General features: G+C 38.8%; 1 protein-coding gene across 1 annotated transcript; it reads left to right on the top strand.

Annotated features, from left to right (window-relative positions):
- Positions 1-24,358: 24,358 nt before the first annotated feature.
- BANK1 (B-cell scaffold protein with ankyrin repeats 1) lies at positions 24,359-71,423 on the top strand (the record flags this gene model as incomplete). Its single annotated transcript, XM_008949765.1, has 7 exons — positions 24,359-24,383; positions 26,672-27,070; positions 46,152-46,297; positions 47,461-47,599; positions 49,639-49,781; positions 55,714-55,834; positions 71,227-71,423. Coding segments are annotated over exons 1-7 (1,170 nt in total), but the record flags the coding sequence as incomplete, so codon positions are not given.
- Positions 71,424-71,591: the final 168 nt, after the last annotated feature.

Below are 71,591 nucleotides of genomic sequence, written 5' to 3'. Positions count from 1 at the left end.
GCGGCCGGCACTCCGGCCTGAGGAGCGGGCTTGAGGCTGTGGGGCGAGGGAGGGCTCTGCTGCCGCAGCCGGAGAAGCGGGTTCCCCCAGGGCTGTGGTCCCTGTGGAGAAACGGGGTTCGCTGCGCCCCGGGAGGTGCCTTTGCTTCCCTGGGCTGTTGTGTCCTGTTGGAAAGCGGAGACACCCACGTAAATATTCTCTGCTTTTCCTTGATGAAGCTGAGTGCACATGGGGTGCGTACCCTGTTAGCATGGCTAGTCCAAAAAAAATATTTTTTTTTCTTTTGATATTTCAATTTATGTTACCTGTTTGCGTGTTTTCATGACAAATTATGCCAGTTTTAATGAGGCAACTCTTCAAGACAGTTTTAGACAACTGCTTCTTTGAAGATAATCCTCGACGCCAAGTGGTTTTCAGTGCATCTCTGATTGCCTTCCAGTACGCAACCTAACTTCTCAACAGTGGGAAGTCTGACACCAAAACGTTAGGAAATGTTGCTCATACAACTGTTATTCTTACAACGATGTTGTCCTACATATATATCCACTCTGGGACAGTCTTAATTGGCTAATCACATGCTGTGTTATTAATTAAAAGCTGGTCATTCTTTCTTGGTTTCTCAACATTCAGTATGGGATCCAGCCTTATGTTATCCTGCACAGCAAAATCCTGCTAGGCTTTGCACAGTAATTTTCTTATTTATGTTTTCATTCATGTGTTGCATTGTCTGCCTGCCTCAAAACTGTTAATGTGTATTTTGTTGCTCCCTTGGTAGTACTGGAATGTATTGTCATCCTATTTACTGGCAGAAAAAAAAATGATGAAAAGTTAAAATGACTTACGAAGGTCACATAGAAACTGGAAGCATCCTGAATCTGAACCAGGAACACAATTCCTTGTCTCTGTATTCATTCTTCCTAGTCGTGTTTCCTTATTCACAGAAATACTCTGCATTTACTGCTCCTGTTTTCTTGACATGCACTTTCAAGGCTCAGCAGCACGTAAACCAGTGATTGCAAAGCTGGGTGCACAATAAAGGGGAAATGAAAGATATGCAGCAAGATGCTAGAGGTTTGGCTTGCTTGCAGCAGGGAGTTCAGCTTTATCTTTGTGACGCCTCTTTTAGTCAGGACAATATTTTATCCTCATTTTATGAATGAGGAATCAAGAAAAAGATCTGAAGGCCTGACTCTGTAAAGGTGACTCAGTGCCTTGGTTTACTGTTCTAGATCATAATTTTAAATGACTACTTTAGATGTCAAGACAGTTTTTTTCAGAGTACTTAGTATTTTGTGTAACTTATAACATCAAAGTAACTGTATTAGGTATTAATTATCAAATGGAGCATTCTAATTAAATCAGCATTCCAAGCCATTTTTACCTACTATTCTCATTATACAGAAGAAAACACTAGAGAAGAAAGGCAAAGTGACTGTCCCTCCTGTTTTGTAATAAGTTAGTTGAGTTGTAGATAAAATCAAAACTCATGACTACTTTGCTTCCTACCCAAAGCTATTTGTAAAATGGATACGGTTATTTTACTAGTATCTAGCCTTTGGTTGATAGGCTTTTCTATCTAAACTTGACTTGTGCTATTGCAAGCTTCTTTACAGAAAAAAAGTAGCGTGCATGAGCAAAACCACATGTTTAATAGCACTTCTAAATACTCATGACTATCCCAGTTATTAGGCGAACAGATATTTTTAAATGTGAATGGCCAGTTGTAATCTGATAATCACAGACTTTTGCTCAGTGATCATTTTATATAAACGACAGTATAAAATTGTACATGACCTAGGGACACCCAATTTAAAGTCTGGCTTCTGGTGAATAAAGGCAGTCAAATCCTGACTATGCATGTGAAATTGATACAGTAATTGCTGAGCAAATACATGAGAGCACCAAAAAGGAATGGCAGGTTTCCCAGCTGCTTGCAGCCAGTTCCACACATTGGCATTGGCAGGGAAACAAGCAGGTTCAGCCAACAGTAAATATGCCTTCTACTCTGTCATCATTTATCTCTGTCTTTTTTTCATGTATTGCTCTGTGCAAGCCTCATCCACCTGGGACCTCTGTGCATAGATCCCTCTCTTGCAGTTCTACCACAGCACCAAACCTTTCTTTCCCCAGTGAAAAGAGGTCTGTTTTCTCCGGGTGAAGCACTAGCTGTGAGGCACTGGAGTTGCACTGGGTGGATTGCCCAAGGCCTAGCCTATCTCAAATCTGAAAACTGGGGTGACTGGTGGGAGAGGCTGACTCGCTACTTGTCAGTGCTTTGTAGGAAACCCTGGCCTTGATGAACTTCTTTATGCCAATTCCATTAAACTCCCTATCAGAGTTAAAACATCCATCACGCAGGGTCCTTGGTGACTTCCAAATTCACTTGAGACAGAAGGCACTGACAGGATAACTTGTTAATGGTTATGCCATGTTTGATTTATCACTTCTCTCCACCCTCATGAACATAAATATCATCACTGACACCTTAATCGTGTGTGCTTTATTTACACAATATACATTTCTGTGCCTCCAGCTGTTTCTGGAACAGTGTTTACATGATGCGTGTTCTGTGAGGGAATCTAGCCAGTGAATAGACACAAATGATATTTGACTTTTGTTTTTCTCAAGAATTAGGGATTACTTGAATTTTTAGTAGCCTTAAAAGTTTTGAAACTCCTTCACTTTTAGGGACAAAATAGGTCTCTGACCATGATTTGATTGAAAATCTAAGGGGTCTAGTGGCAGAGTCTTGAAGCATATTCAACAATAACATCATAATATGAATAATTAATATTGCTAATAATAATGTATTAGTAATTTGTGTATCAAAGAAGCCAGTGCTGCAAAAGCTGCTGTCATCTTTTTACAGTCTTATTATTCTGAAAGGAAGTTCCTGGGTTTTATTACTGATGAAACATTTTGATACTTCTGCAGTGAGAAACCAAAATATAAATATTTTAAAGCTGAAATCTATCTCCTGAAAATCTTCACTGCGGATAAAGAAGCTATTCTGATGTGTACTTAAGATGCAATGTTTTCAGGCAAGTCAATTGGCTAGAAACTAGATTTTTTTTTAAAAAAAAAACTTGTACGATGAAAAAGAAAAATGAGAACCATTAAGCTTAGAAACTCAAGTACCTTATAATTAACACAAAGCTTTCATTTGTCTTCTGAAGTGTTGGGTTGCTGACTCAGATTCAAAAGTTAATTTTAACAAGATGTTTTCCTTATGCTAATCCTCTCCAGTCTCCCTTCTGTTGCAATCAATGGTTACTGAAGTTTGCATACTAGTAAATGACCACCCACATTTGAAAAAGTGTTTCACTAATGCCACGGTAAAGGTGAAAGCAAAAGCAGTGATCTCAGTTTCTGAAAAGAATGTTTGTGTCCAGGGACTCAAGAATCACAGCCTTGGTGTATTTTTGTCCAAGTAGCTCTTGAAGGTGGTCTTTGAGAAGTTGGTTACCTTATATACTCCTTTATTTGCCTGTAGATAAAAAAGAATGTTTTAACTCCTCTACATAACTCCTCTAATAAGCTGAAGTGCCACAGTGCAAACAGCAGCAATACCTTGTGATACAATTGTATCCTGGAACGTCCAGTCATTTCTGGCTATCATTAAAAAAATAAAGTTGCCCTGACCATTTGTATAAAACAAAATCACACTGTCGCAATGTGCGATTAACAGCTAGTTTTTATTTAAAACACCATTCTGAATGTACTCCTTTTGTTTACATTTAATATCCAGGCCTTTTGAAACTGTCGTTAAGATGGGAAAGGAGTCATGAATACCAAGATCTAAATCTTAAACTGATCTATTTCATGTGATCATATTGATGATTATTTAGTGTTTACTTTCTCCCTGCATGGTTGGAAAATAAGGCTTTGTGTTAAGCCACAGAGTATAATTTATGCTATTGCAGGTCTGACAGTTAAAAGAAACCAATCCTAAGTTGTCCCATCATTAATCTGTTTTTCAGTGTTTCTGTGAGTCTTTGTGTACTATTAAATAGGATAAGGATTACACGTTTGACATTGAGGTGGTTTGAGCAGAGGTAGAGCTGAGTTTGGAAAGCACCCTTTTGCTTTCAGATCACATGAGTAACAGCTGTAAATGACTTGAAACTTTATACAGGTGCTTATTAATAGCTACAGTTTGTGGCTATGATTCATTGCTTCTTGTAAACTTAGAGATTATGAGCAGTCATTTTTATTCTATGGCCAATTGCTAATTACTAATTCTTAATCATTGCCAAATATTGCATACTATTTAAAAAAATTACCGCAGTAATTACAATTAATTTTAGAAGTATCTTGAAATCACTTATGATACATGTGATCTTATATCTATAGGAAATACAGTTACTGCCTGAGTATAGTCTACTCAGAATATCAGCATTTAATGATACACATTACAACTTTCATTAGAGAGCAGTGTTTTACTGGTGTACCCCCTGAGCATTGATTCAGAGCACTCAAGCCCTCAAGTACACAATAATATATACTGAGATCAGAAAAAGAAAGCAAACTTCCTTCTTCCTTCCTTTTTGATCATGAAAATAGCATCAGTGTACTTAAAAGTATAATTAAATGACAGATGTAATTAAAAAAGATGACAGGATTTTTCAGGAGCGTGTAGTGCCAAGCACTATGCAGAGCTTTTTTGAAAATTTGGGGTGGACAGTTCACAGGTAGATTTTCTGAAATGTCCATGTTTTTTAAGAGCCTGTTTGTTTACCTTCCTTGAAATACTTTTGATTTCTCTTAAGAATGCTTAGGAATTGCTGTTATGCTTTACCACAGGTGAATGCATGAGTATTCAATCTTTTTGAAGTAAAGTCTTAAATGGGTAATGTGGGTACTGAAAGCATGCAGGTCTGCAGTTAACCTAAGTGTTAACTGATCAACTGCATGAGAAGTTCCAGGGCAGTACCTTTCAACTTGTGGGGAAATTAAACATTAGAAGCATTTTTACCCTTTTATTTCTTTCTGTGTTTATTATGACTTCTGCTGCCTGTTTATAAAATTGATTTTAACATGATTGTTAGAGTGATCTCTCATTTGTCTGTAAAATGCTGGGAGACTAATGTTAATCTTTGTGCCCATATAGAAGATATATTTGTGTCCATCTCATCCAAACAAAAATTTTTTGTGAATACACTTCATTATAGGTCCCATGCTGTTTTAAGCAAATAAAATATAATTCTGGCAAAGGCAGAAAGAGTCAAATATTCAGGGTGCTGTAATAGTGTGGGGAAAAAAGCAAAGGCTAAGTCTTCATACAGTAGTTCTTTGCTGTGCAAAAGTCAGAATACAATAGTACTAGGAATAAGGATTCCTGTGAGTGGGATGCTGCATGGAAGGATTTTGTTGTTTTCAGTATTTATGGTAGTTCAAAGAAACTTGTCCTGTTATCTTGGTGTTGAATGACTTCAAGACTATTATTTTTTTTAAAAAAGAAGATAGTAATGTGTCCTAAACTGAACAGCTTGTCCAAGAAAATAGAAAACTAGGAATGATACCCAAGATATGAGTTTCTTAATGCAATAAGCCCAAGACCCTTATCTCTCTAGGTAAAAAAAAAAAAAAAAAACAACCCAAAAAAACCCCAGTAGTAGTAATAGTAACATAGTGAATGTTTGGTTTTAACTTTAATGTTTGGTTTTAACTGGAAAGAAAATAATTTCAGACCCTATTCATCTTTTTGCAGTCTTTTGGAGCATCTGTGCACCACTTTGGACAGTGGTGGTTTGCAATGTGCAGTAGAGAGCTTAGCTTTTCTGTCCAGGGAAGCTCTTAGAGGATGCTGAGGTGAGAAAGATGTTTTTAGAAGTGTATGCTCCACCATCCCAGTGGTCAATGCAGTAGCTGGTTCTTTAGAGTAGTGAGCTTTCCTTGGAAATACTGTCTGTAGCATATCCAGCTGTCTTGATGTACCACCCCATAGTTTTATTTCTACAGCTGAAATTTATGTTTGTATCAAGGACAGATTCATACTGCAATATTTTGTTGTTATTATTGATAAATACAGCAGTAAAAATGGGAAATTAAAAACCAAAAAGCAAGCAAAAGGAAATGAGTTAAAAATTGTTAAAACCGCACTAGTGATCTGGTGGCGTTTCGAGTGTTTCCTTTACATGTGGTGTGACGTGAATGTGTTTGTGTGAAAGCCTGCATGTATATACCTAAGGAGGTTCTTTACAGAAAGGGGAGAGGTGATTTTTATAACTTCTGTTGAAGGACTAGATACAATTCGTGTAAGACTATGAAGCTGAAATACAATGCCTTAGACAAGCTCTGTATTTTTCCCTCAGTAGCTACTACTAAACTTGGTTTGAGTGAGTTGCTAAGTCTTCACAGAATTGTTTAGGTTGGAAAAGACCTTTAAGATCATCAAGTCCAACCATTAACGTAACCCTACCAAGTCCACTGCTAAACCATGTCCCTAAGCATCATATCTATGCAACTTTTAAACACATCTGGGGATGGCAAGTCAACCCTGGGCAGCCTGTTCCAGGGCATTACAAGCCTTTTCCTAATACCCAGCTTAAACCTCCCCTGGTCCAGCTTAAGGCCATTTCCTCTTGTCCCATCACTAGTTACCTGGGAGAGGAGCGTGGCACCCACCTCTCTACAACCACCTTTCAGGTGGCTATAGAGAGCAATAAGGTCTCCCCTGAGCCTCCTTTTTCTCCAGGCTAAACAATGCCAGTTTGCTCAGCCACTCCTCATAAGACTTGTGCTCTAGACCTTCCTTTTGCAGACCGCATATCCCCATACGTCATTAACAGACAGCAGACAAGCCAGATCCCTCCCCCCAGTTTTAAATCATACACAAGTTACCTGAGGTAGCCAATCACAGGAGAAATTAAAAGGTTTGTATATTCACTCACAGTGCAGGACACAGTGGAGACATGAGCAAATCAACCAAGGATCGGGCAACCAGTCTGATTCCATTTGTGTAGACAGGACTGTAGGATGATGCCATTATTATAAAAATATTCCTTTTTCTGCTCCCATCTGTACTGATGTCCCACTGCCACTGGGGCCTCTAGAACAGGCAGTTGGGGGAACCTTTCCTACAACTGGAAGTCTTATAGAATGTATTCACTAGATAGGTAAATCCCCCATTGTGGGCCAAGCCAGTTTTTATGCTGTTAACTTGGAGATTGGTCATTTGATGTTAATGCTGAAGGCAGGAGCACCTGGTGGTGATCTCCTTATTGGTTGCCACCCAAGGTTGGCCAGGCCCTGAGTAAAAACTGATCAAGAATGTCTTTCCTGCCTGGTTGTGGACATCGTGCATATGTCAACCCTGATTCAGGGCTGGGGGTTTAAACCCCAGCACTGCAACCCTTCACCAGGTTTGTTGCCCTTCTCTGGACCTGCTCCAGCACCTCAATATACTTGTTGTATTGAGGTGCACCAAACTGAACACACTACTCAAAGTGTGGCCTCTCCAGTGCCAACTACAGGGGGATCACTTCCCTACTCCTGCTGCCCACGCTATTTTTGATACAAGCTGAGGTGCCATTTACCTTCTTGGCCACCTGAGCACACTGCTGGCTCATATTTAGCCAGTTGCTGATCAGTGCCCTCAGGTCCCTTTCTGCTGGCTTTCCAGCCACCCTTACCCAAGCCTTGCATGGGGTTGCTGCAGCCCAAGTGCAGGACCTGGCACTTGGCCTTGTTGAAGCTCATACAGTTGACCTCAGCCCATTGATCCAGCCTGTCCAGGTCCCTCTGCAGAGCCTTCCTACCCTTGCAGGTTTTCAAACTGAAAAATGAACTGCAGATGTCTTCCCCTTTTTCCCCTGTCCTGGGTTCAGCCAGGATAGGGTTAATGTCCACAAGGGGCTGCAGCTGGGCGGGGCCACAGCCAGGATAAACAAGCAAACCAGCCGCTGGGGGGTTTGGCGCCATACTGACCTCATGCCCCCTAGGTAAGGGGAGGGGCAGAGCTGTGGTTGTTTTTTGGTGGGCTGGCTTTCGCCTAGAGCCGTGAGGGCTCTTGTTTTTTGGTGGGCTGGCTTTCGCCTGGAGCCGTGAGGGCTTCATCTCAGGTGAGGGGTTTAATATCCTTTGCTTTATATTTTATTTTACTGGTATTGTAATTCTTGTCTCTCCTTGAATTTTTGTATGAAACTGTGTTTATCTCAACGCCTGGGGCTTTTTGTTTTCTTCCTCACCCCCCTGATTCTTCTCCCCTAACTGTGGGGAGGCGGCAGCCAGTGGCTGTTGGTGTTCAGCTCCCAGCTGAGGACAAACCACGACACCACTAGGATGTCTTACTAGATGTTGTTATTTCTTAATCTTATAAGAAAAATTCTTTCCTCTACTTCTGAATTCCACAGGTCCTGCACACACTTCTTGTTCTTCTCTTTGCCTTGTGAAACATGTTCTACCAATTTCCTGATTCCGCATGTGAGTTTGGGGTGAAGAATTTGGAAGGAATGAGGAGACTGCATTCTTTTGAGGTTCTCCATCTTACTCCACTATTTAGCAAAACTTCTTAAAACCATAAGGAAAACACTCATCAGCCAAGTGACTTCTATGGCTGTATTTGCTCTTTCTGCTGAGGTGGACTGCAACTTCTGTCCCACTTACATTCTCGGGTTTCTTTTCTATGGAAACTGAACAGCAGAGGTGGGAAGGAAGAGAGGTTTTTGTGGATGCTGGAGTTTTGCCCTTAAACCCAGCTAAGGTGCAACTGAATAGTGCAGCTGGATCTAATTAGGGGCTAATACCTACTCCTAATTCCCCTACTGTAGATATACTGTATTAACCAGATAAAAAAATCTTCATACATGTCAGACTAAAAGTTAAACACCAACCACCCTCCCAAACCTGACTGAGATCCTGTCAAAGGCTCTCTAATGCATTCAGGTCCTTGTGTGAGAGTTATACAGTTCAGTTCATGCCTTAACATACTTTACTCACCAAGTTTCTCAGTGTTGGGGGCGTGCATATGTTCTGTCTCTCAAAGCAAGCTATTTTCCTGTCAAAATGTGATGAAGTAATGATATATTCACTTGCTATTTATCATTAACTTTCTTCAAAATAAAACCCCCTATGATTATTATATTTTTCAGTTGTTCTCAATGCCACAAGGGGAGCATTAACTCATGAAGAGTAAATAATTCAAGTTTGTTTACTGTAGTAAATAGAAAGTGGTGGGGTTTTGTGTTTCTTTTTTTTTTTTAATATTATATTAGCGGTATGATCAAAATAGTAAGCATTTTTTATTTTCAAATGGAAAACATGAAAAATTCCAGAAGCTGTTGAAAAAACTGGAAAATGTATGGAATGGCATTTACAAGTTGAGTTTATAAGAAATTGAATAGTATAGATATTACACACATTTTCATATAGTTCACCCTTCTATTATTCATAATTTTCATTTATTTATGAAACATTTACAGCTCAAATAGCTGAAAGGAAAAAATATTATGCCTAGAATGAATTGAACAAGGACAATTTAGAACCATTTGAGGACTGCAAATAAAAGCCTCATCTTAAGTATCGCTAGTGTCTTCTGTAAAAATGAAAGGCTAAATACAGTACAGGCTTTAAAGCGGTTTAATGCTAATGTGCTAGTGGGCACTAAATGAAAACAAGCAGTACTTTTATCAGCAGCCACAAGTGTGGTGTTCCTCTGATTTATTAAGATTTATGTGGTTGAAAAGACTTGGAGACTTACTCTCTGTTAAACTATAATATGCATGACTGACAGAAATCCATCTTCTTAATTAACAAAACCATGCAAACAATAAAACACAGATATCTGCTGACTTTGATCAGCTTCCTTTTAAAAATATTAAATACAGTGGGAAACTGGTAGATATGCAGTATTTGGTACCAAAACCTTCATCATGTAGTGATTTCTGGAAGCTTTTTTAGTGAGATTTTTTTTTAAGTGTTTGCGGTAGTATTCACGTAGTCCAGTTATGACTGATAAGCCTGTGACAATAGCCAGGAGAGTATACTTAAGCATATGTATGAAAAAGCCTCAGAAGGTGCCCAACAGAGTCAACAGTGTACGAGCAGACTGTGTCTACCTAGAGCAACTTTTCCTTAGAAGCTCAGTTTAGCTGAGCAGTTAAAGAGAAGCTATCTCAATTAGACCCAATGTACTTTGGAGCTGACTTTAAAAAAAAAAAAAAGACCCCTCTGAAAAATGACTATTTGATAATCATTATTTCTCAAATGCCTTTTGTTTGTTCAAGGGAACTGAAATAATCCATGTGATTTATGAGTCTTGATTCCCATTTACTTCAAAGCAAGTTGATTATGCCTTTAAGTAAACCAGATAGACCACACATCTTTATGACTGTCTGAATAATTTTAGCTATGTCTAGAAAGTAATTTCTAGCAGCTTAATCTTACTTTTAATATCTCGAGATAATTTACATTTCAAATTTATCTGAATCTTTTAAATATTATTTTTAAAAGGTGGGGCTACATTACCAGAAAATTTAATAAAGATTGAATCAATCATTTGAAGTCTCCCTTGGAAAAGATGTTCAATATTATCAAGAAAATCCAATAAAAGTGCAGAAAACTCAATACACCTTTTTGCCCTGACACCCCCAAGATGTCTGCTACTAGAACATTTCACTGAATCTCCAATTTATGTAGACTTCGTCCCTGTAAAAATGTAAGGCTAATTCCCCAGCTAGTGTGTGTCATAATAGCTCTGTTTAATCAGTGAAGCCTTGTTGCTGTGCACTGTGAGAGGAAAGGTTGCTGGGGTTTTTAATCAAAGCATTAACCATATTTGAAATATTATAAAAGTCAGTTATATTATTTCTTTCTTATGTCACAGATGAGCATTGTAAAATTTAAATTGCCAAAATGTACATACTCCCCCCCCCACCAGTCTGTTTTGCTTAGTACACTGAAAAGAACAAAGTTTTCACAGTCATCTAGCAAAAAGAAAAAAAAACCCAAAACTAAAAAAAGCTCCATGTTGCCTGAAACAGTCCAGTACTGAAAAAAATAATTGCATGAAACAATCCAGTACTGGATAAATGAATGTTAAGAATATGTCTTTAATAAAGCAGTAGGAGTCTTTAATGGAGTGTTTCTCAAACTTTTTTTTTATAGCTTTGTTCCTTATTGGAAGATCAGATTGATGAAAAGTTTCACAAGAGGTTCAAGCAACTGTCATTTTTTGAAAATTGCTATTGAACATGTTTCCTTTCTGGATATTTCCATTATTAGCATGTTATTAAGTCTTGCTCACTGAATTTTAATGTCATGACGTACGGGAACAGACTCTATAACCTGAAAGTTATAAAGTAGGTATGTTTATTGCGCAGATGCACGGGGGATCGCTCCACCACAAGCGTGCACCCCGAATTAGTGAATCATCTTATATTTATACAGTAAAACACTACATATTTAATTGACGCCTATACATATTCATTACCTAATCCCGCCTATTCCCGCTTCATATTATAATTAGTCTATCAGCTCCTTGCGCTTGCGCAGATCCTCCTGGTAATTGTGGGCCGGGGTCTTGGAAATGTGGGCAGGGGTCCCTTGGAGGAAGGCCGTATGTCTTCCTCGCGATGTACTTTTCACCCCTCGTCTGGAATGAGGTAATTTGGCAAATTTACTGGTTTTGAACCAGTTCTGGTCAGCTCTTGTCCTTGGTGTATCCGCTTTCTCTCATTAGCTGTGATTTTCCACCTTGATATATCTGCTTTCTCTCATTAGTTGTGATTTTTCTTCTGATAGTTTTGTGATAGATGTTCCTCAGTATTTGTTATTCTTTGTTCATTTTCAATAGTTTCTTTTTCCCTGTTTTGCTGAAAGGTGCAGAAAGTTTGGGAATCTTAATTTTTATGACTGTTCTCCCAGATAAGGGTTGTTAGCTGTCTTGGATGGCAGATCAAAGAAGCATCTGCTTTTCTTCAAACACTTTTGCAGTGATCAGCAAGGCAATTAATTTCTTAGCTTTCTGTTATGTTACATACATGATTAGTTTTACAGGTTTTCTATTTTACGTATATAAATGTTTAGCTTTATAAGTTTTCTACTTTACATTAGTTTCCTTATATCAGTCATAATAAGTGTTTAATTTAATAAGTGTTTCATGTTGTACTAATCCTAATTACCCAATCCAAGTACCTCTAAACGCATTAAATACTAGAAAACCATATGACGTTGCAGTCTGTACCAGCTATGAGTTCAGTGAAAGTGGCTATGTTCAGAAGTGTTACTTGAGGAACCTCCTTTGGTACACGTGTGCAAGAGTGAGTGGGAGCTCAGATACACGCTCAGGTTACTATGGTTTAGCACTGAGTCGCCATGGGCAAGCCAGGGAGCATGCTGTGTTTTCTGCTGCCACACTGGTAAATAGTGGTCCCTACAGAGACCAGCAGTAGGTGTTAAGGACCTGAGGGTTGTGCAGGGTACACCGAAGGCTTATTTTGAGCTCACTCTAGTCTAGTACTATGGCATTAGCAGGTGGCACGCATGAGGTGTGATTCTGAAGCATGTGTTCTGCTTTACTTTGACTTTAAAGGTGTGCAGCTTGTGTGCTCCCAGGCCAATTGGTAAGATGAAGCAAAGCCTGGGTAAGTGAGGACAATCAGATGATTTGTTTTAAAAGTATACTCATGATCTTAACTGAATGTTGCTGTTGACCCACTCTAAGTCATAGCTGTTGCTGCAAGTGGCAGACTTCCCCTCCCATTAACTTCAGAGGCTTGGATTTATCCCATGCCTCATTTTCCCTTTTGTCAACTTTGTTTAGGCAACTGTAAGGCAAAGCCGGCTGGGGACTCAATGGAGCAGAGGTGTGTAGGACTGCCTCTTCTGATAGCAGTGATGTTGTTTTTCATTTTTAAAACTTTTGTGCAGTTGTAGCAGTAATCTGTAGTAACTGGAAGATGGGACATTGGCAGTATAAACTTTAGAGGAGGAAATGTAAGACTGCACATTGTATTTCGTATCTGTACAAAATATGCAACCAGTTATTGCTGAGCAACTGGCATGTGGTACCATACTAAACTGTGGTATTTTGAGGATTCTTAGATTAGATGCTAAAAAAGGTGTGTGTGTACAAAGAAGATGGTGATAGACCCATAGCAGCATCAGCCTGTTTTCTTTCAAGATTTTTTCTGAATATTCAAGAGGAAGGTAAAAATTTGGTTATATAGATGTGGTCAAACAATGAGGGGCTTGATCATGTGAAAAGCAGGATGCATTCATTGGTCCTGTCCCCCTCAAGCTTCTGAGTTTTACTATATTTGAACTACACAGGTTCTCTGACTGTAGTGAGGTAAGGTTTAATTTGTTCTTGGAAATGGTTCAAGAAAGTTTTGTTTTCATTTTCTACTCTACCTTTCTAACTAGAAATGGAAGATGGCATGCTTGAAAAGCTAAAAGTACTGGTGAGATGCTTTTCTTTCAGTTTACATAATTATGTAGACACAGTTTTCCTATTTCTGTTTGACAGTGAGAATATACAGCAATGACAGTAAAGCATGGTAGCCATCTATCTGTTTCTTCAGGACCAAGTACAGGGTCCTGCACCTGGGCCAGGGCAACCAGCATTATCAGTATAGGCTGGGAGAGGAGATGCTGGAGAGCAGTCCTTTGGAGTACTAGTAAATGAGTGCTAGTAAACAAGAAGCTGGACATGAGCCACCAATGTGCAGTGGCAGCCCAGAGGGCGAATGGAATCCTTGACTGCATCAAAAGCAGCGTGGCCAGCAGATGGAGGGAGGTGATCCTGCTGCTCTGCTGTGCCCTGGTGAGACCTCCTGGATTGCTGTGTCCAGCTCTGGAGCCCCCAGCACAAGAAGGACATGGAGCAGTTGGAGTGTGTCTAGAGGAGAGTCACTAAAATGATCAGAGAGCTGGAGCACCTCTCCTATGAAGGAAGACAGGCTGAAAGAGTTGGGGTTGTTCAGCCTGGAGGAGAAGAGGCTCTAGGCATATCTTATAATGCCCTTCCAGTACCTGAAAGGAGCCTACAAGAAAGCCAGGGCTTATAGGGAGGGTCTATTCACAAGGGTTTGTAGTGACAGAACAAGGGGTAATGGCTTTAAGCTAGAAAAGGGTAGATTTAGATTAGACATTAGGAAAAAAATATTTAATATGAGAGTGATAAATCACTGGAACAGGCTGCCCAGAGAGGTGGTGAAGGCCCCATTCCTGGAGACATTCAAGGTCAGGCTGGATGAGGCTTTGAGCAGCTTGACCAAGATGGAGATGTCCCTGCTTATAGCAGGGGCGTTGGACTAGATGACCTTTAGAGGTCCTTTCCAACCAAATACATTCTATGATTCTGTGGTATGGTAAATGTTTTTACAAGAGCCTGAACATACAGAACTTCCAACTGGTTCATTTCCAGGAAGCAACTCATTTTGTCAAAGGCAGTAGTTATATTAAAACTTCCTGTGAGGGCTGTCCACTACAGAAGGACTCAAAATTGATACCCAGGTAACTCTCCAATTTGAGGACTGGTAATAATTTAAGAATTTGTATTTTGCAGGGGGGAAAGAAACTGGGTGTGTTATACTGAGGTGATCCACTTGCTCTAAAAGTGTGTTTTGAGTCTCCTGCAAGCTTTAACAGTATTTGGGCACTGCGGTTGATATTGCAATCCTGTGGGTGAATTATGGGAAGGCAGGCTTACACTCATGTGGCTAACTCAATTTCTTTCTGACTGAAAGTACAAGGTAGAAATAAAAGTAGTGTGTTACCTCACTAGTGTCTAGAATCTTTGTCTTAAGGCAGTAGAAAAGAAGCTGAGGTTGGTTTAATAAAGAGAAGTCCGCTTCCTACTGAGGTTGTTGCTGAATGTTTTCTTTAGCTTGTTTCTAACTCACTGTTAGCTCTGTCATTGCTCATTTTGTGAAGCTGCACATTTATGTTATGATTTTCTACTTCATTTACTTCCTTCTGCTTGCATCATTAGCATGAATGCTGTTAAAAGGTCAACACAAAAATACAAAGTGTTTTTCCAACACTGATTATAAATTTATCTTGGTTTTTTTTTATTGTTGTTCCTATTGTTTGGAGTTTTTTTGATGACAGTCACATATTTATCAGAAAGGGACAAAAGAAATGAGCTGAAACTGGAGGACACTTTGTTCTACAGCCTCACGAGTTAGACGTGTTATACCTCAAATAAAACTACTTTTCATGCTTTCTTTAATTTCTGGATAAATGCTACAGTTAATGAGATGCATAAAATATGGATTTAAAACCAGTCTGCAAAAGCAGAAGATCAAGCTATTTGATTTATGGGGTGTCAGAAGCGCTCCCTGGATACTCTGCTGTCTTGTAGCAAAAGAAACACAATAGTTTCAGAAACCTAAAGAAGTATTGGTGAGGTGCTGAAGCAGGCTGCCGAGAGAAGTTGTGGAATCCATGTCATTTGAAGTGTTCCAAGTCAGGTTGCATGGGGGCTTTGAGAACTTGATCTAGTGAATGATGTCCCTGCTCATGTCAGGGGTTTGGACTAGATGATCTTTAAAGATCCCTCCCAGTACTGACCATTCTGTGATTCTATGACTAATCTAAGAGTTCTACCAGGCAGATTTCTTGTGTCAATGATAATTTGTAACTCAGGAACTGTTGGGATGCCATCTATGGTTAATTCAGTGTATTTGACCACATTACTAATGCAGGGAACACAGAACTCTCTGAGCAGCAATTGCAATAAGTGGTGATATTTTTTTGAAAAGTGTTGTCATATAATGGTAATTGTCTGATGATAAGTGTCTACCAAGTCTCTAGTGTACAAATTACACTGCTTAATGTGTAAGACATCTTCCTTGTGTTTGATACAGCAGTGATACTGTGTAACCTTCACAGATTGCAGCAGCTGGAACCACAGCAACTTGCCCTAAATATTACTTCTTGCAAGATCAGTATTTTCTGTTTTGTTTTATATGCACCATTTTCTGAGGTATGTTCTCTTCTGACAGAGGTAAATGTACTGGATTTCATGACACTTTCCACCCTAGCACTGAATAATATCTGCAGAACGCATTTTCCATTCTCTGTTTCTTCTTTCAAAGAAGTTGAATTTAAACAAGCAGAGTTTAAATGTGGGAATAAAACCAAAAATCCCTGGGGTGAGTCAGGATGGACACATTTAGAGAGATCCTGGTAAGAGAAACACTGGCAAATTTAAAAAAAAAAAAAAAAAAAGACACATTGGTCTACCCTAACAGTGAAATTTTTAAGTTGAAATTTTAAAAAATGTTTTATGTGTATAAAATTATAGTTATAACTATAATTCCCCCACAGTGCAAGGGAAAGCTTCAGGTGGTGGTTGTTTCTAGTAGCAATAGCACCAGTTAATGTCTGAAGCATTTCTGAATTACCTGATTGTATTCTGCTAAAACCTACCGAAGGTGCAATTTGCTCTCAGGGAAGCGACTAATGACACAAAGTTTTACCTCATTTTGATGGTGATACAAGAAGAGGTGTGCCTTGAAGTGGAGAACTGAGTTCTGACATCTGTATCTCATGTTTGTCTTTAGTCTTGTTCTTTAGAAATGAGAGCACTTGTCCAGCAGCAGGTATCCAGCTGTGGATTGACAAGGCCTCTATGGGCAAAGATACTGTGATAATCATTACACTTGACTGTGTATGCACAGGACAGATCAGAGAGAGAGGCCTAAACCAGGGAATAAGGCCATACTGCTTTTCAAAAGAAAGCTTTTTGGGCATCATGTTAGCCTTGTCAGGTTTGATAGTCAAGCATCTTTCTAGTCTACCTGGGTCAGGTTCATGCTGTGGAAAGTACCCCAGGAACTTATTTGGCTGCATTCCCATTGTCACTATAGGGAAGGTAAGTGGAATTTCTTTACAGAGAAAGCCCCCAAGATCAAATCTAAATCTTCTTCTCTGCAGAACCTCATTTTGCCTGCTCCAGACCTCACTAAGCTTAGTGAGAAGAATGATGAAGACACGAGGCTTGATTTTCTAGAGATAGAGCAGGTGTTTGCTTCCACACACAACTCAGCAATTAGCTGCAGAAGGTACATAAACAATGCAGAGGTTCTTATTACCTGTGAGGTAAATAGGTGTTTGAGGCTAGCACAGGGATGGTAGGAATGTCCTGTGCTGTAGGAGAATTGCTTTAACTGAAACAGGTAGTAGCAGCAATTGAGATACTTTGTCACCTCACTCTCAGATTTCCAGGCAGGCTTTTATAATTTTCATTTCCATTAGTGGAACGTCTCTGAGAAGCAACATGACTTGAAAACATTTCCCATTATCTGCAAGTAGTTCTAAAGTGCTTTCTGCTGTCCTTCCCACAATGAATCCATTTGGGCTTGCTTCAGGGGATTTGCCTTGCGGCATTATCCAGCAACCAAGAGCTCGAGATGTATTTTGAGGTACATTTACTGGATGTGTCAGGTGCACTGATGGGGAAAAACAATGCCTTCTGGGTGGGTGAGGGGCACTTTGTTATGGTGAGCCCACTGGTTAGTGCTGAATTAAATTCTGTTTCCAAATGTTAAATTGCAGGGGTTGTTTGAAGTGCTAGTGAAACTTTTTCCGTAGTTCCTTATTATTAAGTGATCAGGGCAAGCAATATGAAGACATGAATGGCTGAATCTTTGGAAAGATTGTGAAGAGACCAAGAGACTAAAGGTCTTCTGTTTCTGAATTCTCATTTGAACTAGTATGGATGCTTGCCATTCTCACCTTACATACAGCCCAAATTGACCTTAATCTTCTTGAGATTACAAGAAAGGTTTTGTGTATCTCTGAGCAAAAATGTCCATCTGGGTCTCTTACACTTCCCTGTGTTTCTCATGCTCCATTTTTTGTCACTGTGTCATGACCCTTGGCCTGTACCCAAGGTTTTATTGTAGAGGGTGAAAATAGTGGTGGGGAAAAGGGAGAGCAGAGGAGACACCTTAGATGAAAAACAGACTTTTTCAAACCCTAGCAATTTTAAACCCATGGAGTTCAGACTCTCTAGGTGAAGGCGGCATGTTTCTGTGCAGTGGGAACTCATGAGATGGTTACGTATTCACCTTGAATGATATTTCGTTTGGACAATGAAACTAGAGTCTTAAGGTACATAAAGGTCTGATCAGACGAGTGTGGTCAACTCGGCTTCTAAAATCTTAAATTTCCCTACCCTGGCTTTCCTTGCCTGGAAAATACTACTTTTTGTACAAATTTTAGCATGGGAAGATACTCATGATAGTCCTGGAGACTGTAGTCTGCAATTCACAAAAGAATTAAAGATGTTATTCTGTATTGCTTATGTTACCCAAATGTTTTGCCAATATATTATGAGAAAGTGAGGAAGAACTTCCATTCTGTGCTTTTCCACTTTTTGTTTGAGATATTCAGCAAGTATACTTATTTTAATACATTTTTGTTGCTGGTTAGTAGCTTATTGCATACTGACCGAGTTCATACGGTTCTTTCTTAAGTGTCTTTCCTTCTAAGACTGCAATTTAAAACAAACAAACAAACAAACAAAAAAACCAAACCTCTCATTCCTGAAGTGAGGACATATGTGACAGGAAGAAATGAAAGGGGTTTATTTTTTACTTTACCAGTTGATCCTTTCTTCATAGATGACCCTGAGAAATACGGCAATCCATCTTTCATTTAAAACTTGACTAAATGTTGGTGTTCAGTTGTAACTTTTTTGTTACCAAAGCAGCCTAGGGCACTGGGGCTGTACAGCCAATTTTTAAGCACTAATTGAACTGAAATCAGCTTTAACTCAAACCAGGTATGCTAATGCTGATTTGCTGGAAATAATTGTAGTAAAATGCAGGTATCTGGAAGTAAAGCATGACATCTGCAAACATTAAGCCTTTAAAGGCAAGGAGTATGTTGGCATCTCTGCAAACGACTTTTCTGAATCTAGAAGTGTTATTATCAAAGATGAGTATTGCTAAGTATTCCTTGCTCACTTCTAAACACACAAAAAATATCTTATACAAGATTGCAAGATTCATAAACTGAGGTACCTGTCTAAGAGTAGCTACCAGCCCCCAGTCTTTGCTTTGCTTCCTTTACCTTTCTGATGTGTTTAGTGTGTAAATTCTTGATTTGTGCATAGAATCATGGAATCCTTTAGATTGGAAGAGACCTTTAAGATCATCAAGTCCAACCATTAAGCTAACACTACTAAGTCCACTGCTAAAACAGAATCAGAATCTGTCAGGGTTGGAAGGGACCACAAGGATCACCCCGTTCCAACCCCTCTGCCATGAGCAGGGACACCTCACACTAGACCAGGCTGCCCAGAGCCTCATCCAGCCTGGCCTTACAGACCCCCAGGGATGGGGCCTCAACCCCCTCCCTGGGCAACCCGTGCCAGGGTCTCACCACTCTCATGGGGAAGAACTTCTTCCTCATGTCCAGTCTGAATCTGCCCATTTCCAGCTTTGCCCCATTCCCCTTAGTCCTGTCACTACCCAATATCCTAAAAAGTCCCTCCCCAGCTTTCTTGTAGGCCCCCTTAAGATACTGGAAGGCCACAATAAGGTCACCTCGGAGCCTTCTCTTCTCCAGACTGAACAGCCCCAACTCTCTGTCTGTCCTCATAGGTCACACCAGTCTGCAGTCATGTTTTCGTCCCATTTGTTTGTCCTAAGATTCTGCAGGTCTTTTCGAAGAAGGCATCAGGTGGCATTTTTCACAAGATGTGCTTTTTTGGGCAACCATGCACTACTAACTAGAGAATAGTCTTGCTTGTCAGAAGAACCATATCAGGTTATGGATGACTGCACAAATTCTCTTGCTACTTCTTACTGCTGAACTAGTAATACATTTTTTTTCTACCTTTGAGTCATTTTCCAAGTAGAAGGGGTTGAAGCATGGCTTAATTTTATCAGGTTATGATAGTTTTTATTACATTAACTTTCAAGGGAACAAAATTAATCTCAACTTACATTATATTCCAAGTGCAGTAACTTCAAAGAAGTATTCAGTGAGAGATGAAAATAATGAAGGGGGGAAAAACAGTTGAAAATTTAAGCATTTGTTACTGTGTATTCAGTACTGGATAGGGTTGCAATAAAAGTAGATTGCAGCCTTTGTTGCTTCAAGTTAAAATTATACTGTTTTGAATGCAGAGTTTTGGGTGAGCTTTAATTTTCAAGTAAGCTGCATTCAAGCATCTACATCTTAGTAAAATTTCTGAAGATGAAAACCTTGTGTAACAGGAAAAAATTAATGGCGCAATGAGTAGATTTTAGATAGGGAACTTCATAACTAGCCCTAGGGTAAACTTTGTCTCTATGGTTAAATTCAGGCAAGCATTTCAAAATAGTGATGTTTCACCTTTTAATACAATTTTGGGGAAATAAGATGCAGGTCTTGCAGTCATGCTTTATATCAAAGTTAACTCTTGATCTAGAAGGCAGATCAATGGCAGGAAAAAAATACAAGCATGTAATTCAAAACAAACCCACATTTGGTTTCCCACAGGTAACCTGATAGCACTAGCTGCTTTCTTCAGGCCCATAAGCATTGCACCAAACTGCAACATGAAACACCTCACTTGTACCTCTCCTCAACCGTTGACTATTCCTTCTGTATATAGATAGAAAAGACAAATTAAATATGGCAGCCATTTTAAATTAAAGTTTTATGAGATGTATGTTGCAGAGCCTTTCTTCCATCAAGTGTGATGTTAAATATATTTCACTTTCTTTTCTTATACAAATAAAACTTTTTCTCACACATAAAAATCAATGTAGTTAAAAAGAAATGCAGTCAAGCCTTCGATAAGCATTTAAACCCCCTTTCTCATTCACACATCTAAGATCAAAGCTACAGACTTATGTGCAGATAAACCATATAGAAATAGAATTGCTTTATCTTCTTTTATCATTTCAATGCAGCTTCCTCACTTTTCTCTTTACAATTTCTTAAGTACTTAAGCCTTGTACTGTCCATTTGCATAGAGGTGAACTTTATACTTTAGGTATATTTTTATTATGATTATTGTGTAATGTCATCTCTCTAAGAATATTTCTATATTATTTCTACAAGATATGTTCCTCCATGCCCAGCACATGGGGAGCTCTTCAACTGTGCCTGAATGCTTGGGTCCAGCAGTTCTTTCCTATTCTGGGATATGGGGATGCCTTCTGGGTGCTTCCAGTCTGCACAGGGATGAGACTTGGTTGTGCACCATTCTTTACCAGTGCTCTCCTACATAGAGAGGAAACTTAGGCTCCTGGTCAAGTGGGTACTGTGGAAGGCACCACCAGCAGATCTCTCTTCTTCCCAGTAAGGACACTAAGATTCCGTGAGGGTATGAAAAAATGTTTTTACCATTCAACTTAAATGTGCTTTTTTTATCCCTCCCTGCAATTCCACTTACCTATTTCCTTGCTCAAGCCTGTCATAATAGAAGGAAATACAGCTGAGCATTAACTTAAAATAAGACCTTTTAACCTAAGAGGTGAATGTGAACCTTCCATGCATATCAAAGGTAGTCTCAGGTAGATTATTTTATTCTTGTCATATACTGTATCAAGGAACTTCTACCCTGTATACAGGTTTGGGTTCCTCAAGAAGTATTTTGAAAAGGCAGGAGAGTTCACAGAAGTGCAGAAAGAATGGTAGGAGTTCTACAAAGCCTTTCTTGTAGTGGGAAAAGTAATAATCCCAGTTTCCAAACTGTCATGAAGGCAAGGCTAAGAGTAACTTCATGGGAATCTGGAGACCTTAAAGAGGAGAGTTCTGTGAGCAGATATGTCTTTAAGTTTGCAGAAAAAGACAAAATCATATTCTGTGCCTCAAAGTTGAAACTAAGCAAATTCAAACAACATGTGAAGAACAAATTCTTAAATGCTCATGGATTAAGCATCCTCTTTAAATATGTATTTTTTAAAGGACCACTACAGTATTTTTAGTGAAAGAGGACTGGAATCAGAAGGTGCTTGATGATTCCATTTCCTGTGATACAAAATGGTGTGGTCAGACTGAAAAAGCTTTTTACCTTCCAGCTCTGTTAATGTGATTTTGTCTTCTGAAACTGCAGCAAGTTTCATAGCTTTTTGTTTCTACTTTTTTTTTTTTTTCCTGTGAGAGTTATGGAAAATCAAATGAGTCTGAAAACAAATAACATTGCAGCAAGTAGGTTTCTTATCCTAGTGTCATAAAACACATAACTTTGCTCTGAGTTAAATGAAATATACACTATAATTTAGTTTTACAACTGAATGTCAGCATTTCAGCAGAAACAGGCATTTTTCAGAATGCTTTTACTGTGGAAAACATAGCAGTCACCTTTCCAAATACATCTTGACAAATATTACATTGCTCTAATGTATTGGTCGGGGTCAGTCATCTTGAAATATCATCATCCACTACCATACTGAACATGGTCCTAAATAATTTCTGATGACAGAAAACTTTGTGAACAGATGAGTATTCACAAATGTTTAAAAAATGGCAACTGTCCTCCAAGCAGTCTGTAGAAATATAAAAGAGCTCCAGAGACTAAGCTATAGTGTGCCTATTGTAAAAAGTTTCAGTCAGCCTTCAGCTGGGTAAACTTTGAAATGTCTCCTGAGTAAAGACTGAATGAACAAAACTTAGAAATTAATTTCTTCTAAAAACAAGAGAAGGCAAATAATTAAAGCAGCAATCCTGGACTGATCTAGGTTCAGTTTCTTCTTTTGTGCAAGGACTCACGTGGAATCCTTGAAGGTATTTTTTTTTCTCCTTAGCTACATATGTACCATTCTTTCAACAGTGTATCCCACTATCCAGGTCCTGTGTGTGCCAAGAAACATTTATACTTATTTACTTATTACATTATACCGCTTCCATATCTCTTGATGTTCACAAAGAAGAATCATAGAATTACAGAATAGTTTGAGTTGGAAGGCGCCTTGAGATCATCTAGTTCCAACCCCCGTTGTGTGGGCAGGGACACGTCCCACTAGACTAGGTTGCAGAAGGCCCCATCAAACCTGCTCTTGGAACACTTCCAGTGATAGAGCATCCACAGCTTCCCTGGGCAACCTATTCCACTGTCTCATCACCCTCACAGTGAAGAACTTCTTCCTTACATCTAATGTAAATCTACCCTCTTCCACTTTGAAGCCATCACCCCTCATCCTATCACTACAAGCCCTTGTCTAAAGTTTCTCTGCAGCTTTCCTGTAGGCTCCCTTCAGATACTGGAAAGCTTCAATAAGGTCTCCTGACATCCTTTTCTTCAGGCTGAACCACCCAAACTCTTTAAGGCTGTCCTCACAGGAGATGTGTTCCAGCCCTCTGATCATCTTCGTAGCCAACAGATCCGTGTCCTCCTTGTTTTGGGCCTCTAGAGCTGGATGCAGTACTCCAGGTGGGGTTCCATGAGAGCAGAGTAGAGGGAGAGAATCATCTTCAACCTGCTGCCCACTCTTCTTTAGATGCAGCCCAGGATAGGTTTGGCTTTCTGGGCTGCACTCACATGTTATTGGCAAATGTTGAACTTTTCATCAACCAGCACCCCCAAGTCTTTCTCCTCAGGACTGCTCTCAAGCCATACTCTGTCCAACCTGTATTTGTCCTGACCCAGGTGCAGGACCTTGCACATGGCCTTGTTGAACTTCATGAGGTTGCCATGGGCCTACCTGTCCCTCTGGATGGTATCTCTTCCCTCCAGTGTGTCAACAGCATCATACAGTTCAGTGGCCTCTGCAGGCTTGCTGGGGGTGCACTCTGTTCTGCTGCCCATGTTGTCAACAATGATGTTAGACAGCACGGGTCCCAGTGCTGAACCCTGATGAGTGCCACTTGTCACTGGTCTCCACTTGGACGTAGAGCCATTAACTGCAGCTCTTTGAGCGTGGCCATCCAGCCAATTCCTTATCCACAGAGTGGTCCACTGGACAAATGCACGTCTCTCCAAATCTGGAGACCAGGATGTCCTGTGGGACAATGTTGAATACTTTGCACACGTCTAGGTAGATGACATCATTTGGTCTTACCTTGTTCACCAATCCTGTAACTCCATTGTAAAAGGCCACCAAATTTGTTCAGGTGTGATTTGACCTCGGTGAAGCCATGTTGCTTCCAACCGATCAACTCCTCTTTTTCCATAGTCATCCTTCCTTTTATCACTGGCATATACCTGTTAGAAGTTTTTCTTGTTACCCTTGATGTATCTGGCTAGATGTAATTCTGCCTGGGCTTTAGCTTTCCTAACCTGATCCCTGGCTGTTTGGATAACTTCTCTGTATTACTCCTATGTTACCTGTCCTTGCTTCCACTCTCTGTAGACTCTCTTTTTGCATCTAAGTGTGTCCAGGAGCTCCTTGTTCATCCACACGGGCCTCCTGGCGTTCTTGCCTTCCTTCCTCTTTTTTGGGATGCCTTCCTCCTGGGCTTGGAGGAGATGGTCCTTGAATATTGGCGTCCTGGTTTGGGGTAGAACAGGGCTGGTGCTGTCCAGTGATTTTAACTTGTCAGCTAAAGCTCTTCTAATTAACTGCTCTGTCTGGAGTTAACAGCAAACTGCCTGGCTTTAGCAATGATAAGACTTCATGTTTAGAGCTGCTGCCAGGGATTGGTATGCAGACCAAGGCCACTGATGTTTGTATCCCACACAGAGGGGAGCAGAGAGTACCCCACACCTGCGGGGAGGAGCGGGCAGGATAACTGACCCCAGGATTCACCAGTATTCCGTCCCATAGCCCTCATATCCAGTAAAAGCTGAAGGATCAGGAGGGGCAAGCCCTTCCATTGCCCTTCTCTCTCCCTTCCACCTTCTTCCTTGCTTTGGCTGCCCTGCAGTGGCCGGCATCCGAAGAGGACTTAATCTGTTCTGCCTTTGATCCCGAGTCCTGTGTTCCTGAACTGATTTCTAGAATCCATCCCCTGTACCCCGTTGCCTTCTGTGGCTGAGTCCAGCCTGGGACCTTTCCCTGAGGGCTGCTCCCCAGCCGGGGGTGATGGTGACGTATTGCCATCAGGGGGAGTTTGGTTTGGTACTAATTTTGTATATATTTGTACATATACCATTTTATTATCATTATTACTATTATTATTGATGGTAGTATTAAAGCTGTTTCCTTTTCTAATCAATAAGTCTCTCTCCCTTATTCCCTTTCTCTTTTCCTTTTGGGGGGAGAGTCCCTTTTGGGCATGGAGGGAGAGGATTAACAGAGAGCATCTGTTACAGTTTGGGGGGCGGCCCTGACCCCAAACTGTGACAATTGGCCAGCTTTCTTGAGTCCCTCTCCCCTCCAGAGCTTTATCCTGTGGCACTCTAGCAATTGGATCCCTGTAGAGGTCAAAGTCTACTCTCCTGAAGTCCAAGGTAGTGAACTTGCTGTGCACCCTCCTTGTTGCTCTAAGGATCTTGAATTCCAGCATTTCATAACTGCTGCACCCAAGGCTACCCTTGAGGTTCACATTAGCCACTAGCTCCTCCACGTTGGTGGGAACAAGCTCCAGCATAACACCTTTTCTCATTGGTTCCTCTACCGCTCGTAGAAGGAAATAGTTGTCAATGCATTCCAGAAACCCCCTGGATTGCTGGTGCCCTGCTGTGCTGTGCCTCCAGCAGATAACAGGGTGATGGAAGCTCAGATACTCACTTGCTAAGGAGCTCTGGTGTATTGCAGACAAGTGCTTGTCAAGTTGCTTGACCCATCAGGTACCTGTGAGACACAGTGAAGTTCAGTGAAGGTAAAGTGGAGCACCTGTATCTATTCCTGAGTCTCTTGTTGTTGCTCCACAGAGCTGTGACTCTGAACTACTCCATGAGTATTAAGCTACCCTGACATTTTAATATATATTTTATTGGTCAGCAAATCACAGTTTTTTATGATTTCGCAGAATCACAAAATGTTTGAGATTGGAAGGGACATCTGGATGCCATCTTGTACAACAGGACCCTGTCCAGGCATCTTTTGAGTAGGTCCAAGGAGGAGGATTCTACAACATCCTTTTTTTCCTGATGCTCAGAAGGAGGCTGTTGTATTTCAGCTTGTGCCTCTTGCCTATTTCATACTGTCCCCCTAGTAACATTGTGAAAAGTGTATCAGTCTTCTTACTAGCGTCACAGTTGACATCCTAAAGGGAGAGCAGAACTAAAATAAAGTAGTTCTAGATTTGTGTCTGTCAGGTTTGTAAGTAGAAGTGGCCTGGTAAAGTTAGATAATGGTTAGACTAGATCCTCTTAAAGGTCTTTTCCAACCATAGTGACTCTGTTAGAATAAGGACAGTAAAGACAGATCTACAAAAAACTATCCTAATACTATACTGCCAAAGTACCCTAAACATTTGAATCCTCTTTGTAATGAAGTCAGGTCATGCCAAGTGTTCAAATAAATATTCTTCTTCCATTAAAAGCTAATTGTTGCATTTTAATTTTTTTTTTAATTGCATTTAGTAACACAGGTTTGATCAGAATGAGTGAATGCACTTTCTATGCTGCAATTTCCATATTTGTTCTGAAATGCTAGTTGAAGCTGTTATAAACATGAAATATTCTGAGCTATTTTACCAGCATTTCTGTTGATTAACAGAAATTATTGCCTTGGTTTAGAAATAAGCAGATGGCTGCCATTTCAAGGTAATGACTTGTCCTGTTTCTTCAGCACCTCAAGTTTTTAAGGGAGGAAAGCTAACAATGTGTTTTCTGATATTTTTAATGGATTCAAAATGCATTTGAAATTATTTTAAAATGTTTTCTTCTCTCTAGAAAATACAAAGGATATCCTTGTGATATATGGACAAGAAGCAGAAGAGTGGGCTCTGTATTTAAAATCTCTTTTTGGACACATAGTGAATGAAGGAGGAATCTTACTCTACAATCTAGAGGCCTCATCTTTCAAGCACCAGGAGCTATTCTCTTTACCCTGCTATAAATGTAAACTGCTGATACTATCATGTGGACTTCTTAACTGCCTGAATCGAAAGAGAAGTTATTTTCTGGAGCAAGTTCTGAAACCTCCGGATAATGTGGTGATTCTGCGTTGTGGGGTGGAGAATTCAGAGATTCTGTATGAAATACTGGCCTTAGATGGAGGCAGCAAAGAGATTTCCACTGATCAGGAACCTGAGGAGTATCTCTCTGTTGTTACTGGAATAATTCAACCAGGTAATCTAAAAATCAAAACCTTGTATGGTTGTTTGTCATTGAAGTGTGATGAAACTGTTGTAGTCTGGCTTCATTTTTGCAGGGAAGCAGCTTTGGAAAGTCTAACAGCTGCCACTGGCACCTGTGAACCCACCATTACTGCTTCATGGTAGGACTGAGGAGCTCACACAGACTTATTTCTCTGCTTCCCAAATTTACAAATCTTGGAAACTGTACAAAACTATGGGCTTATATTTAATCACTTTCAAAATACCTTAATGTGACAGTGTATCTATCCCTTTAGATAAATCCAACAGAGTGAAAAATAATTACCAAGTAAGACCCAATTTCTACTAAGCAGAACATTGTGCTTCTGTCTTTGTTACCCGCAAGGTGCCAGTTTAATGGCAGAGAAGCTTGTGATTGAGAAAGACATCCTGCAGTTCAGGAGTTTTACTCAGAAATTAACCTGGGTTTGGATGCAGATGAGCAACCAAGAATATTCTTTTGAACACAGGGGTAGAGAGACCCTAGCCAAGTCAGAGTGACCTAGCTGGATGTCCCTGCTGCATTGTGTTTGCACAGATAAGCTTAAGCATACTATAAAGCTTTCAAAACTGCCAAGAATGTATCTACACAGAGTCTGGCTGTATCAGATCAGTGCTTTCAAAACTAAATTTTAGACTTCTTCCCAACCATTTACTGTTCTAACATTTCTTGCTCTTCAGTATTCATTAACCTTCTCCTCAGTATATCTTTTTTCTGTGCATCTCTCAAACTTCAAGTTTTGGGACTAATTACAGTTGCCTCGTTCAGTTTCAGGAAGTAACGTTTGCATTTTCTGACGGTCTGATATGTAGCTTCAGGTTGAAGTTCTTCAGCAGCTCATTCGTGGAAAGATAACAGCGGGTCTGTGCTCTGTGTGTGTATATGTAGGAAGGAACTGGGCCCAGAGACAGTCAGTTGACTCATGCAGAGGAAATTGCAAACTCTTCTACAAAGATAAACAGTTTTGTAGAAGACTTAAGTCTGTGCCTTCACAGAAATATTTATTGCATCTGCCCTTGGGATTTTACTTAAGTTGTAAAGTCAAATGACTAATAGGTGCTCAAATTATCTTTTTGGTGGCAGTGACTGGTATCAGCAAGTGCAGAAATTAATACAAAGGTGAATTAATTTTGAAGGTCTCAGTCTCAGAGTGTGTTTCTTTACCAGGGATGCATAAACTGTGACTGGGATCAGATAAGTTCAGTTGACTGAATTGGATCTGGGAGTGGGAGTACTATTGTTGCCTGGTGCTTCAGACTGTGAGCCCTCTTCCATACATATAGCTGAGAACTGCTCAAATATGGAGCTAATTTCCATTGTGTGGATCATGGAAAATAGAAATAAATCGCTATCTTTTTACCATAAGGTTTTATGGTATCTGTCATCTGTTTCATTTCTAGTCCAGTGGCATAGATTTTATTGGAATTGTACCAGGAATTTGGGTATAGTGTTGAATACTGAATTATTACATCGCATTTTTAATCCAGTGCTTTACTTGTTCTCCTGTAATGTGAGTACCCAAATATAAGCAACCAATGACGATGGATTTTCTTAGGCTGTCAGCAAGACTTGTGCTAAAACCTTTAATTTAAGCAGGAACTTTACCATTGTCTTCAATAGGCAAGTTTCACCTAGATTTTGACACTGTTTTGGAGTCTATGAAGAAATGAAGTTACGAGTGCCAAGATGAACCAAAGTTGAACAGAAAACAAAATCACTCAATTTTTTTTTTTATTTGCTTATGAATACTGAATACAGTGTGATTTTGTGTGTGTGTAAAGTCAAGTCATTGTTGTAAAAATTTCTCACATGAATACACAAGACTAATTAAATAGAGGGAAGTTGGTAGGTGGTTCTGACCTCTTCCACTGCCAAAGAAGGTTGCAGTAGATTAGGCCACACAGTTGTGCCTCCATTTAATCCTTTAAGTGCTTTCAGACAGTGCATACCATTGTTAGTGCTTTAAGGCAGTGAGGTCATCTGTTTGAGGAGCACCTCAAATGCCAATTAAAGTCTTTTATTAAAACAAAAATAACCTGTATGAAGTTATCATCAGCAAAAGAGCAGAGGAGTAATTTTGTTAGCTGAAGTGTGGTACGGTATAGTCTTTGTTTCAATTTTGCTCTGCCAATGACTCTTTGAACTGCTCTGCAGGGGCTGCTGTGAAGACTACCAGATTAATAATTCATCCTGAGATGTTGTGTTTCTCCATCTCCACACAGAATCATTGCTGGGATACCAATGCACTGATGGGGATTTTTAACAGGGATAATTGTCAACAAAAAACCTTGTGGTTAGTGTCACTATTTCATCTGACACGTGATCCTGGCTATTTCAAACCAGAAGAGAAACTGAAGTGGAAGCCTGGAGGTGGCAATCATAGACAGGACATTTGGATTGCCATACCCTGCTGCTTAATCTGGTCGAGTTCTTTGTTCTTTCTTCTTTTGGTTCTGCACAATCCAGAGAAGATTCCATTTGTTATACAGTCAAGTTTCCTAGCAGTTCATGTTTTGATCTGTCTAGCCAGTCATGGTGACCAGTACTTTTGGATTCTGAAGTACGCATCATGTATGCGATTGTTTTTACTCTTATTTTCAACACTAATTAAGTGAAAACTGCTTACACCTGGAAAAGTGAATGCACTGACATCTTGCTGTTAAAAAAAAAAAAAAAAAGCACTGTATTTAGGACAAGTTCATTAAAAGTTTTAACAATAACAATCAAATTACTAAACATAAGCCTTACTGCAACAGCATGTACTGATTTAATTAATGTACTGTGATTTTTCTGTTTCTTTAGATCATATTTTTTTTTTCTTTTTAAAATGGAATAATAGGTTTATCATCATTAGTTTGCTCTTACAAGGTTGCAAGTGGACACCATCCCAGTTTGTGTCTTGTTTATGGCATGACAGTCATCAACCAGTATTTAGTTGCAGTTGTGAGGCTATTTTGAAAGCTTACAAATGATTTCAGTTTAATATTTCCAGCAGGTATTTTGCAGCTAGAACTGTAAAATGCTGTGTGAATCTGTAGTCTTACATGTCTTTCATATCATGTATTGTTGACTCTCATTGGGTTTTGCACTGTGGTTACCAATTACTAAAAAATAACTGGAAGACATGTAGAGGAATCCTATGGAAGAGCATTCTCTATATATTTTTTGACACACAAGCATTGTTACAACAAAATAGCTATTGTAATTTCACCATGATGTATTTCTGTAAGCTTGTGTCAGCTTCTTGGAAACAGGATAAAACAAGAGTTGTGATGTTTTCCAGATTAAAAAAATACTGACACCCATCCCTGAAAAAAATGAAGTGTAACACCTATTTAAGTTCTTACTGAAAAAAAAAAAAATCAATTAGTATAGCAAAAAATAACTTCTTTAAAGATAGAATTAGATTTTGCACTTGGTCGGGTCTCTCTGTGCTTACTTAAGTGACTATGAAGACAGACCTTGGTCCAGAAATGTCACAGCAGTTACAAAGCTAGGTGTTCAAATGTCCAGATGTTACAGGTAGAAAGTAGCCTATTAAACTTTGTCCGTACCATTGGTTGCCTTTAATTATGTAAGTGCATTCTTCCTTCCCCACTCCCTACTGCCCTGCCAAGAACCTGCCCTGATTAGTACACAGGATAAATAGTGCTCAGTTAATTAGCAGTTATTTGATACCTCATTTTGTGTTTGAGTTCATGGTTGCATTATTTATCTATTGAATGCCATTCACATCTGGTTGAGAAAACAGAATAATTAACTTCCTTATGCCCTTTCCAGTAGAACTCCTTTCTGTACTGAGTGCTGTCCAGACATTATTTTATTTTATCATCGTTTTACATACTAGTATTTGGCAAGATAGGGGTGGAAAATTCCTTCCCCTTCTGATATCACTTTAAGACATCATTTTTTGTCACACTTACCAGTATACAGCATTTTTTTATGTCCGTATTCAAACTCCCTTGAACTTCAGATGTGTTTGTGACTGCTCAGAAGTTAGCAGGTCAGCTCTAAGGTCTTTCACAGAAAAAAGTGCAATGCAAAACTAATGAGCATTTCTGAAAAGCATGTTTTAAAAGCCTTCTAAATTTTTGCCTCAAAACTTGAAGATGGGAACCCAAGGTTGCCTGAACTCTCTAGAGCAGCAATCAGCTAAGATCCCTGACCTTTTTCTCACTGGAATCCTTTCTTCATTCACTGAACTCTTGTTATGACAAGAATAACTGAATCAGAATATGGTAAACAATATTTTAAGCATAATACCACAAGTCAAATGGTAGAGTAAGTGTAACTTGTGCACTGTACAGAGCATGGATCAATTTAATAGAAATGGTCAACAACATACTACAAAGGAGAAAGATGGCTTTTGGGTGTTTGGCTTTATGCAACCTTAATGAAGTAATTGTAAAACAATCACTTTCTGAGGCTACTCTTCTCATCCTAGTCTTGGCATCTTTATTGAGTGGCTCTTACTTTTCAGTCTTGGTCCCTTGTAGTAACATTGGTTAGTCACTTCTGGAGCACCCAGCAATACCTATGGTAACAGCATGCTTGTTGAGTTAGCTGGATCTCACAATATGGAGCTAAAGCAGGCCTTGTATCTCTTATGTCAGTGTTGCTTCAGGTGTGGAAAAGCAGGTGATAACTTGATCCAGCATAAAGAAAGAGTAGCAATGACAGAAATTGTATAATATGGCAGAAAGTCTCCCGGTAGCTATTAAGCCATCAACATCACTTCATCAAATTGGAACTGCCAGAGTTTTAAAATATTTGACCAGTGCTTTATGTAATGTAACCATTGCTTTTTTGACCCAATACTGGGAGTGCTATAGCCAGGTTTATTGTGTTTTCAAACGCAGCCCTGCACAGTTGTCTTGTCTTCCAAACCCCAATGCCTGTATCCATTTTCCATTTCTTACTTTCCTTCTGCACATGATTCTGTTCACTTTCCTTTTGCACTACTCCTGCCCCATTGTTTCCTGTATTGATTTTCAGGGAAACATCTCTTCTTCCTCAAGCCTACATTTCTTACATGCTATAGTAAATTGAAAAGATCAGTCACAGAGATGTTTACTGAAAAGGGGTAAATACAATTCCATCTAAAGATCTCTCTAGGTTTGTACCTCCACTAGACCTTAGATTTATTTGTATTTGGAAATTTGTAGCCTTAGTATAGCTTTATGTTGCATCTAAAATAACATATAGAATTTAATCTGAAAAATGGAAGTGGAAATCGATGTCATAGTATTTTGTTATTTCTGAGGTTTTAGAATTGCTTGTCTGTTTGTTTTCTTTACTCTGTTTTAATGTGCATATTCCACCACCACCCCCCCTTTTTTTTTTCCCCCAGCGTGATTTCTGGTGCTGAGATCTTCCTTAGAGCAAACGAAACATTTTGTGAAACAATCAAGTAGGATAGTGATGATCGTTGTCATCAGAGTTGATGATCAGTTAAAGATATTTCTAAGTAGGTACCATTAAAGAATTACTCCTTTTTTTTCCTAGGTAAGCCACAGACTAAAAGTCCTGGAGACTTCTTGTCTTGCATCTATGAAGCAGTTCTTGCAGATGGTGAGTTGAATTCCCCTTGCATTTACACAAATAATGCAAATACTCTACATAAAACGAAATTTGTTTTCTCACGTCTTGTCAGACATGAAAGGCAATAAACAAACCTTACAATAGCACACAGTTGCATAGAGGAACCTGTCTTGTTCTCAAACATCCACCCACACATCTATACCCACACATTCTTGTGAGGACTGTGAAAAGGGAAGGGAATTCAACAGGAATGCTTTATTTTTCCTTCAATTTCAGAGTAGAGAAAAAGGAAGCTCTGGAGAGCTTTCATTTTCTGTTCCCAGCCTGAGGAGTTTTTCTTGTAGTAAAGGGAGAGTGTATTTGAAATTTTGGGTAGATCAGTCCTACTTCCATTACATTTGCAGCATCATTCATTGGCAGATGGTGGCTGGGAGAAGCCCTGCATGATGACTTCAACACCTCCTGGCATTTGCCATTCTAATTTTTTTTAATAGTTGTAACAGCCTGTAAAGGCTTTTCTTAGCAGGGAAAACAGACTGGCAAAACCTCCCTTTGCTTTGAGTAAAGAACTAGATAACATGTTTCCTATCCCCAGTTCTTACTTAAACAACTTTATTTCTGGGTTGATGCTGTCGTGAAGTGATTGCCTTAACAGCACCAGCGTGCTGACTGGTGGAAAAAGATGAGTAAAGTTACTTTGGAATCCCTGACACAGCAGTTCTGTGCTGCTGGACTCTGAGGTTACTGGCTCTGTGGATCTATTTTGCTGGCAAGGCGTAAGGGCAGGTGGATGCTGCAAGCTCACTGGCTCTTCCTGGCTGGCAGAATTCTCCAGTAATAATACAGTGATGTATGGAGTCTAGAATTTTAGTTTCTTCAATTAATTTCAAGACACAAGCATTAACCTGTGTGCTTTCAGATACTCCAGCCATTCTCACTTAGCATGTTTTGATTCGCAATGCAGAACAATTTTAGAGTGTGTGGACTGGTTTCCTTTTAGATAAAACTAAAAGGGAAAGTGCACTCAGGGCTCCACTTAAGACACTAAAAGGTGTGTATTTTACAGGTCCCGACCAAAACTATTTGGAAATATGCCCCTTTGAAATGTGGATAGCGTAGAAGAAGGGAAGATTTAGTGCCAACTCTTTCTCTCTTCTATTAGTCCCTTCTCTTTTCTGATTGGGACTGTGTGTGTGTCTCTTGGCATCTCAGACATACTGGTGGGATCTGAAGTGGAAAGCTGTAGTAAAGCTTCGCTGTTTTATCCCTATAGACCTATTGTCATTGCCAAGGTTTCTATGGATGTATCTTTCGGTCTTATGTTCAATGTGCCGCAGGTCACTGCACTGAAGAAGTTTGTGTGTATAAAGAAGGCTTTTTGTCATTCCTGGTTCATCATTCAGGTGCTCATTAAGCTGGCATCACTGTTTATCATCTAAAAAATCAGACAGTAAAATAAGAAATAGTCAGAGAAAACAGAGTCCCAAGAAGAGAAAAGACTGTGGAGGTGTTCCTCCAAGCCACTCCCACTTTAAACCCTGACTCTTTTTCCATGAATCCTCGTCTGCATTTATATGGGTCTTGAAGAGCAGCCTGACGTCCAAGATTCCCATCAACTGAATCGCTGATGTTGTAATAAGATGAATTGAGGATTTTCCCACTAAAAGTCTTAGATTAAAAGCAAAAAAATTCACTTGAAATCTTTGCTGAAATTGCCTGGACCACAGCTTTCACCTTTTTGTGGTCATCTTGATGGTACTGATTGCATGTCGCTTCTGCTAGTTAATGATATCTAGGTGAAGAACCTGGAGAACAAGCCTTATGAGGAGTGACTAACAGAATTGGGGTTGTTTAGCCTGGAGAAAAGGAGGTTATCAACCTTATCACCCTCGACAACTATCTGGAAGGAGGTTGTAGCGAGCTGGGCATTGATCTCTTCTTCCAAATAACGGGACAAGAGGAAACGACCTCAAGTTGTGCCAGTGGAGTTTTAGGTTGGACATTAGGAAAAACGTCTTCATCAAAAGGGTAATCAAGCACTGGAGCAGACTGCCCAGGGAAGCGGTGGAGTCACCATCCCTGGATGTATTTGAAAGATGTGTAGATGAGGTTATTAAAGACATGGTTTAGCAGAGGACTTGGCAGTGTTAGGTTAGTGGTTGGACTCAATCATAGAATGTCTGGGCTGGAAGGGACCTCCAAAGGTCATCTAGTCCAACCTCCTGCAATAAGCAGGGACATCTCTAACTAGATCAGGCTACTCAAAGCTTCATCTGGCCTGATCTTGAATGTCGCCAGGGACGGGGCTTCCACCACCTGTCTGAGCAACCTATTCCTGGGATATATCATCCTCATACTGAAGAACTTTTTCCTAATGCCTAACCTAAATCTACCCTTTTCTAGCTTACAGCCATTACCCCTCATCCTGTCACTACAAACCCTTGTGAATAGTCCCTCCCCTGATTTCTTGTAGGCCCCTTTCAGGTACTGCATGGTTGGTATAAGGTCCCCCCAGACCCTCCTCCTCTCCAGGCTGAACAACACCCAACTCTCTCAGACTGTCCTCACAGGAGAGGTGCTCCAACCATGCTCTGGTCATTTGTGTGGCTCTCTGCTGAACACTTTCCAACAGCTCCACATCCTTCTTGTGCTGGGGGCTTCAGAGCTGGACACAGCACTCCAGGTGAGGTCTCACCAGGGCAGAGTAGAGCGGCAGGATCACCTCTCTTGATTTGCTGGCCATGCTAAATGATCTTAAAGGTCTTTTCCAACCAAAATGATTATACGACTATGATTCTAAGAGAACTAAAGAGGTTCTCAATTGCTCTGATGAGTGAAAGGGATGACTATAAAAGAAGAATTTCCAATGACTGTATCCTATGTGTGAGGTAGAGACTGGGTCCCATATGAGTGTAAGGTAATACGTGGTCAACATTTCTTCGGCGGTGGTGCAATAGGTAGCGGTTCTCGGAAACCACTGTAGAACTGTGGAGGAAAAAGCAGCTCAAGAAGTGAAATGATTGCAGTTTCCAAGATTTGGCATGTGAATCTTTATGAAGCCAAGAAAAGTAAGACAGCAACTGCAAATGAGGCAGTATTTGTGCCTGGCAGGAAGTAGGTGAATCTTCAGGTAACCAGACAGGGTTTGACTTCAGATGAATTGTGAAAAAATGTTCCCAGGGACCCTCTTCTCTTTGCTTCTTCCTGGTAAGAAGTGTACACAGTTCTTAACTGTATGCATGACACAAAACAGAAGTGTCAGAAGTTAGAAACCAAGAAAGGATTTTTGCTAGAACCCTATAAATTCACAGAAGAACAACATCTTTTTGTAAGGTCTTGAATGGAGACTAGTATGCTGAAAGCAGAAGTTTGAGTATATAGGTATTGTACAAAACAGGAGAAGATGAGAGATGGAATTTAGACTTAAACGGAAATGAAAGTTGGACAGATAAGAAGTATAAAGCTAAATGAGAAATCTAAAGCAACAAGGGTGGTGTTGTGGTTTTAGCCCAGCTGGCAATAAAGCACCACACAACCATAGACTCATTTCTTGCCCCCAGTAGGAAGGGGAGGAGAAAATATGATGAAAGACAAGGACAGAGAGAGATAACTCACCAATTACGGTCAAGATTCAAATTTGGAAAAAAAAAAACAAGCCAATTTTAATTTGTTACCAGTCGAGTCAGAGTAGGATAATGATGAATAAACCCAAATCTTATAAACACCTTCCCTGACTCCTCCTTTCTTCCTGGGCTCAATTTTACTGTACCTTCTCCCTACCAATGGCATAGGGGGACAGGAAATGGGGTTTGTGATCAGTTCATCGTGGGATGTTTCTGCCACTCCTTCCTCCTCAGGGGAAGGATGCCTCACATTCTTCCCCTGTTCCAGGGTGTGGTCCCTCCCATAGGAGACAGTCTTCCTTGAGCTTCTCTAGTGTGAGTCCTTCCCATGTGCTACAACTCTTCACAAACTGCACCTGTGTGGGTCCTTTCCACAGGGTGTAGTCCTTTCAGGAACAGACTGCTCCAGCATGGGTCCCTGACAGTGTCACAAGTCTTTCCAGTAAGCCTGCTCCAGCATGGGCTCCTCTTTCCGTGGGTCTACAGGTCCTGCCAGGAGCCTGATCCAGCACAGGCTTCTCTCAGAATCACAGCCTTCTTTGGGTGCAGTCACCTGCCCCGGTGTGGGGTTTGCCATAGGCTGCAAGTGAGTATCTGCTCCACCATTAACCTCCACGGGCTGCAAGAGGTCAGCCTGACATCCCTGCCAAGCTGCAGGGGAGTCTCTGTCCCGGAGCACCTCTTTCACTGACCTTGCTGTCCACATAGTAGTTTCTCTCACCTCCCACTTCTCTCTCTGCTCCAGGTTTTCCTGCAGTTTCTTTTTTTTACACCTTTGTTAAATATGTTACTGCAGAGAGTCTGCCACCACTGCTGATTGGCTCAAGCCTTGGCCAGTGGCAGGTCTGACTTGGAGCTGGAGAAGCTTCTAGCCATTTCTTACAGGAGCCACCCCTGTAGCACCTCCTCTGCTACCAAAACCCTGCCACGCAAACCCAGCGCAGGTGGGTGGCAGGACATGTAAAAAAACCAAACAAACCGACACAAAAACACCAAAGCAAACCAAACTATATTCAATGGAGCAAAAATAGATGGGGTATTAGCAACTGCTAACAATCAATAAGAAGTGATTGACTAAAGTGTATCGTGCAGAGCCTTGAGGGAAAAGGTCAGACAGTACATTGGAAAATGGAATAACAGTACAATCACTGAGATCCTTTGAGGAAGTGGGAGCTACAAGCAGAGGTGGAAACTATTGATTTGCTAGTGAGTGATGCAAAGGATCCAGTTGTGGAATGCTAATCAACATTACAGGAATGTGTGAGGCCTGCTCCCTGTACCTGATACGTGAACAAGTCAGCTCTAGCCACTCACAAATGTTGTTGTGTGTTTATGATTCATTTTTATTTAAGAAAAGTAGACTTATTTTTATTACTGGGAATCTAGGTTTTGAGAAATTCTCTTGTGGTTCCTCAGGAAATTTTCTGCTCACCAAAGAATCATTATTTATAATTTGTATTGAAGTTGGAAAAGTGAAAGATCTTACTAGGATCTGGGTATATACAACCTTGTAACCACACAGATAAAATGTGAATGCCTTATTGTGGAATTGCATTCATTATTTTACCTGAAAAATACACCTGCCCTTAGATTTAGATACCTATTGTTGATATTCAGCTTCAGAAAAAGCTGTTCCACTGCTGTGAAACAGCTTTGTCTTTTTTAACATTTGCCATTAAGGCTTGTATCTTAGCACTAATTAACTGAACCAATTAGGGATGGGCAAGCAGAGCACAAAAACGTGATTCTAGAGTGTAATAACTGTCTGGCTATTAACAGCAGAAATCTTTTGGTCCTGCTCAGATTTCTTCTCAAACTAATACACATGTGCATACTGTGTTACCTGCATCCTTTACTAAGTGAAAAAGGGGAAGGGCCAGCACTATAACAGAATAAATGGCATCCCTTCTGCAGGTGAAGAAAAGCTATTAAAGTACCTCTGCTATGCTATTCTTCCCTGTAATGAAGAATCTACCTGAAATCCTATTTTTGTAAAATGTGCCTATTCTGGGGTCTAAGCACTGGATTAAAGGACAGTGTCTTAGAAGATCAAGACCTCTGGTTACTTTCCTATTCATAACCCTAACAAAAGGAAAATAATCAGGAGTTAGAAAGCAAGCATGGTTTTCATACATGTCTAAAAACATCACTCTTGATAGTGTTCCTGAGAAAGCGGTGTACCTTTTAGCTTGCTTTAAGGGTCAATAGATTTTAGCTATTTTGAACTAAAGGTGGGAGTAAATTGCAAAGCAGCCTGTCCCCTAGTGAGTCAGTCTTGCTGACAAGTCACTTTTTTTTTTTTCCTTCTTTAATACCAAACCTGTGTGGTGCGAGTCTTTCTGCTGACAGCAGCTGTGACAGCATGGCACAGGGAGACGTGATCTCTTAGATAGACAAGTCCCATGTAATTTAGAGCTGTACAGATCAAGAACAGCATCATAAATTTCATCCAGGCATTGATAAGAGCCTTATTCAGGTTTTGGATCTCTGCTGTCATACTCTAAGACATACTATTGGTAAATGAGCTGCTGCAGTCCAAGCTAGTTTCTGTTACCAGCTTGACTTAAAGGATGCTGTAACATGGAGTATATTGTCTTCTGTCAGTAAATATTTGGGTATTATGAATGACACCCATCCTGCACTTTGAATAAGGTGAAGGCTGAGAATTCCAGCTACCAGTCAGTGCCTCTCCCTCTAGCATCATGACCTTCCAGCCATGTCATTTTCTGAACTTCAATGACTATAAAAAATATTCTTTATCAAGAAAATAGTGTCAGACATGGCCAAGAGGGCAAAGCTTGGCTACTCTCTTGAGAGTTCCTTGGGGGTGATATCTATACAAACTGAAACCCCTACTCAGCCTGAAATCTGAGCTTTTGGCCTGCCTGCCAGGTGTGCTTCCCTGAAGTGTGACTTGATTCTAAAGTGCTCCTCTCTAGCTGTGTTCTTTAGTATGTATGTGATTCAAAAGGTAGACAAGTGCCACTTTCGCGTCCAAGTGTAGTGTGCAGTTTGTGCCAGGCCAGTTATAAGAGGCTTGAAATGTAATTTAGAGATAATAAAGGCACTAGGCAGCTGCACCTAGCCCCTTTGGAATAATAAGTAAGTTGCAGGATCATTTTATCAGGCAAACAAGTTTTGGAGGTCTGCTTACAACCCTGGATGCTGCTGCTATCAGTCCTTTTGTCTTCAGTGGTAATTTGAGTTGGCAGCAGGAGGGTGACCGGTCTCCGTTCTTGTAACAGCACGTCTCAGATTTTGGGCAGTGTTTAGTGCTGTATAATCCTTCACTGAAACAGAGGTGAGATGTGTGTGTGCTGATACCACAGAGAAATGGAACAAAAGTGCCAAAGTGTTCTTACTGTGGTAGAACTCCAGTAACTGAAGTGGTAGATGGACTCTTTAATAAAACATTAGGCTTTAATAAAAGAGAACTGCTGGTGTACACAGAGGACCAAACTTCATTTTGCTTCTTGCTGGAGAAGAGGCAGGATGAAAGTATGCAGAAACTGGAAATAACAGGTTAGGGCTCCATTGGCAGTTCTGCTCAGCACCTAAATGACTTCAGGCAGGTAGTTATTACTTCCAAACTAATCAGTGTGTCTAATAGTCTAGAAACTATTTGGGGCATTCTTACCGTGTGTCGAAAGCTCAGCAGAGTGGTCATATTTTTAGTGGTGCTGCTGCAGTTGAAAATTATAGATTTGATTGCAGTAAAATTAATAATATTAATTCATATCTAGTAAAAGATGAACTTGTTCCCCAAAACCCTCTAAATGTTTGCATTTTAACCAAAGCACTGATTGCTGAGTTTAAGTGAAATCTTTCTTCCAACGCACAGACTAGTTAGGAGCTAGTTAGTTGTTACAACTTTACATTGCATGTAAATGTTCAATTAAAATTGTATGATAGTGTGTGTATATATAAAGGAACACCTACAGTTTCATGCAAATAATTTCTTAAAGACTATTGATAAATTTATGATAAATTGCTTTTTGCTGTTTTGGGATTACTTGAAGGCAGGACTTTTTGGGTTTCCTGTAAGATCCAATATGGCTACACATAATAAGACTTTTATATTGTGTTCAGATGCTTTTCTGATGACTTTGTTAAGCTGCAATTATATCAGAGTAATAAATAGTTAAACATACCTGATAATACAAGAACAGATGGGTAAGCCCCTTGACAATCAAATCAATCTTTGCCTAAATGTATATATATAGTAAAGCATAAAACAATAGATGTGAGGGGTTTCCAGGGATTGCTCTGTTATGGGAGAGAAGCAGATGTGAATGAAAATTGCAGCACCATCTGTTTCTAAAATGACATAAACACCAACTCCAAATACTCAGGAAAGGAAAAACTGTTCTTCATAGCTTTTAAAGGAACTGTCAATTTGATGCTTATTTGCAAGAAAAATTGTTCACCATAAATAAAATAATAGAAACATTTTGAAGATGTGGGCAAAATAGGCCAACTCACAGAAAGCTAGTTTTTGACAGAAGAACTCAGCCATGCAGGAGAAACGGGGACTGAGAATGCTTTTGAGAAAAACAAAGGTGACTGTCAGTGTATTTGCAAAAGACAGATGAGTCAGCACAGAGCAAAACAGTATTTAAAATTTGTTCAATAATGAATATGTTTACCGTAGTCTGGAATTCATACATGATAGAAAATTAATGAAAGAAATTAAGATTTAAGTTAGGTGTTTCTGTGTTTGAGTATGTATTTAATAATTTTCTGTGATTTTTAGAAATCTTTCCATTCCTTTTACCATCAGTAAAAGCAAACTTCAACAGAGCAGAAAAGGGGATTTGCTTTGAAATCAGAAAGGTCTTATCGTAAAAATGAATAAAATCCCATGTTCATGCTGAGGAAAACAGGCTCACTGAATGAAGCGTGGCAGATGTTTCCTGCCTCCATGTCTTGCACAGCCTTTGCACAGGTCATTTATAGGGCAATTTATGCAGTTACGAGGCTGCCTTTCAATCCCACTCTGCTGCACTCTCTGCTGCACTCATACAATGTTGACAAATATCCATACTTTAAGAGGATTAACTTTCATAAATGTCTATGATAAATTTATGGTGCATTGCAGGAAGATTATGATGTGCTTAAGTCTTTTTTCCACATTACAGAAGGTTAGTTGTTTGGGCTTTTTTTCCATTTTTTCTACTTAACCCACATTTCTGCACATTTGTACATTCACACATTTGACTTGAAGCTTTTGGATTGAAAGGAAGTCGCATAGAGGAGCACCTTTTCAGTTAGACCTCACAGAACCCAGTGGAACCACCTCTGCCTTTACCTCACATAGTGCTGGGGAGTGGTCCTACCATATTACATGGGATGACTTCTGCCCTTATATGATCTGCTGAATTAGCCTGTAACCCCCTTTATTTTAATCTTTGACGCTGGAACTCCCTGTCTTTTCTTTCGTGTGGCAAGTTGGCCACGTGCTTCATGACCTTCTTATTCATTGTCATCTCTATATAACCTGATTTTCCCGTATTTCTCATCCTCTTATACATTCTGTGATCTAGAGCTGATTGAGGACCATTTTTGTAGTGCTAGCTTCAGCTAGCATTGCTTTAGCAAGACTTGAGGAAGAGCTGAAATTTGAAAAGCTAGCCAGCATTTTGCTTTTGTAAAACCAACTAAATTTTGGCTGTGAGATTCATTCTGTGGGTAACTTTAGAATACACATAAATCTTTCATAAGATTATATTTTCTGCTATTTTTAATACCCCAAAACTGTCACATACTTTATTGACTCAGAGCTTGTAGCAAGTACCAGGTAATCAAAGACAACGACAATTTATAATCCTCATGTTGGCTGCAACAGGGATAGCTAAAGAGTGTGTTTGAAATGTTAGAATTTGGGGACGGAGAGGTTAGTTGTGGCATGAAAGTTGTTCAGAACCCATGATGAGCCATGAGTTGTTGAATCCACAAGAGACTAGAGAGACTTCATTAAAATTCCTCTATTTATGTGAAGGAATGCAATTTCAAAGTCATTTCATTAATTCAGTTTAAAATGTTTAACTGAGAGCAGTAATGCATTCCAGAAGTTTTTGTGTAAAATATACAAAATTAATGTATTGAAGTTACATGAATTAAGAGGGAACATTGAAGTAAAACTAAAAACATCAGCACTGTGCTAAATTAAGTGAATAACTGTTACAGTAAATGTGTGTAATATTTTATTATTTAAATATGTACTTAAATTTAAGATCGGTCCTTTTAATGTGACCATCAGTAGTAGGTATTTGTCAAAAGTAAGCCAACAAAAGTAACCTGAAGGAAATGGAGCATTACCCTTTATAAGAGATGATAACTCCCAGTAGGATTACTCTGAATACTCAAGGGAAGATTATAATAGATTTTCCTTTCTTTTTAGCTTCTAGCTCATAGAGTTGTCTAAGCATCATTAGATATAGTTAATAATTTCTTATACTTCGATCCTACAAGAAAGGATCTAGTTTTATTAATCCCTTATTTTAATCGTTATTGCTACGTTTTAAGAACCTCAGAGGTAAGTCACCATTATATAAAACATTAAAAGAACACATTCACCAAGCAACAAATAGCCTTTAATAAATCTTCCTTCTTAGATCTTCCAGCATTATAATGATGTTCCTTTTATGTTACTTTTAAGCTAATCTTCACCTGCAGTTGTAAAGTCTTGTTAAATGATCATTTTTTTCTGAAAGCCTTAGCAATTAGTGGAGCTCCCTAGCCTTTCAGGTTAAAAGCAAGACTGTAAAGAGGATTCACAGTGAAGGTGTCCAGAATTTAAGTGTTCGAAAGACAGGTATGTCAGGCAACATCTTCTGCCTACACTAAACAATTATTGTCTTTCCATTTGTCTGTCTGTGTTACTAGAATCTCATTACTGTAGTGTTAAACCCTTGGGAGCTACATTTAGTTAATGCCACCAAGCCCGGGCTTGCTTAATCTCTGGTGTACTGGTTGTCCAGCATTTAGGAATAAAACTTCATGTGGTTGTTTCATGTTCCACATTTTACGACCAGCACTGCAATTGCTGGTAGGAATCTGAGTGCTGGAGGTGGTGGCTCTGCAGCCTGGTTATTAAATATATAGTAACGATAATACAGGTCATTCTTATTCTTGGACTGCTGTACATGACTTTCACTGATTGTCAGTAGACCTGAATGAAGTCTTGCTTGGTGGTTTTTACCTAATAAATTGCTAACCACTTATGCAGTCAGCAGGGGAATCCCCCATTCTCTTAAATATCCAAATCTTTGATGTAAAAGCCACATTTGTTAATGACTTGTCTAAACTCTAGGGCTATGCAGTCCCGGTATTGATTGGGCTGAAGTCCTAATACTGTAGTTACATGTCACCAGGCGTAGTAATAATATTAAAATGCAATTAATGCAGGATGAAAACATTATCCTAATTTAAACCAACTTGTTAGGACTAGCATTGACCTTCTCACTAAATGAATTATTATATACATTGAAAGGTGGAAGTAACTGCTGTCACGTTTGATAAGTAGCATGCAGACTGGAGAAATAAAGCTGTCGTGAAGTTCACATAGATTAGAATGCATCCACACGATTCTTGAAGAATGATCACTGACAGAAAGCTGACATCTGAGAATCCAGTGCCTACCAGATTTGTTATTCAGTCCTTTCATTTTGTCAATCTGATAATGAAATGTTTCTCATCTTTGCAAGACTACTTTGCCTAAAGTGGCAGAAAAAAATTCAGAAGCATGCACTTCCTATGAGTTGACTTCTGAAGTAAATTCTGTGTGCTTAAAAGTAAGATTCATAAGTGACTTAAAATACAAACACATAATATGCCCAATGTACATGCTGTGGGCATCCAGTATCCTGTTCTCCTCAGCAAGGGTTCAGCCCTTTGTTTTTCTGAAGGGTAGTGCTAAATAAAGTGTAGTCTTCACAGTGATAATCAGAGAAATTTATGTACTTACTTTTTTGGGCTGGATTAGTTAAACTGCATGGAACTGTGGGTGAATTCTCTCATTCAGAATCAAAAATACCCTTTTTTCAGTGTAGCCTATTTAATTTTAAAAATAAATTTTAAAAATGGAATTAAAACTGCTTAAATTCAGTAAAGTATGTCTACATATAGATTTACTATAATTTTACCAGTCTACACTGGATTCACGTCTTAAATTCAGGATTAGTTTGCCTTAGAGTCATGAGAATATAAGGAGTAGGAGGCTGGGATTTTACTAGCTGGTGATCAACACTGAACCCACCCACCTAAAATGTTCAAAGAACCTTTAGCTTCTTTTTCGTTTGTTTGGAGTTGTTTTTGTTGGTTTTTTTTCCCCCTGAGATATCTCTAACAATCAAACCACATCTCTGGGGAAAAAAAAAGAAAAGAAAAAAACAAGATACAGCATACCCAAGTTTCTGTACTATATTCCCTGGCATTCACTTAACAGGCACATTTGTTATAGAAGCAGTTTATTAAATCGATGCCTTCTTAAGCAAGGCAAGGTTGGTAAGGAAAGGGAACATTCTGTATCAGACAAACTGGTACATACAGGGGAAATAAAAGCAAGTAAGAAGTGAGAAAAACTAACTGTAAATTACCAATACTGATGCTGTGTGGAAAGAGTTCTGTGCCACTTAGGAGCACTGTGTGGTTTGTGTACCTCAATCATTTGGGCACTTTTGGAAAAAGCTCAAAATGGCTGTGGTGCTTGTTTGAGCAAAGCCAAATTGCTACTCTCCTGTACTCTGCCCATCACTAATTTGTATTAATATTCTACATTGATGTAAGAGGAAAAGATGCACCCAAAAGTTGTGTCCTTGAATGTAATTGACTGTGAGTGTTCCAGAATTTACAGTAATTCAAGATACTGTTGGTGTCTCTCAGGATATTTTCTCACTAGCCAGTCAAGATTTTTTAACTGAGCTGCTTGGAATGATATCATTAATCTAAGCAGGTGACTGCAATGTGCTGGGTAATCCTGCATGATGGAGAGCTGCTGCAGTCCTTTGAGATGGGTGGCAAGAGTGTTTTGTACAGGGTAATAGTGTCTGGAAAGGAGTAGTACTGGTGTAGCTGAGAAATAGCAGGTGTAAGAATAGCTTTTCTAAAGCACAGCCTTAGTCAGACCTCTACAGATGCAGTTGTCAGTTCTTTTATATTTCCTCATTAAACTTCTGTTATTTGGTGAAGGATTCACTATGGCTGTTGAGCCTTTACCAGTACAGCAAAAAAAGAAAAGAAACTGGTTGCAAGCTTGTCTGTATGACTTTTGTAGCGTTTCCAAACTCAGAATATCCTACACAAAAAAATGTATGCCTTCAGTCCATTGTATTGTCCATGAAGGAAGGCAAAGACCATGGAGTCTCTGTCAAGGAAATCTGCATTTACTGTCGTAGTTACCTTGTCACAGGTGCCACAGCCTTCACATAAATCCTTCCCCTAGACAAATGGGCTGATGTTGTACATACATAGCATGTCCTTGTTTCCGTATAGGGAAAGTGAGAGTGCTAAAAATCCTAGTTTATCCCACTCCCACTGTATGAGAGTTTGTTCTTCTGAGACTACAAAACTGGCTGGTTGCTGTGACCTTGTTGGTCACAATGACTTTGGTCTGAAGCCATGTCCCTTTTGACTTCAGTGACAGGAAGCATGTGAGCAGAGCCAGTTCGTGTAAATAAAGGCTGTGGGATCAGAACTTCAGAGGCAAACTCTTTATCAAAGGAGGAAACCTTACAGCATTTACATGAGAAGGAATTTTGCCAGGCTTTCATGCACTGCCCTTTATATGATTCCAAATGCCATACGATTAGTATGTTGGAAACCGCATCGTTGCCATGTTTTGTTGATCTGGGATTTTTAACATTGTCCTCATTCCACATTATTTATTTCAGATCACCAGACTAGCTCTGTTAACTTGTCAGATGTCAGGGGAGCATCAGAAAAAACAGACCTCACTTTTAAAACAGAGGTACTTTCTGAAACTTCAAAAACTAATCAGCAGTCGATATTGGTGCTTCCCAGAAGAATATCATGCGAGGTAAGGTTTTGGGATGCTAAAATCTTTGGGATAACAGTCAATGTTCTTCTTCTCTTAGCACTGCAATCTCATTCATACTGTAACAGTTTTGAAAATAAATAGCAGATAAGAGGCCAAAATGAGAGTGCATCGAGACAGCAATGGGATTTATTTTGCCTTTCTGTCACATCTGTACTGCAGCCAAAAGATTTGCAAATAAAATAGTTTTGAGACAGCCTCTGAGGGATTTTATCTCTATTAGGATTATTTGGTAGCTTGAGTAGAGATATTACTGTCATGCGAGCCTTGTATTTTAGTGGGAGCATGTAATAAGACACTTCTTGAGAGGTATGGAGTATCTCCTGATAAGAATCCTTGATGGGTCTATGCGTACACACATATGTGTCCATACCACGAGTTACATAACAAGTGCTTGTGTGAGCATATACCTTGTCTGATTTTAAATTGAATCAGAAATATTTATATATCTATCTGCATGCATGCATGATGGACACGAATATCCGTATATATTTGTTTTTAATCAGAGTTCCTGGGAGAAAATTTGTGAAAATATAAACAGAGGAAGTACAAAATCCAGCACTGCGTTTGTTTATATGAGTGGCCGTGGTGAGATACAGAGGTTGTAGTGAGCATGGAATGTCACCTATTTTCCTTTCTGTCTGTCTTTCAAAGATGACTTGCACACACTATTTCATTGGTGAGATCATTACAGTCCAAAGGGAGTGACACTCCCTCTGGTTCAGGAGGCAGTAGAGGGGTGTTGTCTCACGTAGCCTCTTACATCTGTTACTTTACTGTCAGTTCACTGTAAGAGCTTAGGTGAGTCTAAAGTATTTTGGGTTCTTATAAGGCTGAATATCATTCTTTTAGACTATAAAATAGAACGGTCTCAGAAAATCTAACAATTCACTTACATGTATAATTAAAATAGTTTTTAAGTATTATTAGGTAAACTGAATTTAAAATAGTACTTTAATTGTGTCATGTATGTCAGTAGAATACTAAAGGATAGCACTGAGATGGCATCATGTTTTGGTATTGTGATTCTTTTCTATGAAACTGTTGATAAAGGAACGTTCCTTCCAACTTATATTTTCATTTGTATTTTACTTTTTCAGTATAATTTTCTGAAGGACTAATGGGAATATATTTTAATTTTACAGAAACCCAGTGAAATATTCATTTTATTGAAAGATGAAATAGATGATGAAACTTTAGAAATTGAATTCATAGCAAATAATCAACAAATTAAGACACAACCAGCCTCTTGGAATAAGAAAGTTAAGTACATGAAAGCCTTAGGTAAGAAAAACATTCTTTACTCCTTAGTAAACAGCAAATTTTAGACTCCCTGCGCTTTTTCCGATAAGTAGTTTCACTTCCCACTATTCTGTAGGTGTTTCCTGTACATGGGTTTTGCACACGGAACAAATGCAGAGACGCAAGGTCTTGTTATTTATGGAAACTAGGTTTTCTTAGGTTGTTTTTGTGTGGTTAAATGGCAGGTGGTAGTCTTAAAATGTCGTTGATTAGTCACAGATTAACATTCCTCAAAATCACTGCCATAAAATGGAAAGCTAATATTCTTTTCTATTACTCTATTAGCAGAATGTTTCATTTTATACTTAATGCAGTAGATTTGGTTATACTCCTCTCCATAGTTCTTACTGGCAGAAGAAATAATTTCTTTTCTTTGTTCACATCCATGCCATTTCTCTGCATAACTCTAATGGTTTCTATTTTGTTTGGTGTTTTGGTTTTTTTTTTTTTTCAGATGCTCCATCCATAAGTCCTTGCCAACAGTTTCAATGATTTAACAACAGTTCCTCTTAGAATATCTGTGCAGATTTAAGGACCACGCCTATTCCTCACTCACTTGACATGAAATAAGAATTAAAAAATGTTTCACGTAAATGTTGAGAGCGTAGCTTGCTACTGCACTGCATGTTGTGAATACCAAAAAAATGAATTTCTATGATTTTTTTTTTTCTAAAACCATTGCAATACAACCTTAGATAGGAAGAACTATGTGTATAGGCTGCAGTTTTCAACAGTGGCTCTTTGGAGCTCTGTTTGGGTAATTTAGTGGCCTGATGTACATTCTGAGTACTGTCCTGAGATCATGACCAGATATGGCCTTTGAGTTCTTTATCACTGTAATGGTGCAGAGATGTTTTTAGAGAACTGACTGGGGAATATGTGACCAACAGTAAACTTTTATTTGTAACTGCATTTCAGAGAAGGAAAGCTGAAATCCTCATTCGCAGATCTTGAGAGATCCTACCAGAAATATTCTGTGAGAACATTGTTTATCACAGGAAGGTTTCTATGGTGGGTGAAGAAATAAAATATGAACAGTAAATACTCTGAAAATTTGGCAGAGAGATGCAGCCCATGTTTAATTTTGTTTCTTATATAATTTTTATTTAATGCTTCTCTCTGTAGGCTTTTTGTTTAAAAATATGTGAAAGTTGAAAGTTTGGGAGTACCCTTTTTTAATAAGGGCCCAGCTGATCTGATGTTGAGAAAAACGTGGGGTTTTTATTAAAATTAAAAAGTATTTGGGCAGGTTTTTTTTTCAATGATTTAAGGTGATGTTCCATTCATTTAGTTCTTTGGCCAGATTACTGCTCTCCATTTTCAGAATTGCCCATTTTTTATTGCTCTTTTGTGGGCAGGGTTAGGATTTTAAGAAAACCATGCTAGTGCTGGTATGGTGCAGCAGGCTGCCTGGTGCAGTGAATGCTAATGAATTATATAACGTGCTCATAAAGAGAGCTCACGCTGCATACGCAGAGCAACTCACACTTAAGTAACAGACTGTACAAATGCCTCTTTCCTTTGCTTTTACTAGGTAAACAACTGGAATGGAAATAATTACACTGCAATTTCTACAGCCTAGTTCAAATCCAGATTTAAGAACCTTGCCTGCAATTAAGGAAAATGTTTCAAAAGACGAATAGCAATTCCACTTTTTGCAATAAATGAACTTTTCCTTAATTTGTAGGCGTAAGGGAGCTGATTATAGGTCATCAGTCTATCACAGGGAAGTTGGAAATTTGAAGCATATAGTTTTCAGCTTCTTCTTAGCATAACCAATACGATAGCTTTGTTTTATACAGATTTACAGATAGGCATTTTCTTTTGTCAGCAACTTAATGCTAGACTGAAAGACCTCGGTAAAAACCTGACTACACTGACTCATATGTGAAATTTAAATCCAGACCATCAGGTCCATGCATTTTCTGTGATATTTTCCTCTTTTTTCACTCATTACCTGAGACGTCTGATGTGGGACTGTAAAATATTTCCAGCTACTGTTCTCATTTGTGTTTTGTAAGATTTTCCTGCTGGCCCTGTATATGTAAATGTCTACTGTGGGGGAGTCATTAAGACCACAACGCAGATCGAGTACTACAGTGCACTAGAGGAGATTGAGTACATTTTGAAGAAAGTGGCTGACCCAATAGCTTTCACTTGTCAGGTAAGTTGACGTCTGCATTTGTAATTAAAAAAAACCCAAAAAATAGAATACAAGCCTATATGACCTAAAAGATAATACATAATCTTGTGATTCCACAGTAATAATGGCTCAATAATAGGCTTTGGATTACAGAGGCCTGTTTTTAAGATGTCTAGTTACAAGCAAGTCAGGAAAGTGAAAAAATTCTTTTTATTTTGTTTTTGCTTTGAGAGTGATATAAAGATCCTTTGTACTGCATATATCCAATGAACAACATTCTGCATTACAGAGTATGAAAATAATAACAAAGAGTAGAGATGTCCTCTCCATTTAAAGTGTTCTTTCTAGTATGTTCTAAAATCAATAGAAGAAAGTAATCTTAAGTCACATTGTATTTGGAGGATTATTATTTATTCACCAGCAAACAGGATTTTTCTGGCATAGCTTGTATGGAAGACAGTAGGTTGCTATTCATGTAGAGTCCATTTACAGCTGCTGAATTATCATTCATGTGGCTTGCTGGTTGCCATGCAGATTCTTTGCATATATTTAGAAGAATTCAGGTTTTGAGCTGGGTTTCAAATCAGCACGGCAGGCTGCAGTGCTCTGCAGGATGTCCTTTGCCAATGGCACATACAAAATAATAAGAAAAGAAAGCATCTGTTAAGAAAGGATGGAATCTCAAGTATCATTTGTTGAATGGTGGGTAGCCCAAGCAGACTTGTCACGATGTCTATATTGTAATTGCAAAGCCAGAACAAAAATAATAGTCTGTGTTTCCAGTGCAGACAGCCTCATTTTCCTGTGACAAATCTACCTTATCTACCACCTAAGGCGTTACACTCATAACGAAAGGATTAATAAAAAATGATGTATTGCATTATTAGTGTTCTATTAAGGATGGGGGTAGATTCCTTCCAAGTACACGTCAGTTCTGTTCTAAGAAAACAGGCTGTTGCACAAGAAAAATAGTGCAAGACTAAGTACCAGTGCATTCTTAAAATCTTTGTAGTATCTATAATTGTTTAGCCTGCATTTTGAAGGACATTGAAATAAGCTAACTGGTTTAATTTAAAATTTCATCCATAAGAAGTGTGTCATAATGATTAAAAAAAATAAGTAATATGGTAATCTAGATACCTATAACACACCTGGTATTTCCACTGGAGAATTGTGTCATTCAGGAGTTTGACCCTGCATTTAACCAGCATGACTAATATTTAGTAAGATACATGCAATTCAGATCATATCCAATTGCAAAAAATAATGCTGTGCGGAGCAGTAGTGCGCACCAGGAAATACAGATGTTACAGCTATCAGGTATGTTTAACAATTTCCTCACTTTTACTCATCTGGATAATAAGTGAGGGTTTAAATGAGGAGACGCTGTTTGCCTTCTCTTAATTTTGTTGTTTTATCAACTGAAAAATTAATGCTGAGAACATTTTTATAATCAGGTAAGTTTTACAGTGCACACAATGTCATGGCTGCTCTGTGGGAAAGTAGACTAAAGGTAATTCTTTTGTAAGTGTACATACATGTTGGAAGATTTGTCAACATATTTAATGGTACCTGGTGGCCATGGAGTGAGGTGCACTAACTACCTAGGTAGCTAAACTACTTTCACAAACTTTTAAAATACTTTGAGCTCTCATGTGAACTTGATTTAATTGGCAATAAGATACATCGTAAAGATGCCATTTACAAAACAGGATTTCACTTAATCTTTAAAGATATGTTCACATAAACCATACTTGATACTTATTAGAATTCCCATCAAGTAGCAGGTGTAGTAGTAACTTTTATTTAACCAGGATAATTAAAACCTCTGAGACTATCAGCTTATTTGCAGAAGTATCCTGGGGCAACAGTAGTTTATGTATGCAAAGTAACAATCAAACACAATGAAAAACAAATTTAAAATAAAATAGAAAAGCTTACATCAATTACTGGTCAAAGCAATAGCACTCTGTGATTCAAAGAAAAGTTCAAGATTTTCACAAATGTTTGCAATCAGAAGTATCTCTGTATTAAAATTCTGTGATGAAAGCAAATTGCCAGAGTAATGCATACCAAAGACACAATGCTTTGGTAAAATGTTTTCATTGTCTTATCTGTAGTGTTGCCAACCCTTCCAGCTACTTTGAGATGCTGTGATCATTGAGATTATTCTTCTCTTCTCCACTTTATCCCCCAGTAAAGCCAAACAGATTAAAAAAAAACAAAAACAAAAACAAAAACAAAACATGTTTACAGCTATCCGTGGCTTTTACTGATGGTCAGGTCAGTTCACATATCTTAGTGGGAGACCAATAAGGTATGATACCCCTGAGTTTACAAATTCTGCTTTTGAGAGAGGAATTAAAGAATAACACTAGTCATACTTGAGATTAAAGTTATTGTAAGATTTTTGCTAATCATGTTTTTGCATGAAATTCTTCGCCACACCAGACAGATTGTAATTTTCTATGTGTTAAATTTATCTGAAATTAAAAAGCACTTATCCACATTATTTCCTTATTTGGCTATTTTAAATGTTTTGCTAGAGTTAAAAAAAAACATAAGTTCCTTTGCATAAGTTTCAAAAGAAAAAAATACCTGAAATTTTATAGTAAAGTAGGAAGGGTTGGGTTGTAATAACTGATTCATAATGCTGAATGAACTTGAGATCAGTATATATGAGGATAGGTGTTGGGTTAAGGCTGTGCATTTTTTTGTTTTCTCATTTTCATATAATTCTACATTAAAGAAACTCTCTTAGGGATTTAGTGTTCTTAGAGAAACACAGTGTACAGACTGATTTTTAAAGTTCTTATAATTCATAATAAAACTTTTTCATGTTTCATTTTTTACTTTTCATCAACTCCTCATGTCAATGTTCTGCTGGATTTACCTGCTGTATAGATTTTTCTCCCAGACTTTCTACCAAATGCAACTATTGATTCAATTTTTCAGTGCTGGGGTTTCCTGGTATGGATTTCTTAGTTTTTTTTAAAAAAAAAACAAACTGAAACTAAAGTCATATCCTTACTACTGAAATGGATAGGTTCACGTTAGTTTGAGGTCTAGATATTTAGAGAGATTCAGGAAGTCTTTATGACAAACTTTGGTTGAATAATATTCCTATGATTCTGAGAGACTTGGTATCTTAAAGGATGCCTTTATCATAGTCATCAAATAGGACTCCAGTTACAGTGTATATTGAAAAAGAAGAATGAAAATAAACTGCAGCCTTTTTTATGAAAACTTGTAAGAAATAGCTATGACTCATGTGGTGATATTATGTATGTGCCTTTATCTGATCCCCAGAGATATTTCCTTGAAACTGTTTAATATTTCAATCTTCTAAGTCACGTCACCAGCTGTTATTTTTAAATATTTCTTTCTTTTCCTCAAAGTATAAAATCCTTCTATATTCTATCACAGGCTAAAATTGCCAGAAATGCCTAAGTGATTTGAAGCCTAGCCCATTCTCTCTGCCAAAAGTAATCTAGTTATTGAAGTGCATACGAAGTAGTGTCTGATATGTAAAAACTACTGAAGAAGTTTGTCTTTATGTAAATGTAACCTTGTTAGTACTGCTAAAGCCAGTGAGAAATATGTGAATTTATTGGCCGTGTATGTTGTGTTTCAGTGGCACACATTTTCAGGGCTTTGTTAGCAGTTGTTAAAGAATGTAGATCATCTCTTTCATAGAATTAGCAAAATACATGCTCAATCTTCTCCTTTTTCAAGGATGTTTTTGGAAGCCCAGGTGTGATGGTCAGAACCTGGAGCTTCTCTGTTGTTCATAGCTGTGTCCTGTTGCTCTGCAAAAGAGTTGAGGGAAGGGAGGTAGTGCCTACACCTGAGGTGATACTGAGCAAGGACAAGCTGCTGGGGAGGAGTTCTGGGCAGGTAGCAGCACTTGCAGAAGGACCAAGATTAAAGGGTGTAGTAGAGAACCACTGTCTGTGCTTCAGAGAGCATGGGAAGAATTGCTTATAAAGTCACTAGCTTAATTCTGTGTGACTTCTGGAAGGAAGAACTTGCCTGTCAGGACACAAAAAAAGTTGTGCTTTTGCTTCTTTTCTGGCATGTTTTAAGTCTTCATTCAGATAAAATGTGTGCTTTCTCAAACTCCTGACTGGCTCAGTGTTCCCTTGCAGGGTGCTTAACTTTAAATACAGTTCTGTTGTTGGCTTTGGTGAAGCTTCTGCATGATCATCAGTTATGTAGTGTTGGTGGGATTTCTTCTGAAGATTTCATGGACCTATAGAGATCTGGGCAGGGTACATCAAAATACATAAATGCAGTGTACTACATTAAATGCAGCATGGAGGCTGCGAGTCATCTGAAGCAGGAAAAGGGAGTAAGGTAAAAGTCTTTAAACTGAATTCTTTCTTGAGGGATGTGACCTTTGTATTGATATGGAGCTGGATAGTGCAGAGTGGTCCTATTCTAGTTCTATTTCACTATTACTTCTCTTATCTTCACGGAAGTATTGGAACAAGCAGTCACGCATGTGAGATAAAAGGCATCAATGTAGACTTTATTTTTAAATAACTAAGCTAGTTTTTCCTGCTATGTCTTTGTTGTAGAGTAACAGAACAAAGCAACTTGTTATGGTTTAGTTAACAAGATAACGTGTTAAATCATTGATCCTTCAGATTTTAGATCCCTGGAGTAAAAGAAAAAATGTGGGGTCAAAAATTTGAAGAAAATTGCACTGATAATCTCTCTGTAAGAAGTGTGTTGAGCCCACCTTGGAAATCATAAAAATGGATAGGTTGATCATCAGAAGGCAGGCCTGTTAACGCATGAGAAGTTTAGCTCTAATTTAATCTGTTCCCGCTGGGAGATCAGATATTCTAACTTCCGTCTCAGCAGCTTGTAAAAACTGATCTTGAAGCATTTAAACCCTGCAGCTCTTTAAGGCCTTGAAAATGTTGCTGCAAGTTCCTGAAGCTGTGTACTCCTTTCATTGCAAGAATTTGATCCATCTCAGATTGTGAAACTTTATTTTGTCCCATGTAAATTTGGTTGTCTTAAGTGCTCAGTAAAAGCTATAAACTGTCAAGGTCCTTCTCTCCCAGATTGCTGCCGGAATAAAAGGGAGAAGGAAGGGTTCCTGCCTTAGTTCAAGTTAACAGGCCTGAGTGCTTACTGAAAGGAAACTGTGGGGTGTTTATTTAGCTTTGATATGTATGATAGTATGAAATGGATTCTATCTGAAATTGCTCCTCAAGCATTAAGGAGAGATGATAAGAGATACGTTGCTAGGGTGGTTTTTATCTGTTCAATTTCTTTTGGACACAGAGGGCTAGATAGGTAGTAAAATGTGCAAGGGGTGTCCCTGCCATTTAAATTGAAATTTAAACTATTCGTTCATGTTTAGTTTGTCTAGAAGGCCACCTGTATGGTGGAATTTCTGCTTCACAGTTGCCTCAGTGCATACTGGTGGGTTTGAGCCTCTTTATTTGTGGCACAGTATCTGCATATACACTCATATTTCCTGTGTTACTACTTATTTTTGTCCTACTCTAGATTGAACTCTGTTAAGGTAGTACCTATGAGGATACCATATCTAAGAAGATCTACTTGGAATAAGAGAGAATAGTGTGGTTTCCTAACTGAATTTTTAGATTATTTTTCTCAATAATTTTTAAATGTAATGTGGTTATTCATGTTGGGGATGGAAATTGTGCATATCCTTTCTCAATTCACACTGTAAGTCTGGTACTCAAGTTAGATATTTAGTACAATCTTTAAAGATCTTTTTCCTAGATTTTCATGTTATCATGATTCTTGTATACTAGAATATGTGTTACATAGCTTTCAAAACCTGCTGCTGTTACTAGGTGCTTTTGTAAGAACACTATTTTGAGTACTTTGATTCACCAGCACTCTGAGGATAAAAATATGTATGCAACAAATGCAATAATTTCTTAATTTTTTTATTTCTTTTAAACAGGCTTTTAAATTTTCTTCTGTAGAGAAGCTGGACAATGTTCTGACTTTGTTATTGAAGAGCAAAATACCTGCTTATGAACTCATCCCATTCCAAAGAGAAGACAAGCAACATCAACAAGCTAGTGAGTCACTTCTTGTATCCATTAATTTTTGTTGATGATGCTACATGTATTACTTATAAATGTTAATAAGAGAGTCTTAAGTATAATATAAAGAATTCTGTAAATCATTACTTTGTGACTCAGTATTTATACTTGTCTGGATGTTTGATCAGCTTTGGATTAATTGCAAATAAACAGCTTTACAGCTGAGCAAATTTACACTTACAGAGAAGACTGGCAATAAGAGATACGTGAAGATGCCTGTACATTATAGATCTATTTACTAGTTGCTCTTCTGTAATGCAATTTAAACTTCACTTTTTCAAAGTTTGGTGACATAAAAAGAAACCTGGAAAGATTTCTCTGTCTGAAGAGAATGGATGGCTTATGAACTTGGAACAGCACTGAATATCTTAATTCACTTTAATACCTATGCACTCAATAGTTTCCATTACTTCTGGCCAAAAGATAATTATTTTTAATTTTAAAAAAAAAAGGCATCCCAGTTAGTTAAAAGAGGATTTGTCTATAACATAAACACACTATATGCACAATTCAGTAGTGTATCAGCAGAAGCTGCTGTTTAGTACTAAGTGGAAGGTCCTGGTAGAAATAATTTATCACTTATTAAGGATTCAAAGTCATTTGCTTAGCATCTGTTTTGAAAGCATTGTTATGATGTTACTTCAGATGTATGTTAGACTTTATCTCATCTAAGAAACTTCTGTGGAAAAGTGAAAAAAACAAAAGCCAAGAATGTGTTTTCTATCTGAAATACCGAAGAAGGACGTCTTTAAGTTGTTGCCTGTTCTGGATTAGGGTTCTGAGAGAAAATATGCTTGCTACAGTTGCTTACAGCATAACAATTACTTCTTAAATCCGAGTATAACAAGTTTCAAAAGTGGCTTTACTGGGATTTCTATCATGCTTCCTTTCCTTTACAGTAAGTTTTCTTTGGTGCACTAGGTTAACGTGATTCCACTTGTATTCTAAAAATGAGCTTAAATATGAGTCTAGGTTGGTGGAAATGGACAAGTAGATTAAGTGAGGCACCTGTCCTTTGTGTTCTCTATACCCCTGTACTGCAGTCTGGTACAGAAAACTGTAGAGCCATTCCCAATGTGAAATGTTAGTTGTGATGAACAAAAGATTTCCTGCTTCTCTAGTAACCATTTAAATCTGGGCACATTTTTTAATATTAGGAATAATGCTTACTAACCAGCAGTCCCTCTTTCAAAGTCCTGCGTGGTTCAAAAGCGAGTTGACTGCTGGTGAGTTTTAGTCAAGTAGTAACCTTCTTAAAGTGAACCTGTTGAATGCATGGCATAAAAAGAAAGTACAAAGCTAGATGGTTAGATTCTTCATGAAAGAAAGATCTGGTTGCAGAGCAGGAAGCACTTGAAATGTGGGAGGCATAGGTTCTGATCCTTTTTCTGGCTGGAAGGTATGTAAACCCGTGTCTTTGACTCCCTGGAAGAGTATACCAAACTGGCATTAGACATATAAGGCCTAATAGAGTTCTAGCATATCCTTGTTCAGCCATTTTTATAGCATTTTATTCCAAGAACCATCTTTTCTTCCAAATAGATGATGTCAAAGAATGAAAACTAATTAAATACTTTTGGGAAAGAAATGGAAGCTATCAGAAGAAAATCTCTTTAGCACTGAGATAAGTTATTCTTGTATCTCTGAGTAGGCAGATGAATCAGCTGTAATTTCATAATTCCAATATGTGCTGCTTTTCTTTGGTGGTCAACATAGGCAAACTTAAGCCAGAAATCCAGTTGGCCCCTTCTTACGTGCCACAACTGAAAGGACAAGAGGAAGTGCTTTCGAAGTTTAGGTTAGACATTGGAAGAAAATTCTACAGCGCAAGTGTGATCAAGGACTGGAACAGGCTTCCCAGGGAAGAGGTTGAATCACTGTCCCTGGATCTATTTAAAAGCCATCTAGATGGGGTGCTCAGGGATCTGGTGTAGAAGTGGCCTGGTAGAGATGGATAAGGGTTGGAATCAATCATCTTAAAGGTCCTTTCCAACCACAGCAATTCTGTGTCTGTTTCCATGGGGAACATGGATACCTTGCATTGAGACATACTGACATGCCTCTGTCTCAAACAAGTAAGTCAGAATACAGATGCACTTTTAACATCTCAGTGACTACCTGTATGTGATTCTGTAGGATTCCTGCCCACTTCCAAACTTTGCTTCTAAAGGCTTCAAAGCCTATTACTCAGTAATACCTCAGTAAACTCAGTAAAGCCTCTGATTAGATTTGATATCAAATGCTTGGTTTGGGAAGTTTTAAGTATGTAGTTTTCTTCCAGAAGATGGAAAGTCAGAAGATTTAAGTCTTAAAGCTGACCACAGTTTTGTGCTGTAGACATTAAAAAAAAAAAAAAACCTCACTCCAGGTTCTGGAAGAAATAACTCTACCATAATAGTAATATCTACCCAAATGTAGACACATTCCTTGGAAGCTAGATGCGTGCAAAGTAAAGATGCACTCCTTTCAACCTGAACCCTAAAAAAAAAAACTTTAAACCTTATCCTTTGGAGACTGTTTCATGACTACAGGAAGCAAATCTTGCAGTGTGAGGCACAGATGAGAGGAACTTTTCTTAGTATGGTTTTACCTTTGTGCTTTATTTTAACATTATAGCTAGCACATCAGCATACAGCTGGTAAATTGCTGTGACTGACAATTCTCGATATGAACTCAAAGTGAAAAAATAATGAAGAACACATGATTAATTTTATTGGATAACTAATGAATTGCATGGTTTGACTTCTCACAAAGTGTACAGCTGTGTGATTAAAAACTTAGCAGTGTAAGACTAAATATAAAATCTAATAGGGAAAATGTGAATGATGTAATCAAAGAAAAATGCAATATCTTGCTTGCCTATATTAACAGTGATTTAGATGAGGACATCACCAAATGCACAATGCTTACGTAATTTTTCAAGAGCTGCTCCCTTCCCCAGAATGGCTGTTTAACAATTTTTTAGTATGATGAATGCAGTACTTGTGAGATTGGTGTTTAGGCTGACAGTCAAGATGGATTGTAAAGGTGCAAAATTTCAGCTCTGATACCATCTTACTTTCAGTGCATCTATTGCAAGTGTCTGAATAATCCTCTCAGCTAGCAATTTGTTTAGGTGACTCTTCAGTGCCTTGTGTCAGACTGCCTTAAGACAGTCGTATAAATACTTTTATTTTTGTACAATCTCCAGTGGAAATGCATTTTCATTGTAGGTGTTAAGAATGTATGTACACGATGCTACTATAGCTCTTACTGTGTGTTTCCTGTTGTGTACCTACATGATCATATTTATAGTATTTTTCTTGTAAACCCTGATGCTGTTTACTTGTCTTTCCATTTATTCAAATTAAGCTGGAGATTTTGAGCACTTGATGACAGGCCTTATGTGTAGTTCCTTGTTTAATATGATCTTTTTTGAATGCCTAGTCTGTTATACCCAATCTATTATATCAATGTAACTAGGTCTCATAAATGTGTTTGATTGTCTATATCCTAACATATGTATATGCAAGCATGCTTATAAATAAGATGTGCTTAGGGTAAAATCATCCGTTGTTATTTCCCTAGGGTAGACGCAACTAGAATATTTTCAATATTCCTATTTCTTTTAAATACTAATAAAAAAAGCAAGACGTCATGGTAAACTTACTGTATTACCATAATATCTAACAAAACAACATTGCCTCCTTAGCATAGGTATATCACTGGCCATAATGATTTCTGATAAGGAAAGTTTTCCAAAACATGCCATGGATCACAAATACATGTTCTCTAAATTTGAATCTCTGCCATCTAAGCAAGGAGAATTTCTTGACCAGCAAATCACACTTTGAGAAGTTCCTTGCAATATGAAAACCTAGGACTGTAGTCCTGCAAGAACTTTAACATGTATGTAATATTCTTTCTCTGTGGGATCTTACTTGTTGGACTACACGCAGGAAGGAAATCGCATCTCTGCCTGAATGGAGGCAGTGATGACACTATATCTTTACTTGTTTGACCTCCTCTTAAGTCTGTCAGTATTATTCAGAAGAAATTGATTTCTAGAAGGGAGCAATTTGAAATGGTAAAAATAGAAATTTGTGCTGGTTGGCTTTTTTTTTTTTTTTTTACAGACCATGATTTCTAATGATAGCCATTGGAATTCATTTTTTTTTTTTTCCCTAAGTAAGATGGGTTTCAGTTGTGTGCTGTTGACGGAAGTATCCTACTGTAATATTGTAGTAACCAAAAAGTGAATCGGGTTAGCTACCAGATGGGTATTATTGGAATTTCTGTCTGTGTAAAAGCTTGTCACAAAGTGCACATTTCAGACCTGAACTGTGCCTTTTTTTAAATTTCTTTTTTCGTTGTGGTATGATAATGTTTTATATAGATCTAAAGAAGATAAAAGAATCTAAACACTGGCAAAACATATTTAGGATTATGCATGGATATTAACTGCCGGCAGTATAGAAGACTTAAGATAAAAGCTTATTCAACTTATGAAGGGAACAGTGTTTTAGTAATGAATAATATTTAAAGAGATTAATCTGCAGTATCTGAAGCAGAATATTGGAAGCCAAATCAGATGCCAAAGATAAACACAGACTGAATAGAATCTATTGGAAAAACTTTGTGTTTAACAACAGCATTAACTGAAAGACAGAGCCCAGGAACGTCAGGATTTTTAGTGGTAGTGTCCTCCATCCCCCTTGTAGAAGCGTGCAACTAGAGCTGGAGGTACTGTCCTGAATATTGTATATTCTATACCAAACTGATTTCATGGTACATTGTATGTATATTATTCCTTTATATTCTGGAAATAGGGTCCAGTCAAAACATAAAAAAAATTCAAACTCATAATTCAGGACTTTTCTTGAGCTTGGGAAGCTCTGATTCTGCTCCTGAATCCTCAGGTTTGGGAATCCTTTGTGCGTTGATTCCTGCCCAAGAGATGGCAACTGACTTGAGGAAAACCTGTTTTTTTTTTTCCCTTCTTAATGAATTTTCCTTTTTTTCAAAAGTTACCTGTTGCTATTTCACTGATTAAACTCAAACATCAAGGCTTATGAAGAGTCCTGAATTTACTCTTTTTGTAGACAATACGGCTTTTTTGTCATCTAAAACTGCTAGCAACATAAGTCCTATCTTCATATCTGTAATTATTTCTCTCAAACAAACTTATCCCAAAAGAAGAGGGAGAGTCTGGGTGTTCAGCTGCTAGTGAAGCAATGGGATAAAAAACTGGGGGAGAAGAAATAGATGCGGCTTTAAGTACTTCTTTGGTTTAATTGATAGTGACACGGTAGAAAGCACTTTAAGTGTCTGTTTAAATTACTAAAAAAAACAAACCCTGAAGTCCTGTATAAAGAATTTGGGAAATAAAAGAAGGATGTCTTAAAAGATCTGCGGAAATTCAATGTAGGCTGTTCTGTTTGCTTAGTGCAATTCTATGAAAATTCCTGCAGGCTAAGGTGTTGCTACAATATCTTTGTATTAGATTTTTATGCTCTGTTTTATTGCTGAAGTTTTCCAGAATGCTTTGCAGAGAAGGGATTATGACAAGGCAAAACATAGAGAATGGCAATTCACTCTTAACCTTTTGCAAGTCAACTAAAACTTTAATTAAAAGCAAGCACTGGCCTCAAAGTTAGTTGAAAGTTGAAGAAGCCATCTTACTGCACTTAAAAATACGCCACTTAGGCACTTTAACTTTTCCTTCCTACTTACAGTCACCAGCTAACTACTTCTTACTGTGGGTGCCAAACAGGGACAGCTTTTTTCTGTTGACATTCTTCAGTAAAAGACTGCCACTGAGTAGAAGCTATTCACTTCTGATTAGCCTAATAACTACTACTTTTGCTCAGTTCTATGTATTTAGCTGAAATGTATCAGTTGTTACAGTTTCACAGCTGGTAAAAGTTCCAGCAATTTTCCTCAATTAAGTGTGACAAACTTGCACGTTCAAGAACAGTATTTTCTGCCCAAAGCATGTGTGCTTTCAAATTATTACAGCCTCTGCCTACTGTGTATAATGCAGAACTTCAGTTAAAGCAGTAAACACAGTATGGTGGAAATTTCTTTACAGTAGTACACCTAATTTGTCTTAAAAGCTCATTGAATTTTGTGACTTGGTAATTAAGTAAACAATTACATTAAAAAAAAAAAAAAGGCAACAAACACCCTCATCAATAGATCTTGTAGTGCATTATTCTTTACTTGGTAATTTTGACAATGGTATCCTCCGTTTTCATTGATATCTACTGTACAACCTAGAAGAAAGAGATAACTTATTCACCTTTTGGGTGACCTGTGCCTCTTTTCAGAATGAAGGTAAAAAGATGCATTATGCTTCAATTCTCTCTCTTAATGTTGTTAACCTTATTATATTTTTTAACTAATTAAATATGTATTTTGGGTAGGAATTTCTGAGAGGACTCCTGGTACCACAGCTGTATACAGAAGTGGGCATTGAAGTGTTACTGAGGTTGCTGAAGGAACAGCAGCTATCTCAACCTGTTGGTATAGAATTTACCAAGAAAGTGATTGTACCAGGGTGGCCACAAGTAGTTCAATAGTTGAGAGTTTTCTATCAGCAAGACTTGGAAAGTTTGGCCCTTGAATATTGCTTCCTACTTTGTGTAAGTGCAGGGGTCTTTCCGGCTGTGTTGCCCAAGAAGGCAATAACTTGAGGTCATAACTTGACCTCAAGTTATTGCCTTCTAACATAACTTGAGTCATAACTTGAAGGCACCAGCCTTCTGTTTCATGGACAGAAGAAATGAAATCTGTTCCTTTGAACCACTCAGTAAAGCCTTTGCACATATCTGCTGTAATGGACAACCGATCCTGCATGGCTGAAACAAGATGTGGAGGTCTTCCCTATCTAAGAGCAAGGCTGGGGGTGCTGTAGCGACTGCAGACAACATGAGGTTAGTGCCTGTGGATTGAGGGCTTGCTCATTTTCTGTATTATCAATATACAGCCATATGTTGATACCTGGAAAAGGTGTAGTTCTGAGGCATTTAGAGGTTGGAGGGGCAAGGTGGCAAGTCAGGTGCCTCCTAATCCCAGCTGTCAATCTATGCAACTGAAAGAAAAACAGTACACGTGTTTCTCTTCAACCCAAAGATATTCTTATGGTCCAAAAGTGTTGTGATAATTAAACTAGACGGAGTCTTAAAGCCCAGGACCAACAGACAAAGCCACATACCTGCTTTCTTTACAATTTTCTGGTGTTTGTGTGGCTCCCTCCCTTCACATCACATGGTAAATATGAACCATCTGTGGGACTAGCTGGTATAGTTTGATTTCTGAAACTGTTCATGGCTGACTGGAATGCAGAAACGATAGTTGTCGTGCCTGTAAGCTTTATCCTCCTACGTTGTTCCTTGCTGAATCTCCAGCTGCAGCACCAACAAGATCAATCTCATGCCTAGCATTAATTCCTTGAGGGGAAGGGAAAAGAAATCTGAACAGAGCTTTCTCTGCTTCTGATCCTAACCTTGTTAATACCCAGCTTAGGCTGGAGGTGGAATATTATCATGCCCAAAACAAAGCAGCTGAATTCTAAAGTAGGGTACTGGGAATGTGAAGCAAGGAGCTGATAATGTGGTTCAGCAGTGTTTGGATTCCTTAAAGGAAAACTCTCCCCAGGTGGTCTCTTGAGCTAGAAGCCTGTATTTCCTGTGAACAGAGGAGAGTTTTTGATTTTCATTGTGGGAATAGGGACACTTGACTAAGGAGAACATGATGGTGAGTGTTGTTAGCCAGGATCACCAGCTTGGGGGAGTAGGACTTGTGTGGCAGGAATCTTCCATTTTCAGACAGCTCTTTGCTCTTATTTACCTGTACAATAGGAAGCCCCAGAAGCCGTGTGTGTGCTCATCTGATGTGTATCTGTGTTCTAGAGAGTGTCTGTGTAACCACCCTACTGCATGAGGTCTGTGTAGTTCAGGTTTCTTTGCACAAGAAAATAGGTCTTTGGGTTCTGCTCAGTTTCAGCAGAGTGGAAGCACCAAGAAATTCAATAATGTGTGAAGAGAATGGCTTGAAACTTTTGAATGTGGCTGTATATTGTGTTTTATGATCATGTCCATTAGCTAAGAGTGATACTGTATATTATGTTGCATGGCCTAGCAAAAATCCAGTGTTTTCTCAATACTGTATTTTGCTAAATCTTTGCTGGGAGTGTGTTCATGCAGTTAAGTTACTAAAAAGGAACTCTGTTTGATTTTATGGAAGGCTCATGGCTAAAAACATCCAGTTGTAGAAAGCACTAACTGCATATTTAGCAATACAGAGTACTTCAGACAACCAGTTTTATTCTGTATTATTTGTAATAGCAGTATACCAATAACAGTATACACATGATTATTTCATTTTCCCCAGAGCATTCAATTCCTGTTAAAATGGCAGTTATGCCATCATTTTTGTACTACTAAAAGACTTGCAATTCAAGGGTCACTTACTCATTTATTTCTAGATAATAAAGCCATAATTATTATAAAAATGATTTCACCATAATATTTAAGCTTATCTTTCACAATAGATGTTTCAGAGAGAGCTCTTGAATTAAATTAGGAGATAGTTTATAATAAATTTGTAATCCCAATGCACTGTATGTTATTCATCCTCTCTGGACTTTGGGGTCTTTTGATGGCACTTATCTGTTGCACCTGTTTTAAGCGTAGGATGGAAATGTATACTGTAAAAGTAATTTTAATTTGTGCACAAGATTTTTCCCTTTTATGCTTGTTTTTGAAGTGGATGCTGTGAAAAGACAGAAAACATGAAATTTTTTATAATGACTGTCGGTAGTTTTATGTCGCAAGGAAGATTTGTATCCTGGAATTAACTCGTCCATAATTAAGTTCAGTCTTTAGCTTTGACAGACTCTCAGTGAAATACAGTAATCCTTGTAGCTTCTTTGTGCAGAGATGTAAGAGTGACGCTAGCATTGATGCTTGGCTAAAATTAACATTTTTGAAAATTGCCTTTCAATCTAACATCTCACTGGATCTTGTACAAAAAAAAAAATCCTTCTGATACTGAATAAAACCAATCCTGCTTTTATCTGCATATATGATGCAATTTTTTTTCATTGTTGTACAAAGTTGCTGATGTATCATTTGGTATGTAGCAATACCACTACCCTCAATGTCTCCTTCACCTGTATTTGTAACTAGAACCAACATTTTGAGGCTGTATGCTTTTATACCATAGCCCAAATAGTTGTGAAGGTGTACAGGTTAGATTTACCTGAGTACTCATTCCCAAAAGGGGAAACCAATGGAAGTATTTCTATTGCCTGTTCTTGGTCAAAGTGCTTTAATGTTGTTTATGTGATGTTGAAAACGTTTTCAACATCATTATATTTTTTAAAGTATTATGTAGAAAATCTTGCTACCAGTGTTGCTGTTAGAAAGTTTTCATGCCTGGGACACCCTTTTTTCTTTCCTGCAAGGAGAAATATTAAAAAAAATAATAATAATTTCTAGGAAATTGATCCACTGTGGCTGGCTGAGGTATTTAGAGGAGACCACAGTGCTAATAAATTAGTGTTCAAAGTATGTAAGTGTAGCAGTCCTGCTTGAATATAAACCTAGCTAGGGAGGAGTTGAGTGGCAACCATTAAAAAACAGCTCAACTGCAAAGGAGCTGCAGGGATTTTGGAGTTGGTTCTGGGATACTTCTGCTTTGTGTTACTTTGAAAACTCAGATATAAGGCTAGAAAACCACTGACTCTTTCTGTTTATATTGATGAAGAAATCGTAGTATCCAGTCCATTGGTAACACAGACTTGATTCCTCTTTTGGATTTGTAACCAATTGTTTCAGGTTTCATTAGCATGAGTTGAAATTCGTTTTGGGCATGTTATTAATACTTTAAGTCTCTTCTTACTGACTGTATTTGATTTTCTAGAGCTTGTTAACAGCGTGCAGACTGTTTATTAGAGTTGATGTAATTTGGTACTCTTTATAATTACTGCTCAACACCTATTTCATTGCTGGACATCTAAAAGAAATTATAAATATCAAAAGACAGAAACATTAAAAGCAATTCGACAATGATTTGTGGATATTTTTAAATTTTAGCTTGGCTTGGACACTTTTGTTGTTAAAGGGAATTGTGTGTAATATGTAAAAGTACACTGAGTTTTGATGCTGTCTTCCCACCCTTAAAATAACTTGCATATATTTTTACTGCTCTTGTGACAGCTCCTTAAGTTGGTATGTTTGCCTCGCTGTGTGGGGGGTTAGTTCTTCTGTGCAGTTAGTAAAGCATAGACAAAAATAAGAATTTAAATGGCTATATTGTGGGGTAACATTTATAGTACTTCTAATTACAGAATTAAATCCAGTTTGTGGAACTTGAGTTAAAAAGTTGAGCAGTATGGAGTCACGTTATGCAGCACCTACTTTTCTCAAAGCTTTAGCTACCATACAGTTTTAAGATTGCCTATTGTAACTCAAAGGATTTTAAAGCATACTTCCAATTATGGAAGAATATAAGCTAAAACACATACCCTTGTTGACAGAAGCCCAGCCTGCTCAGGCTTCTAAAACAAGTGACTTGATTTACCCAAATGCAGTGTATTTACAGGTTCTTGGCTGAGTTTTTGTTGCCTGACGCAAATGAAAATCAGGCAACACTCAATTTGTTTAAAAATCAATTTAGGGTTGTTAATTTGACTTTAGACTAAAATTTAGCCCACTCAAATACCTTATGTCAAAACAATATTGGATCAGGATAGGGGTGGAATATTCTCTGTCCAAAATGCAGTCAAAAATTGTCCTAACAATTTTTCTGGTCAATCAATACATAGCTATGCCTGTTCCAAGAACTGTTCTTGTTCCTTGACTCTTTATATCTAATGCTGGGGTGAGGTTTTACTCTCTCCCATATTAACATTCTGCAGGAGCAAAAAGGGGTGGGAAAGTACACAAATTCATTACTACTGAGCCAAATTTTAATGTGTAGGAGAATATAAAAGTGATAAGTCTGTTAAAGACTGTCAGCCAAGAAAATTCCAAAGTACTACTATTAAGTCTTTCTTCCAGCACATGAAAGGCTGAAAATGTGCTGGCTAGCCTGCAGGACAACTGATGACGGAGATATAAAAGAGCATTCAAGAAAGCCAGAAGAAACTGTATAGATTCCAAAGTCATCAGTCTTGGTTGGGAGACACCTGGAAGGAGACTGTCTGCAGTTGAAGGAATCATAAAGTTATAGCAAAAATGGGCAGACTGAGCACAAAGAAATTACCAGGACTAACTGGTATTCATTAAGAGCTCTGAGAAAACTGAAAATTAAAATAGCTGGATTTCTAGCAGCAGCATGCAATTTTCCAGTTACACAGTACTAGGAAGTGTAACTATGATGCCAAAATCCAGTTTCTCTGGGAAACTTTGAGAGCTAGAAGAAGGTTATTATATTGTCTCTACCAGACAAATTAATAATTGTAATACAATAAATTCTTTGTAATATGCAGTCTTGATATATAGATTTCTTCTATTTTTTTGTGAGAATCAGCAAACCTTACCAAGTCAGTAATTGATGGAGCATGGATGAATAACTGGTGAAAACCAGGAGGCAAAGAGCTGAAAAAAAATTTCTGTTATTGATACAAAGTATTCAGGGTAGTAAAGAGGAGGGACAACAAGGAAAACATCTGGTTCTCGTGGGGGATTTCAACCACCCTTATAACTGTTGGAGGTGCCTGGAAGACAATATGCTTCTACTAGTGGTAGAGGAACCAATGAGAAGAGCTGCTATGCTGGATTAGTTATCACCAACAAGGAGGGGCTGGTGGCTAACGTACACCTTCAAGGGCAGCTTTGACAGCAGTGACCGTGAAATGATGGAAGATCCTTTGGACAACAACGAGGCTGCACAGCAAGCTCACTACCCTGGACTTCAGGAGAGTAGACTTTGACCTCTGTAGGGATCTGCTTGCTAGAGAACCATGGGATAAAGCCCTGGAGGGAAGAGGGACTCAAGAAAGCTGGCCACTATTCAAGGACCACCTCCTCCAAGCCCAGGAGCAATGCATACCAAAAAAGAGGAAGGAAGGCAAGAATGCCAGGAGGCCTGTGTGGATGAACGAGGAGCTCCTGGACACACTTAGATGCAAAAAGAGAGTTTACAGAGAGTGGAAGCAAGGACAGGTAGCCTAGGAAGAATATAGAGAAGTTGTCCAAGCAGCCAGGGATCAGGTTATGGAAGCTAAAGCCCAGGTAGAATTACATCTAGCCAGGTACATCAAGGGTAACAAGAAAACTTCTACAGGTATGTCTGTGATAAAAGGAAGAATAGGGAAGATGTGGGCCCTCTCTGGAAGGAAACTGGAGACCTGGTCGGAAGGGCTATGGAGAAGGCTGAGGTACTCAATGACTTCTTTGCCACAGTCTTCACTGGCAAGGTCTCCAGTCACACAGGACAAGTTGCAGCAGGCAAAGACAGGGACTGAGAGAAGGAAACTCTGCCCGTGGTAAGTGAAGATCAGGTTTGAAACCATCTAAAGAACCTGAAGGTGTACAAGTCCATGTGACCCGATAAGATCCACCTGCAGGTCCTGAGGGAACTGGTGATGAAGTTGCTAAGCCTTTTTCCATCATATTGGAAAAGTCCCAGCAGTCTGTTAAAGTTCCCACTGACTGGAAAAGAGGAAACATAATCCCCATTTTCAAAAAGGGAAAAAAGGAAGACCCTGGGAGACTACAGGACAGTCAGTCTCACCTCTGTGCCTGGCACAATCATGAGCAAAAGGCTCTGCTAAGGCACAAGGAAAATGAGGAGGTGATTGTTGACAAACAACATGGCTTCACCAAGGTCAAATCAACTCAAGGCCTGACAAACTTGATGGCCTTCTACGGTGGAGTTACAGAGTTGGTGGATAAGGGAAGAGCAACTGATGTCACTACCGTTATGCAAAGTGTTTGACATTGTCCCACATGACATCCTGGCCTCCAAGCTGGAGAGACGTGGATTTGTCCAATGGACCACTTGGTAGATAAGAAATTGGCTGGATGATCACACTCAGAGTTGTGGTGAACAGCTCAGTGTCTAAGTGGAGACAGGTGACAAGTGGTGTTCCTTAGGGATCAGTACTGGGACCACTGCTGTTGACCATCATTGTTTGATTTCATGGACAATGGGATTGAGGGCGCCCTCAGCAAGACTGCAGAGGCCACTGAACTGTAGGGTGCAGCTGACACGCTGGAGGGAAGGGATACCACCCAGAGGGACCTTGACAGGCTTGAGAGGTGGGCCTGTGCCAGCCTCATGAAGTTCAATGAGGCCAAGTGCAAGGTCCTGGGCAAGGTCCTGCACTTGGGTCATGACAATCCCAAGCACAAATACAGGCTGGGCAGATTATGGATTGAGAGCAGTCTTGAAGAGAAAGACTTGAGGGTGCTGGTTGATGAAAAGCTCTACATGTGCCAACAATGTGCAAGTGCAGCCCAGAAAACCAACAGTATCCCGGGCTACATCAGCGGGAACATGATCAGCAGGTCAAGGGAAGCAATTCTTTCCCTCTATTCTGCTCTCATGGGACCCCACCTGGAGTACTGCATCCAGCTCTGGAGCCCCCAACACAAGAAGGACATGGACCTGTTGGAATAGGTCCAGAGGAAGGGCAAAAATATGGTCAGGAGGATGGATGACAAGTCCTGTGAGGGCACGCTGAGAGAGCTGGGGTTGTTCAGCCTTGAGAAGAGAAGGCTTCAGGGAGACCTTATTGTGGCTTTCCAGTATCTAAAGGGAGCCGACAAGAAAGCTGAGAAGGAGGGACTTTTGACAAGGGCTTGTAGTGACAGGATGAGGGGTGATGGCTTCAAAGTGGAAGAGTAAATTTAGATTTAAATAAGGAAGAAGTTCTTCACTGTGAGGGTGGTGAGACAAAGAAACAGATTGCCCAGGGAAGCTGTGGATGCTCCATCATTGGAGGCATTCAGGACCAGCTTGGACATGGCCTTGCGCAATATGGTGTAGTGGGAGGTTTCCCTGCCCATGGCAGGGTGGTTGACCAACCAAGCATGCTTCAGTGATTTATTGTAGGTAAAAAGAGAGTGATGTAAGCGGAAAAAAGCAGTCCAATGTTGTCATACAAAATAGAGGCTTTGAGCAGGCTATTAGTGCCGAGGAACAAGACCGTGCAGTTCCATGATAATATGAACTTGTTGCTAGGCAGCAGGTCAAAAAGCAGATGAGATACTAGGAACTATTAGAAAAGGAATAGAGAACAAAACGGGGCTTAATTGCGACAATGCCTAAATTACGTGGCTTACCCAACAATTTGAGTATCATGTGCAGCTCTTCTGTCATCTCAAAATAGTTACATTAAAGCTGGAAAAGGTTCAGAAAAGAGCAGTGGGGTGATGGAGTTGATTCTCCATGCACTACAATTACGTAGACTAGAGCTCTTCAAGTAAAAAATTCTGGGAACAAGTAAATCACTAGAAGAGCAGAGAGGGCAGACAGGGACAGAGAATAAGATGAATTAGGGACTATCGATTGAGCCTAGCAGGAGCTAGGTTCAAAACAAACTAGAGGAAGCACTTCTTCACGCAGTGAGTACTAAAGGCATGGCCAAGAGACCCTGAGAGTGCAAGAAGCTCATGGTGCCCAGGAGGGGCTGAATTCATATTTGGAAAGAGGCATACTGGATGCTGATGCATAGACAAATCACTACACAACAAACTACAAGTGATTAGAAAGAAGATTATGAAGGCAGAGGAAAGTACTGTCTATGCTTGTTCCCATTTTGTTGTTGTACATAACTTGTGGCCACTTGTAGAGTTAGAACACAGGACTACGCTGAAATGGTAAGCTTTGTTCCTGTCCTCCAACAGACATAACGTCTCTGATAGAAATTAATATCATGTTATTTTAGATAAATCCGTCTTTAAATTCTCTGACTTTTTTTTCATTCCAGGGATAAGCAAATTTTTGCAAGTGTCTGGTAGTTATGTGGATTCCTAGATGTGTCTTTTAATATGAAAAGACAGCACCAAAAACCTATTAAAAAAGTCCCATTCAGATGTGTCAGATGAAAAATCTTCCTAGAGCATTAAATAATATACACCTAAGAAAAACGTGTCTTGGCTGTCTAATTTTCTTGCTCTTGCTAGAAAGCTCATTTCTCAATAGAACTAAAATGGTTTAAAATCCCTCTGTCAGGGGAAAAAAAAAAAAAAGAGATTTCTCAGTGAATTATAAAAGTGTTAGTTGGGGGAGTTCTTTGGATGCCAGTTCTGTATTGGCAGCTTGATAACTGAGATTCTGTAGCACTAATATTCTAAGGACTTTTGTAAAAGAAGGTGGAAGGTGTTTTATAGAAGGAAAACTGTTCTTTCTGAAAACTTTGTTTCCATATACAGATAACCATTGGGAAGAATTTCCTACTCTGCTTCACTGTGCAGCCAGATTTGGATTAAAAAACCTTGCAAAATTTCTACTCAGTTGTCCGGAGGCTACATGGGCTTGCAAAATAACCAACAAATATGGAGATGACCCAGCAAGTATCGCTGAGAAGCACGGGCACCGGGAACTAAGAAGTTTATTCAAAGAATTGTCAGTAAGTCTATATGATTTTCCATATGTTGTCTATAACCAAGGGACCATGATACCATACTACTGATATCCCATAATATTGTCTGTTGTAAAGCCTAGTATGTTGTAGTCCTTCTATCAAAAAATATTATACTATTATAATTAATAATATATATTATTAATATATATAAAT

This window comes from Merops nubicus, unplaced genomic scaffold (genome assembly GCF_000691845.1).
Source record: "Merops nubicus isolate BGI_N331 unplaced genomic scaffold, ASM69184v1 scaffold441, whole genome shotgun sequence".
Taxonomy (NCBI): domain Eukaryota; kingdom Metazoa; phylum Chordata; class Aves; order Coraciiformes; family Meropidae; genus Merops; species Merops nubicus.
The sequence above is the reverse complement of the archived record's forward strand: the minus strand, read 5'-3'. Positions and strand labels throughout refer to the sequence as shown.